We start from the raw sequence: 71,034 nt of genomic DNA, 5'->3' as shown, positions 1-71,034 counted from the left end.
CATGCAGTTGAGGTCATTAGCTCTTCCATTTACTGTTCTTGAATGGACTCTTCCAACAGTTCCAATGCCAGCCCAAAATAAACCTTCAAGGACCCCTTCATTTTTATCCCATGGTGGCAACCCCCCAGCGGAGACTTCTTCCGCTACTAAAGCATCAACTGATACTAGTGAGCACTTTTGTGCTCAAACTGTTTATTACTGATATAAAGCTGGAGTTTGCTTCTAATTTTAATCTCTAAGTCTCCTTATTATTTACTCTGTATTATTTATACACAATAGTTATTGAACTGCAGAAGAAGGAGCTGATGGAGCACAGGATGAATTTTCAGAAAGCTTCGCATTTGCTTTGGTGAATGGTGCACTTGGAGTATTTGAGGTGCAGGGACGAAGAATCAGAGACTTTAGGTATCTTTTTGACTTTTCATTTATTCCGATATTGGGTTTCCATCTTTCCTTGCAGAAATAACTTAAAACAAATAAAATGGACATATCTTACTGTTCATCTAGTAGTCTTCCTAGATTTTGGATAGGAGGGAGGCATATACTCAGTTTTTCCGATATGTAGTCTTCCTATAGAACTTCTGTTGCCATTTTTATCTTCTTTCTTCACGTTTCATGAACATTTTCTTATTATTTGAACAAAACATTAATATGCATTTATTATCGACACATTTTTACCACCATGTTCTATGAATATTAACAGCCTGTTGTCATCAATCACTCTGGGTCACATTTCAGCTTCTAGTATTTTATTTGTCTTTCAACAAGTTAACATTTTATTGTACATTGTTAAAAACTTTGTCATGCATCGATTAACTTCCATATTTAATTGACATCATGATATTGCTCTAACTTATTGTTTAATTTTGATTTGTAATTCTATCAGACCAAAGTGGCCTACATCTTCATTTGTTACCTCCGACGGATTGATTACATCTATGGCTTATCGCTTGCCTCATGTAGTACGTACCTTAGTTGATGAACTGATCTTATACATGATTAAGTTTCCTTGTTGACCTGCACGGGAAGATTTATAGGAAGCTCTGCATTCACATTTCAGGTGACGGGGGACAGGTCAGGCAACATACGTTGGTGGGATGTCACTACAGGGCAGTCTTCCTCCTTCAATACTCACAGGGATGGTATCAGGAGAATTAAGTTCTCACCAGTTGTTCCCGGGGATCGTAGCCGTGGGCGGATTGCTGTTCTATTTTATGACAACACATTTTCTGTGTTTGATCTTGTAAGATTTCATCACTAGTCGGATCGTTTATGAGTGTTTGGTCTTTGTCGCCTGCAATGTCTTCACATATCTTAAAGATACTGGTACAATATAGAGAAACTGATTTATTCCATCAGGTGTAAATAAGGAGGGGTTGTGATATCTGTTCATACCTGTTCTGTTCTATTCCGTCTTCAATCAACCTTTCAAAAAGCTGCAGTAGTAAACCTCATCTTACTGTGTAGGAAATTTTCTCCATAGTGATGTGATTGTGAAGGATCGCTATTTTTTTGGTTTGCAATAACTACCCTGATATCTAGCTAGTAACTGTTAAATCCTCTAAAATACCATCCTGATGCACTATAAACATCCCCTTAAAGTGTACTCCCTCTGTCCCATTAAAAATGAAACGTTTTCCTTTTTGGATTGTTCCATTAAAAATGAAACGTTTCCTAAAATGGAAACATCTCTATCTCTACTTTTTCATCACTCTTACTTTACTCTCTCTTCATTAACTCACAAAACAACACTACATAAAATCTCGTGCCGATTCCCAAATGTTGCATATTTAATGGGACGGAGGGAGTATATTTTTCGTAAGTGGTTGTTTTTCCCTCCCTCCCTCCCATTTTTTTGAGGTAACTGGCTAACCCTCAAGAGTATTATCCTTATTTCTAACCTTTGGATTGATATCAAACTTCCGAATGATTTTGCAATTCACTAGCATGTTTTATTTGCAGGATTCACCTGATCCATTGGCTAATTCCCTTTTACAACCACAATTTCCTGGAACACTAGTACTTGAACTTGATTGGCTGCCTCTGCGGACAGATAAGGACGATCCACTGGTACTCTGTATTGCTGGTGCTGAGAGTAGTTTCCGCCTTGTTGAACTTAATGTGTATGTTTGCTAATTCTACTCTCTATAAATCTTCCTTCTACATGAATATGTGGGCATGCATGTTGAGTATAAGTTGCTAGAAGAGAACATGATTATGATCCCCTCAGACGTTATTATGCCCACATCCGATAAGTACTTTTCTTTTTCAGACGTTCAAATGGTTCTACTACTGGCGTTTGTGGAAGTTACTTTCTTAATTTGACACTAATCTATCAATCTAAACTACTGCTCTTTAGGGGGGGATCTACTTTCGGAGGTAGATTAGATCGGTAATATACATAATTGAGTATTTGAAGGAGTAGACAACCAAACAAGCTAAACTGGTTCAATCCGTCAAAGTCTGTGGTGGCCTAGCCTATATTATTGTACCTGTCTAAGCTATCACCCAAAGTAATCACACCCTTAGAGAAATAAAAACTTAAATTTTATGCTCATCCCATCCTAAGCTTTGACCTTGATTGGAGTCTTTATTCTGGGAAGGATGCAGTAGTAATTTGAAATGATTTGAAAACTGTCACGTCTGCAAGTCAATATTCTAATTTATTAAGTGTGTTAATGTTTACATATTTTCATTGACGAGACATATAATCCTTTCTTGTTCATTGATTTTATGCGCTTGTTCTTCATTCTCATTCTCACGAAAAACCCAATTGCCACTAGATCCTTGCCCAATGTAAGCATCACCCTTAAGCTTTGCTCGCGTTTATTCTAGTCCATGTTAACATCATTTGTTTTGATTTATACATTTAGCTTGATTCTAATAACTCAAAAAATATTATTGACTGCACTAATTCTACACATTAATGAATAAAAGAAAAAAAAATCAAGCTTTGGTTTTTATATAATTCGAAAAAATAATGACAATAATATTTTTTAGGTATTAGAATGAAACTAAATATATAAAACCATACAAATAATGCTAAATGGACTAAATGATAGGCAGTGCTCAAAGATGATGCCCACATAAACTATGTAGCATAACACACACATGTATATTGTGTGTATATGTATATATTATGTACCACAAGTATTTAAAAGACAAACTTAGATACAGCCTGGTATAGATGATGATGCCAGATTCATGTGCATGCAGAAGTGACCAGAAAACCGGGGTGATGAGCCCCAGAGCTCAGGCAGTCAAAGAGAGATTTCGGCCAATGCCTTTGCCTTCTCCAGTATTGCTCCCCACACCACATGCCCTGGTATATTGTAAAACTTAATTTTCTGATGACTACATAAAATTAAAAATTGATGTATGTATATGTGTGTATTTTTTGTGTCCTATGTAGTTCATTACAAGAAACAATTGATCTCTAAGTATATTATAAGAATATTTATATGTAGGTATTTGCCCATTGAAAGTCAGAATTTAGCACATCTCATCCCCCCCCCCCCCCCCCCTTTTTTTTTATCTATTTCTATTTTTGTGAAATGAGCTTATTTTAGAGCTTTATACTCCATAGGCATTACGGATGATCTTACAACTGGGTGTGAAACCTTCATGGTTCGATACATTCAGCTCAGTCACGAGTGAGGAATATTCATATGCTACTAGGACTCCATCAGCTGGAGATCTTCGTGGTTATATGATTGATTCACCACGTGTTGGAGACTCTGCTGTTCCTGAGATGCTGCTTAAAGTATTAGAGCCTTACCATAGAGAAGGTTTGCTTTTGTCTCAATTTTCAACTATTATAAGATAGTACTTCTCTTTAAAATTTAATGACTATTTCTTCCTTCAATCATCCTTAAGCCTGCCTCCTTGATGATGAGAGAGTGAGACTATATTCCAAAATTGTTAAAAGAGGCTCCACGATGAGGTTGGCATTTGCAGCTGCCGTCTTCGGTGAATCCATGGAAGCACTTTTCTGGTTACAGTTACCGCATGCTCTTAAGCACCTGATGAATAAATTAGCTAACAAATCGCCTCAACAAGGCCCACATACAGCTCAAACTCGTGACATCGTGTTGAGCAGGATATCCTCAAAAAGGAAATCAGTGTCCGAATCTAAGAATATTTTGGTTAGTAAATTTAGGTCATAAATGCATTTCATATTTATTGACTCTATTTTATTGAAATTGACTGAGAAGTATTTTGGGTTGTAAGGTGTGAGAATGATGTTCCAATCTATGGATGGTCTTGTGTAGTTGAGAATTTTAATCATGACATTTTGTCTCACAGATTAATGGTCAACTCAAATTGATGGCTTTTGACCAACAAGAATTGTGGGAACGTGCTAATGAACGTCTCACTTGGCATGAAAGACTAGAGGGCGAAGAGGCCATTCAGAACCGTGTACATGAGTAAGTCTCTCCTTTATATAGAACAGTTGATGTACAAAATGTGCAAAATGAACCGTGTACATGAGTAAGTCTCTCCTTTATATAGAATAGTTGATGTACAAAATGTGCAAAATGAACAAGATATCAGTGGGATTGTGGCATTTCTGGGACGATGTTCGTGAATGCAGGTAGATAGTCGTATGTTGACTGGATATAAAGTTTCAGCTTCAACCCTTGAGCTTTTTATGTGAGTAGTGGATTATTAGTAGCTGTATCTAAGCTTATGCATTTGTAAATAGTCTGGTTCAATGAGTAGAAATAGGTCATTATTTTTAACTTAAAGTCTCATCCAGAATCTTGCATGGCTTTGCTGCGTACTCTAATTTTGGAGAGCTTCATGTCGGAGGAAAAGTGTAAACTTCTAGCAAGTGGCTAAAATCTTATGAAGCTGTTGTGACAGGCCATATATATATAAATTGGGGTTGGCTAAATAAACAACTTTTATTATATAAACTAGGAACCCTTAACAGCCCTTAGATCATGAAGATCTACGGTTGATTAATCACCTTGGTGCATGAAATCATGGCCATGGAGCATGTATGAACTCAAAAAATAAAAAATATTGCCACCTTTTGGATTTGAACCAAGGGCCATGAACCTACTCACAAGTAGATGAATCCACCATATATCTTCATAATCTAAGGGCCGAAAATAGTTCCTAGTTTTTAGTCTACAAGTGGTTTGTAGAATAATGCTCCCTATATATATGTATATGTATGTAAATAGCCTTGAACCTTTGTGGATATTGCTAACTTAAATTTCGTAAAACTTTGATGCGAACAAAATATGCTTTTGCCTTACTATTCTAAATCTTGATGGCCAGACTTGTGTCAGTTGGAAACTTGGAAGCTGCTGTTAGTGTGCTGCTCTCAACTTCTCCAGAGAGCTCTTACTTCTATGTGAATGCCCTGCGAGCTGTTGCTCTTTCCTCTGCTGTCTCCATGTCTCTACTTGAGCTGGCTGTCAAGGTAACTGTTTTTCCCAAATGATCACTTAAACCTAGCATAATATTATCTAATCAACTAAGTTGTCTGTAGGTAGTTGCAGCCAATATGGTCAGAAATGATAGGTCAATGTCTGGCACACATTTGCTTTGTGCAGTTGGAAGGTATCAGGAAGCTTGTTCTCAGGTAGACTTTTTCATGAACTCCTTTATTTGTGTTGTATCCCATGATGCAAATCTATATGTGAAACTATATCCATTTAAATACAAGAAAGGGAGATTATTTTAGCTATGATTGCTTATTTGTAGCTTCATCTCATTTTGCAGTTGCAGGATGCTGGATACTGGACTGACGCAGCAACACTAGCTGCAACTCATTTAAAAGGATCTGATTATGCAAGGTTTTGTTCTTTCCTAAATTTAAACAATTTCTAGCTGTTTTGTAATTTGAGTGATGATCCCTGTTTTCTGAGTGCTAAAAACTAGTACTATTTAGGATCCTAATCTTACTTGAATGACCCTCAGGGTATTGCAACGATGGGCTGACCAAGTTCTTCACGTGGAGCATAATATCTGGAGGTAGCTACTAGTCTTTGAAATGCTCTATGGGAGTAGTTATTTTGGTGTTCAATCCTAACCACACGTCTGTGCAGGGCGTTGATCCTGTACGTAGCAGCAGGCGCTCTGCAAGAGGCACTGGCAGCACTACGCATGGCACAGCTGCCAGACACTGCAGCCATGTTCATACTTGTTTGCCGTGAAATCCACGCTGAGTTCCTCTCCCAGTTGGATTCTGAGGAAGATGAAACTTCCAAGGAGAAGGTGTCAAATTTGCCTGGTCTAGACCCTTCAAACGAAGAAGTGATTGCCGTTGGTGAATATTTCGGACAATATCAAAGGAAACTAGTACATCTATGCATGGATTCCCAGCCTTACGCCGACTAGGTATTCCCCACAACTGATAAGGTTTCCAAACTAGTTTTCATACCGATATTTGCCAGCCTGCTTATTGCTATCGATATCACCATCATGGAACAAATATTTTTCATCTAAACCGATGAAAGTCTTTTATAGTTTTAGCAACGTTTAAGAAAGGCGTTACTTGTAGTTGTAATATGTTTTTACCCCCAAATATAAATGGGAATAGGAGTGTGTGTGTGTGTGTGTGTGTGTGTGTTGTATACAGTATGTACATGCATATGAGGTTGAGGAATCAAGTTTTGTAAGAGCAATAACATATAATTTGATATTGTATAATACACCATTTTTTTGTTTCTTGCTTCTCTACATATTCTGATATTAAATCTCTCACCCTCTCATTTACTTTATGCTGCTGCGAATCTCATAATGATGTATATCATCTTCTCTATTTTCTTGCAAATTAGGGCTGCCAAATTGTGCGAGTTGGGTCGTTATCGGGTCAACTTAATAACAATCTAGTCTAATAAGACCAGATCCGAATCCAATAAAAAACATGCTTTTAAAAATGTTGGATAAATTTATTCTTGAATGATATTCTTCAAAGTGGAGATCTTTGTATTATGCTTTTAACATCATATTAACAATTAAATCATATGCATAGATCTAAAAACAATGGAAGATTTACTGAGAACAGGTTTGAAGCGAAGCATATTTTCTATATTTTTCCCCTTTGACTACACATTTTTATGTAAGTTATGACTCATAAAATCGTGTTTTCATCGAAGATTAGGATGTGAAAAGCTAGCTGGTGCTCATTCAAACATTCCATCAAACACTTGGTGTGCTATGTAAAATATAAGGACAAAATTCTCTTTGAAGCATTTCACCAAACAGTTGGCGTGCACTGCGTAATAGTTCCAAATTCAGCATAGCAGCAGTCATCGCACTACCCGTCCGGGTCAACCCAGCACCGTTTAACACCCGCCCGGGTCAGTAACAGAATGCATCGAAAATCCAGAAGGGGTGGAATTTCTATCACCCGGTCGGGTGAATTTGTTGTTTAAAAATCCACCCGGCCGGGTGGATTATTTCTAACTGCAGTGTCGGTAGTTTCAAAGGTAAAAAGAGGCGGTTGCTTTGGAGAAAGGTGGGCACGGTTTGGAGGATGAAATTGGACAAGTGAGGAGCACACACGTGCCAGTTCAGAGGGAGTAGAGGGGAGTTTAATTGGAAATTTTTAAAGGCCCAAATGGGGACGTTTTTGCAGAGGAAAAGGGGAGAAGAAAGGAGAGAAAGAGAGGAGGAAGAAGAGAAGGAAGAAATTCCGACGATCCATCTCCATATCTCCATTCCACTCAACAAGAGCAAGCTTCCTACGGTTTTAATTGTTATTATTACCATGTGCTTAGGCTAAGCTCTTTATGTTGCTCCAAGTTGTGATTTAGACTTGTTTGAATGTATCTGCACCTTTGAATTCACGTTTTGACATCGTTGATGTGTTTAATGTTAGATTCTATCACTTTAGAGGCCTCTATCGTTATAGATTTTTAATCCTTGTTTATCGTCTCTTTAACATGAACTTGGATGGACTAATCAATTGATGTGTTGTTGAATTTGAATTGTTCAGAGGATAATTTGACAATGGATTAGGTAAGTTCTTATAGTAGATGATATTTTATTCCCACGCTTCCGCAGGAATTTAATATCGTTGAAAGTTAATTCATGGAACAAGTGTTCAGCTGACTGTGAATTATACGTCGCAAACATGTTCAGTGCACGCGATTAGGTTGATTAATTAATCCCAAATATGTGCTTTCGATATAGGTGTAGAATGATTCAAGTCTAATGAGCAACTTGGAGTGACATGTTTCTCCCATTTGATTAGTCTTTCCTTAGTTAACTTGCAGCTTAATTTTATCATTAGCTTTTAGATATCAAAACCTTCAAAACAAAGTCCTTTTTAATTTTGTCTTTTGTTTGTTTTGGAATTAAATAATCTACGCCTCCCTGTGGTTCGACACTCGAAGTACTACAGCTGACTCTGTACTCTTGCAGATAGGTTGTAATATTAGAGCTATTTAATTAAACTTGTGTGTTTTTAACCCATTAATATAAAAGCTCGAAAATTACATATCAAGTTTTGGCGCCGTTGCCGGGGAGGCAACTGGTTATTTAATTAGGATTCTTTTTGTTTTTATTTTTGTATAGTTTTCTAACATTTTAATTTTTTGTTTCAGAGTTGTAGCTAGAAGACTAAGTCGATGCAACGACTTTAAACAAGGCGCTAGTTGGGAGGCAACCCAATGAGTTTTTAGTTTTTTTATTTTCTCTTAATAAATCGAGGGTTTAGTTCGCTCAATTCTTTCCTTCGATGTATTTTTATGAATTGAGTATTTTGTTTTCTTTTTGTTGTTTTAATTTTTCATTTTGTAGGAACAACATGGAGATAGGATTCACATTCGATCTTATGAGGAAGCACACCTACAAAGGAAAATACACCCACCCACCCACCCGAATGCACTATGGATATCACGCCAAGTTTGGGGGAGTCTTCTTTCCCTTTACTTTATATGTTCTTCTTTGCTTACATTGAGGACAATGTAGCATTCAAGTGTGGGGGGATTGTGAATGATTTTTGTGCATTAGGCATGTTTTTTGGGTGTATTGCATGCTAAAGTGTTGTGAATCGTGTAATTAACGGGTGCATGCTAGATCTTCGGCTTTCTGGTTGGGAAATCTTGCTTGATCTTACTTGATATTTGAAGCTTAGGATGGATAGAATCTGTGCATGAATTTATTTGAAAGAGCATGTTGTGATTACATAAGATTTCTTGAGTTGAGGAGAGTATGAAAGTCATATGTCTTGTGGAAATTATCTTGAATTGATTTGCTTTATCGAGTTGCGTGCTTGTATTCATTTGTGTCAACGATATGGGAGGATAAGGCACTAAGATGAACTCTATGGCCAAATGATCACATGCCTAGTCCTACACATGATCCCCTAGAAGCCACTTTGAGCTTAATTTCCTATCATTTGTGTAAACACGTAGCCTATCACTTAGCTAATTAAATAAGCCTCATTTTAGCCTCATCGAAAGACCTTGCTACTATTTGGGTGCTAAATACAAGTTAGAGCTTTGTGGTTTGAGTTTGAGTGTGGGTGGTGAAATGTAAAGAGTAGACATATTTAGACTTGATGTAATGTGAAAAGAATGAAGTTCTTAGAAAAGAAAGAAAAAGAAAAAGAAAAAGACGACCTCCAAATTGCAAAAGTCGAGGTCTTTATAAAAAAAAAATAAAAAAATAAAATAAGTTTGATGGAATAAAGATAGAGCTTCTATATTTGTTTGAAGTAATCTTGTCTAAAATAGATCTCAAGTTTGGGGGAGTTCGAGTTTGGTTGTAAATTTTTTCGTTGATTAATCTTTGGAAGGAAGTTGTAGGAATGAAGAATTTGGCACTCAAATGTGTAGCCTTTGAGCTCACTATCCATATTTATCCTACCTCATCCCTAGCCTCATTACAACCTTGAATTAAGACCTTGGACCTTATTGTTGATGCTTGTGGATGTTTTGTAAATAGCTTGGTAAAGTTAAAGAAGTTTGATTTGAAATCCGCGAGTCTATGTGATTAGTAATGCTTGACGAGTCAATGACGACGGTTTGAGTTGTATGGTCTTATGCTTGGACTTACTTTGACATGCACTTTGACTTGAAGTTTTAGGTTGATGAGTGATTGTTCTTGAGAGTGGGAAATCTTGATTGGAAATGTTGGGGGTTTAGATTTTGTCATTCATGTCCCTTCTTGATTCTTTGTGATGAAAACTTGTGAAATAATTTTGTGAGTTAAACTTTGTTGAATAATTGTGCTTAAAAGTTCATCTTGCTCGAGGGCGAGCAAGAACTCAAGTTTGGGGGTATTTGATGCGAAGCATATTTTCTATATTTTTCCCCTTTGACTACACATTTTTATGTAAGTTATGACTCATAAAATCGTGTTTTCATCGAAGATTAGGATGTGAAAAGCTAGCTGGAGCTCATTCAAACATTCCATCAAACACTTGGTGTGCTATGTAAAATATAAGGACAAAATTCTCTTTGAAGCATTTCACCAAACAGTTGGCGTGCACTGCGTAATAGTTCCAAATTCAGCACAACAACAGTCATCGCACTACCCGTCCGGGTCAACCCAGCACCGTTTAACACCCGCCTGGGTCAGTTACAGAATGCATCGAAAATCCAGAAGGGGTGGAATTTCTATCACCCGGTCGGGTGGATTATTTCTAACTGCAGTGTCGGCAGTTTCAAAGGTAAAAAGAGGCGGTTGCTTTGGAGAAAGGTGGGCACGGTTTGGAGGATGAAATTGGACAAGTGAGGAGCACACACGTGCCAGTTCAGAGGGAGTAGAGGGGAGTTTAATTGGAAATTTTTAAAGGCCCAAATGGGGACGTTTTTGCAGAGGAAAAGGGGAGAAGAAATGAGAGAAAGAGAGGAGGAAGAAGAGAAGGAAGAAATTCCGACGATCCATCTCCATATCTCCATTCCACTCAACAAGAGCAAGCTTCCTACGGTTTTAATTGTTATTATTACCATGTGCTTAGGCTAAGCTCTTTATGTTGCTCCAAGTTGTGATTTAGACTTGTTTGAATGTATCTGCACATTTGAATTCACGTTTTGACATCGTTGATGTGTTTAATGTTAGATTCTATCACTTTAGAGGCCTCTATCGTTATAGATTTTTAATCCTTGTTTATCGTCTCTTTAACATGAACTTGGATGGACTAATCAATTGATGTGTTGTTGAATTTGAATTGTTCAGAGGATAATTTGACAATGGATTAGGTAAGTTCTTATAGTAGATGATATTTTATTCCCGCGCTTCCGCAGGAATTTAATATCGTTGAAAGTTAATTCATGGAACAAGTGTTCAGCTACTGTGAATTATACGTCGCAAACATGTTCAGTGCACGCGATTAGGTTGATTAATTAATCCCAAATATGTGCTTTCGATGTAGGCGTAGAATGATTCAAGTCTAATGAACAACTTGGAGTGACATGTTTCTCCCATCTGATTAGTCTTTCCTTAGTTAACTTGCAGCTTAATTTTATCATTAGCTTATAGATATCAAAACCTTCAAAACAAAGTCCTTTTTAATTTTGTCTTTTGTTTGTTTTGGAATTAAATAATATACGCCTCCCTGTGGTTCGACACTCGAAGTACTACAGCTGACTCTGTACTCTTGCAGATAGGTTGTAATATTAGAGCTATTTAATTAAACTTGTGTGTTTTTAACCCATTAATATAAAAGCTTGAAAATTACATATCAAGGTTTCATGGCAATTTTGCAAAAGGGGTGTAACTGAAATTGTTTATTAAAAGAGAGATGGTTATTACAGAAGGAGCGAGATTAAAAATGATAAATGATTGGAAGTGTAGTTTGTGAAAGAGGAGAGAAAATATACTTTTCTCCTAATATAAATCTAAAAAGTGAAAAAAATATCTTACTCTCTCTGTCCGCCAATAAATATCTAATTTTAATTTTGAGTGGCTCGAGTTTTAAAAATTGTTCGTTAAAAAGAAAACGATAAAAAAAAGTTAGTTGAATGTGAGTCATACTTTTACATGTTAATTTTATACATGAGTCCACTTGTTGAATGCCAGTATAATACTCTATCCGTCCCAAAAGAATATGCAATCTTTCAGTTTTAGGTCGTTTCACAAGAATATGCACTTTCTATTTTTGGAAACTCTTTTCTCTCTAATAAGGTGGACTCATTCTACACTAACAATACTTTAATTACTTTTTCTTTTTATCTCTCTTTCTTTAATAATTGTGCATTAAAACACAAGCTGAACCAAAGTGCATATTTTTTTGGGACGAAGGGAGTAAAATGAACTGAGAATTGAGACATTTATTAATAAATGAACAAAACATATTAGAATATTTAATAGTAGACGAAGAAGAAAGTAAATGATTATTAAGGAAAATCAATCATTCATCACTCCAAATGATTATTGAGGAAAGTCAATCGTTTATAAATCCAAAATAACTATTTCATTCCTATCTTTATTACTACATTCTTATCCCTTGTTCTATCATTTAATTATGAAAGTTGACTTATAGTATAAATGTGTGTTAGTAATAAATAGTATTACTCTGCTCCCTTATTCTATCATTTAATTATGAAAGTTGACTTATAGTATAAATGTGTGTTAGTAATAAAAATTACTCAGTTGTTATTAAATGTCTTATTTTTTTTTCATCCATCCGTCAATAAATATTCCATTTTATTTTTTTACTATATTTAGCAAATGGACCTTATATTTTACTAATTCATTCTTCTCATATTATAGTATAAAATTAATATATAAAAATAGGACTTACATTTTACTAAATTTTTTCTATCATTTTCTTTACAAAGTCAAATAATTTTTTAAAATCCAAATCAATAAAAAATGAGACATTTATTGACGGACCGAGAGAGTAGTATTTCAAGATGTTGGATTCTATCAGTAAACCTAAAAAAGATTCTTTGTCAATACATGGGACTAGATGGGATATCAGATACTGTATATTACATATCACCATTACCTAAATATTCACTTCATATTAACGTAATTATGAGATCTGACTTAGTGAAAATGTGTGTTGAGTAATAAATAGTAGAAAATGTGCGTTGAGTAATAAATAGTAGAAAATGTGCGTTGAGTAATAAATAGTAGAAAATGTGTGTGAGTAATAAATAGTACAATTAGTATTTGAGGATGTATGATTCTACAAGTAAATATGAGAAAACCTAAAAAGAAGAAAAAACTGTCGATATAAGAGAGAGATGGATTATCAGATGTAATATTCACTTCATTATTAATGTAATGATAAGAGTTGACTTATAGTGTAAAGGTGTGTGAGTAATAAATACAGAGTGTTATTTCATGATGTAGCATTACTTTGTAAATATATGAGACAAATGGAATTTCAGAAACTATTAGCATTACTTAAATATTCACTTCATTATTATTAAAATATGAACAATAAATAATTTTTTTTTATCATTTAATGCACTTGGAAGCACTTAGGAGTAATAAATTATCCATGTATGTGTTTCAAATAAAATGTCTATTTATCATTTAAAATTAAAAAAAACAAACAATATAGATTATTGTATTCTTCTTGACACTTTGATGTAACATAAATTTTAATAAAAGTTAGATATTGTATTTTGTGAATGATGAAGGAGCTTCATTTATTGTTTTTATGTTAGTTAATGTAGATAATGATTAATGATAGTTCATGTTTAACTTTTTAAGAAATCAATATGTAAAATAAAAGTAAAGTACAAAAGAAATATGTTTGAAAAGAGAAAAGTTATATAAGTAGTTGTGCATTATTTTGCGGGACATTTTAAAATAATAAAATACTATGTAGTACTACTATTTTGGGAGTGGAGAGTATATTTGACAATATAAACATAAATATTACTACTATAAACTCAAAGTTCAGAGTTTACTAATGCTAACTTGTGGTCATGTTATTACTCGACGTATTTAAATTTTTTTTGGGTTATTTATTTATAAATATACAAATTACTAATATTTTCTGAATTTTTTTAATTTATATTTTTGAATCTAAATGCCTGAACTTGGATTTATTGGTTTTTCTTTTTTTTAGTTATATTGGTTTGTTTCTAATATTTTGAACGATCACTACAAAAAAATTATCTTTTAGGGACATAAAAATTGAGACACAATTACTAGCGTTTGGAAATTTTTAAAAATAACCATAACCTAGGATGCAAAAAAAGCGTCCCTAAGTTGAAGGCAAATTATCTTAATCTTTTCCTTTTTTAGGATGTTTTTATTTGTGTCCCCTAATTTTAGTTAGGATACTAATAATGAGCACACTTTATGAAGCGTTGGTGGTATAATTAGACACACAAATTAGTGTCTTTAACAGTATTAAAAAGTGTTCTTATCCGATTTTTTTTGTAGTGAATTAACATACAAATTTATACCTTCTTCTAATCCAATAACGTCGTTTTAATACTCACTGCTTTTCGCCACTTAAGACGAACACTTTAGCTTCAATTTAGAATAAACTAATTTCATGGGAAAAAAATTTAAAAACTCAAAGTTCATGTATTTAAATTTAAAAAAAAGAGATTATAGAATTTAAAAACTCAAAGTTCATGTATTTATTTTTTTAAAATTCAGACCATTTTTTAGTTCAAACTATTTTTATCCATTAGAAATGAAAATACACGGTGTGCAATTAGAAATGAAGGCTTCATTAAGTCACGAGTTCTTGTATCATTTGTAATAAGTGAAGTATCATAGTAGGATCCTAGTTTTTATTATTAATCTGTAATTAATGCAACCGAATTTGACAATCACAACTCCTCTATTTAAATGAGTTCATGGGGCTGGTCATTAAGAGAAACACAAACATTATCTGAGGTGGAATCATGTCAAAGAATATACTATTTCTTTGCAACTCTTCAGGATTAGGTTTAATCCAAGCATGAAGTGTGCATGGTTGATGCTTCTTCTTACATATATACTATTATTGAGGGGAGCAGCTTCCAATCCTCTCCCAATCACCCGGCCGCTCACCCGAGCCCAAATGGAAGACTTGTTCCGAGCCTACGCTCCGTATGTTTATCTCCACCCGGACTAAGAACACCTCCCCTCTTCGGTGGATTGGTTTTTCAGCAAAAGGGGACGAGTCGCACCCGGTCCCCATCTAGCCAGGCGTCGCCAACCTCCCTAGGGTAGAAGATCCTGACGGCTCCTTCTGGCTGGACCTCCCGGCCGACAGTGCAGGCCGGGATCTAGCCAGCACGGAAGTGTACGTCCACTTCAAACCGTCCACGATGTTCACAGATATTCAGGTGCATGGGCGGAACCACTCTCTATTTAATTTAATTTAATTTTATTTTAAATTAGTAATGCTAATATTTTTATCGGCGTCTGCCACTGTTGATATTGATAGAGTCTCTATTTAATTTTTTTATTTAAATTAATAATACTAATATTTTTATCTGCGTCGTTGATATTGATAGGGTGTGGATGTTTTATCCATTCAACGGGCACGCGACTGCGAAAATAGAGTTTATTAAGAAAGTGTCGCTGGGAAAGTGGGGTAGCACGTGAGCGACTGGTAGCACGTGACGCTGAGAGTGAGAAACGGGGATGGGGTGCTTGACAAAGTGTATTTCTCCCAACACAGCGGGGGAAATGGGTTGATGCTTCTGAGCTGCAGTTTCAAAGCGGGAATAGGTTTACGGGCACGCTGGGAATAACAAGCCGGGGCTGTATCTGCAGGGGCCCGGGCATGGGGTCGGGATAAGGAATGACCGGGCCAAGAGTGACAAGGTGGTGGACACGGGGGCGAGGTTCGTGATTGTGGCGTCGCAGGGGGAGGCGGAGGGCGTGGTGCAGCCGCCGTGGTTGAGCTATCATATTTTTTCATCATTAAATAAGCGAGAATCTAAATTCATTATCTCCCAACATGATGAATTGATATCTCTAATTAATAATTATTTGACATGCAGTATTATAAAAAAAATTAAGAAGATAACTCACATTCCACCTATATATATAGAAAAACTAATAAGGGTGAATCAAAATTTATTATCTCCCAGATCCTTTGGATCTTGGGTTTTTCTATTTTTGTGCTAGAAGAGAGATAGGATTCCTCGTTTGTTCTAGAGTTTTTTTTTGTTCCTGGTTTGGGAGAGACGCATGACCCTCATGCGTCTCCTTTTAATGAGACGCATGACAATTATGCGTCTTTCATAGAGACGCATGAGGGTCATGCGTCTCTTTTTTTTCGTTTTTTTTAACGACGCATGAGGGTCATGCGTCTTAGGGAGAGACGCATCTCCCTCATGAGTCTTTTTTTTTAAATTTTAATAGACGACGCATAAGCGTCATGCGTCTTAGAAAGAGACGCATGAGGCTTATGCGTCTCTAATTCGAATTAAATCAGACGAGGCGAGGCAGTAGCCTCATTCAGGCGCGACAGAAAGACGAATTAGGCGATTTAGGCGATTTTTGATTGGAAATTCCGGCGAATCCGACCATTTCCCCTCGTATTCCGGTAAGTTTCGTTCAATCCTTCAACATTCCTTCCTTATTTGTTGTTAATTTGCATAGTTTGTTTAGATTTCCCCTAATGTTTGTAAATTAGGGTTTATAACAAATTGCTAAATTTTGGCCATTTTTTTTGTTGTGTAGTTAATTGTAATGGATTTTAGTGGGTAAATTCATTCTATTGTATAGTTATTGATATGTTTGAGATGCTTGGTGTTGTGATTTTGGTTGTTATTGGAGAATAGAGTATAGGTTGAAATGCATCTTTTAATTTAACCTTCTAATTTAGTAGTTATATGTAAATTAGGCCTTATAAATCCTGAATTGTATTGAATTGGAGTGAATCAATCATTTGGTTTATGATGTGTTGTTATTTTGACGATGAATTTGAATGTATATGTTATTTGTTTTGTGAATATGTACTTAGATTAGATGGAGACTTCAAGTTCTAGCGGGCAATTATTATATGGACCCGAAGACCCGTCCTTGCTAAATATGCAGAAACATCGCATTTCACATAAACTCATGAAAGAGGGCACAACCCAAGTATTTAAGGTCCGAAGGACAGAAAGCAAGACTTGGGACGTCAAAATTCACGAGAATGTTAGATATTGGCTTGACGTCTTTGGTTTCAAAGGCGTGATCGATTGTGGGAAGCCCATGAAGGTGGACAATGAGCTGATCACGGCGTTGATTGAGCGTTGGAGGCCGGAGACGCACACTTTCCATCTACCGATCGGTGAGGCGACGATCACCTTGGAAGATGTGCAAGCCATTTGGGGCTTGAGGGCGGAGGGTCGCGTCTTCATAGGGCGTGACTGTCATGACAACTTTCCTGATTGGACCAACAAGTGCCGCGATCTGTTGGGATGGATACCAGATACTTCCACAGAGACAAAGCAAGGCGGTTTGCTGATGACCGCGCTGATCAACCAGACAAGGATGCCTCTGGGTGATGACCTACCTACGTACGTATACATCCAAAGGGCACGTATCCACACCCTAATTTTATTAGGAGGTCTCATTCTACCGGACACCACGGGGTGTAAGGTGCCATTGATGTGGTTGAATGGGCTTGGGGATCCGGAAGAGGTGAAGACTATTAGTTGGGGAAGTGCGGCATTGGCCTACCTTTATCATTATCTGTGCGAGGCTTCCATGGATAAGAGAAAAGAGTTGGGCAGGCCTATGATCCTTTTGCAGCTATGGGCGTGGGAAAGAATGCCCACATTGAGGCCTGCGTTCATAGGACCAGTTGTGCACGAGCCATATACATGCATATTTAAATATTTATTTATTAATGCATATTGGGTTATTTTCTTACATAAATTTTATGTATAGGTGGAAAGGAACAACGCAGATAGGAAATGCTCCTAGACACTCGGTTGAGCATTACCGTGATCAAATATCTCTGATTAGACCTGGCCAGGTGAATATTATTTCGGTTTAGACTTCATTTATGAACTTATTATGAAATTAATTTGGCATTTGCATTGCTGTTTTGTAGTTTATCTGGACGCCATACGCACGAGCCCTACTGCCTGACTACTGCAATTATGTGACTGGATGCTCTCTGTGCGAGACCTACTTGGTATGTTGAGCCTATGTCGAGGCCCATGAGCCTGGACGAGTGCGCCGACAGTTCAATCGGTATCAGGATATACCGCAGAATGTAGACAGGATGCTAAGGAACGCCGATCATTTAGGCAAAAATGATCGGCGTGGTAAGAAGGGCAACAACTGGGCAAACACGCATCAGTTCTTCATTGGGGAGTGGGACATGAGGTACGAAAGGTTCCAAGCTGCCGAATACACCGCACCGATGTCCTTGAATAATCCCATGAGCTCGGGTTATATGGCGTGGTATAACAGGATTATCGTGACGTACATGACTCAGCCTGGGGCACGGGCCACTGCTGGGATGAACGAGTCGGCTGCTTCGATGAGACTATTTGTAAGTTTGTTATATTAAACTATATGCTTTCATGTGATATAGATTGTTTCTTATTGATATTTGTATCATTTTTTTATCTAGGTTGAGGGTTTTCAGCGGGTTTTCCATTTAACTACGGAAGACGAAATGGACCCACGAGTGCGCCAGATTGGAGAAATTGTTAGGACTGTCCTCGAATCTACGAACAACGGTGATGTCATGGAGTACCCCGCTTCTCAACATGAGGAAGTGGTCATGCCGTATCAAGAAGAAGTAGATCCACGGCGTCGTGGAGCGCCTGGTGTTCGGACTGGGGGACATGGCTACACAAAGCAGATTAGGATGTCCCAGCCGCATCCCGATTATGTAGCACCAGAGCCGCAGTATCAAGAGCATGACCCACCCCAGTGGTATTCACACCCGACGCATGAGTCTCAGTCACAGTGGGACCGTCCACTGTATTCTCCAAGCCAGCCTGAGCCCGATTGGAATCGTCGCCCATATTCACAAAGCCAAGACGTGCCGCAATGGAGTGGTGCCCGAGCCTCGGTCGATTCATTCTTCCAGAATTATCAGATCATGCCTCCTGTACAAGCTGAAGAAGAGGACGATGATGAAGGAGAAGAAGAAGATGACAACATTGTCGAGGCACATGAGGAAGAAGACGTTGTTCAGAGCATCCATGTCCAACCTCGACCAGCTGCAGAGGGTTCATCACGCGGCGGGGTTGGGAAGCTCGTGAGCAAAGTGTACAAGAGACTATCTACGAGGAAGAACAAGGGGATTGAACCGTCTAAATACACTCCGTCGTCGTATAAGTAGCAATTTTTCTGGTACTTTGTTTATTTAAGTTATCATAGCTCTGAATCTTCAATTGGTTAATAATTTCATTAGTTTCTCTATTCCAGGAAGTCAGGCAGTGAAGACTGAGGGTAGAATTGTCCTCCGGGAAGAATGAGGGTGGAATTGCTCGAATTTTGTAGGAAAGCACTATTTGATGGAACTGATTGTGTGATTGTTGCATATGATATGATATTTGGATATGTATGTTATGGTTTGGTGCTCAAATTCATGTTATTTATTTTAATGTTGGTGTATTATTATAATATACAGTAGGATATTTTCCCCAACATTTTTAAGGCTATTGAAAAATCTTAATTGAAGATTAGTAGATTACATACACAAATGAAAGCTTTAAAAAAAGAAAGAAAAGATATACTATTAATGAATAACTAAATAGAGTATTAATTATATTTTGTAAATATAATTAAAGTTCAAATTGAAAATTCAAAACAATTTTTCGATTGAAAATTCACCGAAAACGCCCGATCGGGAGAAATTAGAAGATGAAATCGCCTGACCGGGCGAACTCTCTGGACTCTGCCTGCCTGCAAGTTAGAGACACATGAGCATTATGCGTCTCTACCTACGACGCATGACCCTCATGCATCTTAGGTAGTGACGCATAATGCTCATGCGTCTCTAACTTGCAGGCAGACAGAGTCCAGAGAGTTCGCCCGGTCGGGCGATTCCATCTTCTAATTTCGCTCGATCGGGCATTTTCGGTGAATTTTCATATTTACATACTACTATTATTCAGTGGAGTTGAGAGAAATACTTTCCATTTTCCAATAGTCCGAAACACAACCTTTCATTGAACCTAAACAAAAGAAATTAACTAAAGTGCTAGTGACAGATAGAACAAACTACATTTCATCATAACACATTTCTTCTCCTGCTAATTCCTCTTCGTCTCCAGCTCCTAAACAAAATAAAAACATAGAAAGTTATCTTCTTACTCCATTCATACAAAGGTAAATTAAATATATAAAATCAAAAATTGAGAAGGAAAAATACCTGCACTGCAGATGTCAACAATTTCGTCGGGGAGGATCCTACATAACACGACTGACTGTGCAATTTCTACGGTCATGCCCCTCTACGCCGCAATTCCTGCACTTGCGGGGAGCTCTCGGTTCATCTTTCTCGCGGACATCCATTTGATTAGAAATCCTCCTTGTTCTGCCTCGTCCGCGCTTTCGAGGAAGCAACTGCTCAGGTGTGATACGCAATTTCCATCCAGGATTTGCCCAATAGTCTTCGTGTCTTGGTGCTTGAAATGAGACACCATAGTACTGTGCTTCCCATGTAGCTTTGTGGTTGTGTTTATCAATGAGTTCAAACATAGAGTTACCTCGATCTCTGGCAACGGTGCACGCATGGGAACAATGAACTCTCCACATCTGCCACTTCCCACAACTGCACTTTGAATCCATGAACTCGACGTCTTGTCTATTATTGCCCTTTGCCTGTCCCTTTTCAACACGTGGACGACTTTGAATTTGGTAATGACCTATTTCTCGGTCAAGTACTGAACAGTAATGCATTTGCCCCTTCGTATCATTCGCATCAAGTTTGTCCCTCGCCCACCAACCGACCTTCGGTATGTTGTATTTCTGTCTTTCTATCTGCCCACCATTCCACTGTTCTCCAAAATGTCAGATCAACCAAAGCTCTAATTGGCAGCTCTCTTATACCTCTCAACACGTTGTTGTAGCTCTCTGACATGTTTGTTGAGGGCACCCCCCATCTCAGTTCATCATCGTAACAAAGAGACCAATTCTCTTTTTTGGCTTTGTTGAGCCGTGTATCGCAACAAGACTTTCCTCCCGTAGTGCACGTCGCCTTCGCATGTACTTGCGTACTTGAGTTGTCACACCCAATGCCCATATCATGCCTTTCGCTTTACCACCCTTACCCTTAAGTTTTGTCAAGATATTTTTCCTCACATGGATCAAACAAAATTTGTGGTGACATATCAGCGGCTTTTTCCATTCATCAGAACGCATAGCCTTAAGGATTCCTTTATGCCTATCCGAAATGATGCACACCTCCCTTTCGTACTTCACCACATGAATTCTGACATGATCCAAAAACCACTCCCAGCTGTCGCCAGTTTCTTCATCAACAACGGCATATGTAATAGGCAGACATTTCTTGTTAGCATCAACACCACAAGCAACAAGCAGCTTACCTTTAAATCTTCCTCGAAGGTGAGTCCCATCTATTGTTAAAACAGGTTGGCACTCCTGGAAAGCATGTATAGCAGGCCCAAGTGCCCAGAACACGTAATAGAAGACTTTAGTACGGCCCTGGCTCAACAACTCGTTATGCCTCCACTCAACGATTGTGCCTGGATTCATATACTGCAGTTCAAGCATGTAGCTTGGCAAATCCCTAAATGACTCCTCCCATCCACCAAACACAATCTCTAAAGCCCTTCTCCGTGCATACCATGCCTTCTTATAACTGATTACCATATGAAATTTGTCATGAACAAAATTTCTTACGGCTGCGGCACTGAACTCGGCATTTTTTAGCAACTGATGGCGAATACACAAAGCAATCATTGGTGATGCAAAGTTAGCATGTCCTCTATCATTACAATGGCCTTCACAACTATGGCGTCCCCGCCACTTCCTAATCTCCCACATATCATCATGGGCCATGTGTGTAACAGAAACTTCCCATCGACATTCATTCGCTTTTTCAGCGTCGGTCTCGCTGATAATAGCTGTCCCATCTTCTGTCCTCCCTGCTGGATATTTGCACACGGCATGCCACCTTCTTAATTTGCTCTCAACCACCCTAAATTGGCGGTGTTGCCTCAGACTCCACATAGTAATAGCAGTCTTCACATGCAGCTTGCTATCAAATTTTGTTCCCCCATTAATCCGATATGGGTGTTTTTCATCCCAGTACATGGTACTGCGTTTATTACCAACTTCAGGTGCCTTAGAAGGACCACTCGGCAGTTTGCGAAAATAGTTCAACCCAGTGTGCACGTATTCTGGAAGTGGTTGTTCACCTTGCATGATGGGTTTATACACTACCTCCTCATCACTAGAGTCAGCACCAGAATCATCACTTAAAATATCATCAGACGATGATGACGACAATTCTGGATCATCAAGGTCTCCTCGTACAACATGAACATCAGCATGCTCTTCTACAGTCTCTTGAGTATTCAATCCAACATCAGCAGCATCTACAACATCTGTTTGCTTATTCATACCGCAATCCATGCTCAAAGGTTCAAACCTCGTAGATGATCCAACACCATGATCAACAATTGGTGGGATGAAGGCATTTCCAACAGACGAATACTCAACAAATAATTCAATATGCCGAGTAGAATTTAGAGCCGCATTGAACATAAAAAACACACTTTGATCACTGTCAACCGCAGTATATACATAACTCGTACCGGTACCCAAGAAACAATGCCTCCAAGATATTTCGATGAAATGTTGGTTTGAATCTATTCTTCTCTTAGCACATATCATTGCAACTAATTCAGATAATGAAACACATGAATCCAATACGATGGAAGCTCTCGCACGAGGATGATCATAACAAATGCCCACTTGAGGAAGTTGATATATTCTACCACCCCAATATAAACTCACGAATACTTGCATGATTTCTGCAAAAATATATATACAAACCAACAACAATTAAAGACAGTTTTTTTCAATAAACCCTAATATAGTAAGTATACAATAAATTTATCAAAAACCCTAATAATATGCAAATAAACAACAAATACGGGAGCAATGTTGAAAGATTGAAGGAAACTTACCGAAATATGAAGGGAATCGCCAAGAAATCGCCAAGGAAATCGCAAGTTTTGTCTTCCTCTCTTTCTCTCGCGTATTCTGCCTATTCTGCCTTGGACACTGATTTAAGCAAGTTAGAGACGCATGACGCTCATGCGTCGTTGGTGAAATTTTAAAAAAAAGAAGACGCATGAGGGAGATGCGTCTTTCTCTAAGACGCATGACCCTCATGCGTCGTTAAAAAATAACGGAAAAAAGAGAGACGCATGACCCTCATGCGTCTTTATGAAAGACGCATAATCGTCATGCGTCTCATTAAAAGGAGACGCATGAGGGTCATGCGTTTCTCCCAAATCCGGAACAAAAAAAAGTCCAGTACAAACGAGGAATGATAGTTGTGGTTTAGAACAAAAATAGAAAAAACCCTTTGGATCTTCCATAATACACAATTATACACACACACAGACATGTATTATAACACCTTCTTTGCACATAAATAACCATTTGCCTTTCATATCAAATCACAGTTGTTCCTATAGATTTTAGGGAATGTCTTCTTTTTCTTGATATCTAAATACACGAATGATAAAGTGTGATCACAACTTAAATTTTGTTAGCATATAAGTAAATTCTATTTTTGATATTTTCTATAACTTGTCAGAAACTCTGGAAAAATTCAATATAAAAAATAAATATAAAAGGTTGTAAAATATTCATACGTACGCTAGAAGAATAATTTATCATTTAATGAGACAGACTTAGCAAAGTTAATAGCAGGACTAATTTGATTGACGATAATGAGATGGTAGATAACATATGGGAATTCTTTTAAGTTATGACAGCACTTTATTATTGCGTAGATTCTTTATTTACATACAACAAGAAAAATAAACACATGCCAATTGCCATGAAATCCCAAACTAATGGCTTCAACATTAAAAACTTTTATATTTTGATGTTTAAGGATGATTGATGAGAGCGCATAAGCATGTTACAATACAATATCTATTTTGCGCCTAATATTTCAAAAAATTTCAAAAATTTATTTTTTCTCATAGACTTTAAACTTGATATATAATATTACGAACTTAAATAATTGTTTAATTTTTTTCCACCAACAATAAGATCCAGTTACATTTAATTTATTATTATATCACATAAGATATGGTTACCACTGAAAAATGATAACGATTTTTGGAAAAATGAATCTTAGAAATATGATTTCTAACAATTTTACTTTCCCATGTTTGAAAAATATCAAGGTTTCAAATTTTATATTTTTTAATCTAAACACTAAATTAAAAGAATAATAACTAATGTATTATATACAAGTATATTAATTGTTACAATTCTGATGACAATAATATTAAGCACTATTATGATAAGTTAAATATATTTCATTAATATAAAATTATAGTTTTATTTATATAACATAATCTTATATACTCCCTCTGTCCCTAATAATGTCAATAGACACTAGCAACAATATCAACTTGTCTCTATAAAAAAAATCAACTATGCACTAACAAATACAATGTCAACTCGCTATATATAAATTTCAACTTCTTAGTAAACATGTCAACAGACACTAGCAACAATGTCAACTTCTATCTATAAAAATATCAACAATGCACTAATAAATATGATGTCAACTTGGCTATATATAAATGTCAATTTTTTCTATAATAATATCAACCGACACTATCAACAATGTCACCAGTAACTAATGAAATAACAACTCCAATATATATTAAATGTCAACTTTTACATTAAGAATATGAACAAACACTCAACGTCAACTACTTCTTCATTCAGCATTCAAATTCTCCTCTCCATCGCCCGCCGCCACTCCACCCAAACCCCTAAAAACCATCTATGGGGCATGGGCTGCTACGTTAGCACAAATAAATCCACGCCACCTCAAAAAATGGGTCACATTTCATCCTCAACCACCAATATTAGGAGTACTACTATGACTTAAACATAATTAATTGTACTACTAACATATAGTTATCAATTGATCACATTCCTATTCCTATTCCTTGTAATATAAAGATAAATATTAGGAGTACTAGTATGACATAAACATAATTTCTAATTTAGCATGTGGTTGAATTTGAGAATTTAGTCTAAAATAGAATGAGTGCTTGTGTGCTTACTCAATAAAACACTACATTTATTGAAACACAACTAATTCCCATGTCCAAGAAGCAAATACATAAAGCATTTGCTACGATGAACATTGCCAAAATGGAATCAACCTTATTTCCACCCAACAAAAATTGTGATCTTAAAGAAAACAATTCTACCAACAGAGAGCTATATAGATAGATAGATAGATATACTTCAGTAGTAAGCCCACTGCTGCTGCTGCTTCAACCCAACATGCTGCGGCATAGCACCACCACCACCACCACCACCATAACACCCATACATCAACTGCCCTTGCAACCCGTTGCTTGCTTGCCGCTGCCACAGCTGCTGCTCCTGCGCGAGCACCTCCCGTTTCATCTTCAAGTCCGCCATCTGCACATATGCTGGCGGAGGCACAGAGAGGGACGCGGCAAATGGGTCCTTCTGGGCCACATCAGGTGCGGGGGGCAACGCCAGCACCTCTGTCGCCCCTTCGCTCATCTGCCCGGGCAATGCCACACTGCTTGCGCTCCCACCAATCATCCGGGAGGCATCAAAATGCTGCTTCACCTCCCTTTGATCATACATCCCATTAAGCAGCAAGGCATCCAGCCCTCCTCCCATCTCAACCTGCTGCATTGACAAATTGCTTACTGATTCCACCAGAACCACCTCCCAATCAGCCTTTCCTCTCTCACCTGCAGGGTTCTCCCATGCTGAACCCGAACTCACTTTACCCTCTACGTATTCTGGAAATTCAACCCACTCAGAGAACAGAGACAATGCCAACTTATTGCTTTCTTGATCAACCGATACATCATCATCAAGATTCACTAGGTCTTGCAGGGGAATCTCCGGTGGGGGGAGTGCTTTGATGTCACTCACACTCACCTCGTCTCCCTCATCTTTGACCTGTGAGAAGCTTTCCTCCTCCTTGGGGCTCTCCGCCCTATTCGCCTTCTCCCTCATCAGCCTCTCGAGTCCCAGAAGCTGATCACTGATCTTCTCCACTTGCGGAAAATCATAAGGCCTCACTATCCCCACATCCTTAACCCAATCATAGAAGCCATTGAGGTCAACAATCATCTTTGCAGCATTCACATAAGCATCAAAGGCCGTGACTGGGTAAGCATACTCCATATCCGAGAAACACTCAAGAAGATGCTTCAATACATCACATATGTCATCATAGAGCACAAAGCTATCCCTCACCAGCAAGCGCAGCGCCACAAGCACCATCCTCGCGCTCCTTGCAGCCCCTGTCGGCCTAGATGCCAAGAAGCGGCCAAGGACGCGAAGCAGCTGGTTCAGCCTATCCAACACCCTCTCCGGTGACAAATCCTTGAGCCACAACACCTCATCTCTCCCCATTCGCGAACCACCACCACTAAAGTCATCGCACGACTTAGCCCTCCTAAAACTATCTTCATCTCTCCCATATCCCGCACCACCACCATCACCAACACTCAGATTCTTCCTCCCACACGCCATTGTCTCGAGCTTCTGATCCAGATACCGCGCGTAAGCCCTGACAAACGAGGACTGGTCCCACGAGCTAGAGTGCGCATCGTCGCGAAAACCAGCCATGTTAAGCACCCTCGGCCCCCTCCTGCTGGAAAACAGCATCTCCTGCCTGAAAACAGGGCCCCCTTCATTCAACAGCTTGTGCACAAGCACCAAAACCTTCAACGCCACAATCCAATCACTGGTCCTGGTCAGCCTCTTCGAAACTGCAAACACACAAGCGTTCACGTTTATCCTCGAAGATGCCATCAAAATCAAAATCTCCTTTGCGTACTTGTCGTCTGCAGCCTCGTTTTCGTGAGTGGTCGCCTTCACCACCAAAACCTCGAGATCCGGTGCGACGTTGCCCGTCACTTTGGCGAGGCTTATGCTCGTATGATCCTTCACCACCCCTATCGCCTTCCTCAGCGTGCTCGACGCCATCACCGCCGAATCCGATCGCAAATCTCTCTCTCTCAATCTGTATCCGTCGATTTCAAAAATCGATTCACAGACGATCGGCTTTGCCTGTCCACAATCCAATGCAATCAGTACCGAAATTAATTACAGAAACACGATTAATTCAAAAGGTTTTCAGTTTCTTCAGATATCTACGTGAATTTCAACCTAAGATCGGAAAATTGAGAATTGTGTTTATCTAAAAAATCGATCTGTTGATAAAAAAGGGCAGCATTGTGCAAAGAAGTCTTACGGCGAGTGAGAATTATGTTGATGGAAACGCGGCGATCACATGAGAAATGAATGATCGGCCGACTGCCATGGCGCCGGTAAAAACATGTCCAACACGATATATACAGTATTTGAAATTTGAATGCAAAGAAATATAAATAGAAATGGACAGAAAAGGAGAGTGATAGGAATATAGGTAGTTCGGAGAAGAAAGCGTGATGATAAAAAGGCTATATAGAGAGAGAGAGAAACTGTAATGGCGGAAATATAATAAACCTCTTGACGAGGTTTATGGAATATATATCATTTTATGCAAATTTCTTTGACAATTTACAACATGGCATAATTAATTACTCTCTAAAATTTTGACATCTATGAATGCAATCCTTATCTGTCATTTTGTTTTGCAATCCATATCTAAAATTTTGTTTCTATTATAGTCACAAAGAATCAATTGCTTCGTTTACAATATACGTAAATGATTAAATACTAATATTGAAGAAAATTACTATGATAAATGAATTAAGTGTACATAAGATAAAATATAAGGGAATAAAATAAAGAGATAAATGTGTTGTTTTTGTATGATTTGACTATATAACTCGAGAATAAATACAACTCAACTACAATGAAACATAGATAGTACTAGTAGTAATATAAAACACAGACTTGACACAACACTCGCATGAGATGTCTCGTGCAGAACACGCCCTCCATGTGAGACCGGGCTTCATAATAGTTTTTTGTCCATTGTTTATTACTACTCCCTCCAACCACGATAAATAATCTCATTTTGCCATTAAATTAATTGTGATACTCATTTATTGTGGCTGTGAAGTACTTGCAGTATTAAGAATAAATGCTTTTGTACATAAAATTAATTGCGAGATTCTTTTATTATATTTTTTCCATTTTTTTATTTGTCTTAGATTTTTATCTTTGTACATCCTTTATTAATTGGCCATTTTATTTTTATTATTTTTGATAGTGTGCTCATATTCCATCAACTCTTTCTACTTATATTTTATTAATACTTTTATTAATATATAAAAGTGTCACGTTCCATTAACTTTTTCAATTCATTTTTTTATATATTTTAACATTTATATCTGAGTCCAAATGAGATTCATATAGGGAGAGAAAGGGAAAAATTGGGAAGTTGCTTATATTTCACTACTATAGCTAATGCCCTTAAGCATAGAATGTCCACAGTTCAAAATAATTGAAAAGATAGGATATGATGATTTTTGTGAAAAGTTTGTTTTCTCAAAAATAATACTCCTTCCATCCCAAGGTAAATATCACACTTTGGTGATGACATATGATTTTAAAAGATGTTGTTTTGTGTATTAAATAGAGAGAAAAATATATTTTCATATATCAATGTAAGAGAAAAATTTTTCCAAAAAAGAAAATATGACAATTTTACTAATTAACAAAATTTGCATTAATACTCACGTCGTCTACTAATTTTGCATTAAAACTCGTGTCGCCCAATGAGACTATTTTTGGCGTATGGTGAATATGGAGTAGTTTATACGGTGTAGTATTTTTCAAAATTTCTCCATACAATTGATTGTTTTCCAAAAATAATTCTAATAAGATAAATTTGCAATATTTCATATAACCCCTAAACCCAATTAACTAACCAGGTGGTTTTGGGCTGAGTTGGCTCCAGATTTAGTAAAAACACAGCCCAACACGCTTCAATCGTGGATCTAATGTGAGTTGACCCTCAAGCCCAATGCGGACCTTGGGCCGAGCTGGATTGACCCAACCCATTTGACTACGTCCAATAAAGAATGGAATCAGATTTTTATGCAGAATAGACTTCATATCAAATAAACAAAAGCCAACATTTCAAGATAAGAAATTCTTTGCTAAATTGAATAAATTTGCCACTTCCTTTAGATTTGTTAAGAAACAAATAAATTCCTCACTCCCTTTAGATTTGTTAAACTACTCAACTTATTTTCTTAACTATTTCTTGTCTGTTGTGGATTTCACCAATGCCTTCCTCCACGGAGAACTGAAGAAGGAAGAAAAAGTATGTATGGAGGTCCCACCTGGATATTCAGACGAGTTTGCACATGGACAAGTCTGTCGTCTAAAGAAAACTCTATATGGCTTAAAGCAGTCCCCAAGGGTGGTTTGGGAGATTCTGCCAAGCAATGGAGAAGTATGGCTACCGGCAAAGTAACTCCGATCACACTCTGTTCCTCAAGAAAAAAGGTAACAAAATGACATGTCTCCTTATATATGTGGATGACATGATTATTACAAGAAATGATGCGGAAGAAATCAAGGGGCTGAGAGCAAACTTGTTCAAAGAGTTTGAGATGAAGGATCTAGGTGCGTTGAAGTACTTTCTCGGAATTGAGGTCCTGAGATCTGAAAAGGGCATATTTCTACAACAAAAGAAGTATGTGCTTGATCTTTTGGCAGAAACCGACCTACTTAACTGCAAGCCAGCTGAGACACCCATGGTACAAAATCATGGTCTGAAGATAGAAGAGGGAGCACAAGTCACCGACAGAGAACATTATGAACGCTTAGTTGGGAAGCTAATCTACCTTGCTCATACCAGACCGAATGTATCCTACACTGTTGGAGTAATAAGCCAGTTTATGCACAACCCATAGGAGGAGCACATGAATGCAGCGATGAGGGTGGTAAGATACCTGAAGGGCACAGTAGGGTATGGAATTTTGCTGAAAAGTGAAGGGCATTTGGAAGTCTCGGGATACACTGATGCTGACTGTGTAAGTAATCCGATTGACCAAAAGTCTACTGCCGGATACTTCACGTTTATAGGCGATAACCTTGTCACTTGGAGGAGCAAAAAGCAGAAAGTTGTGGCACTTTCTAGCACTGAAGCAGAATTCCAAGGTGTAAAAAGTGGAATCACTGAAATATTGTGGATCCGAAGACTACTGACAGAGATTGGCTTTCCACCTACACAGAAAAACAAATTATTTTGTGACAATAAGACAGCAATCAGCATAGCCGAAAACCCTGTCCAACATGATCGCACAAAGCATGTGGAGATTGACCGCCATTTCATCAAGGAGAAGATTGAAAAAGGGATCATTGACTTACCATTCGTTCGATCAGAAGACCAACGGGCATATATTCTAACCAAAGCAGTCAACTCAAGGATGTTTAAAGAAGTACTGAACAAGCTAAGTATCGGAGATGCCTTCACATAGTTTGAGGGGGGAGTGTTAGAATATAGAGAGATTGTTAGGCTCAGGGATAGTAATATTTATGATGCTATTAAGTCCCAAGAAGTGTAGAGTTCCTATGCTCATTTATTATATAAGTTTAAGAGTCTCCAACACCCTTATAAATACATGTTGGATATCACAAAATATAACAGAAAAATTATCCCAATAATGTCTACTGCTTCTTCCTCTCGGTTATCCAATTGAATAGAATGTCCATAGTTCAAAATTATTGAAAAGATGGGATATGATAATTTTTGTGAAAAGGTTTTTTTCTCGAAAATAATACTCATTCCATCTCAAGGCAAATGTCACAATTGGGTGATGACACATGATTTTAACAAATGTTTTGTGTATTAAGTGGATAGAAAAATATATTTTTATATATCAATGTAAGAGAGAACTTTACCAATTTCTAAATTTTGCATTAGAACTCATGCCGTCCACTAATTTTGCATTAAAACTCGTGTCGCCCACTAATGAGACTATTTTTGGCGTGTGGCACGGAGTAATATTTTTCAAAAGTTTTCCATACATTTGATTTTTTCCCAAAAATAGTTATAATAAGATAAATATGTAATATTTAATATAATTTTAGAATCATTCAACTAACGTAGTATATCCGAACCGAATATCCAAACCGATCCAAAACCAAAAATTTAAAATTCGGTTCGGTTAGTTCAGTTTTTCGGTTCGGTACGATTTTAGAATTTTGAAAATTCGGTTTTTCGGTTCGGTTCGGTCGAAAAAACCGAATAACCAAATTATATTTTAATATATATATATATATATATATATATATATATATAGGGGAGCGTTATTCTCCTATTCATCCCTTAGATCCTTTATTCTTCTTAATATGGGCCGTTAGATCTCATTCATCAACAGTCCAGATGATCTGCATTATTACACTATAATGGTGCATTATTAGTTGGTGTGCATTATTCAATTGAATATCTACATTATTACACTATAATGGTGCATTATTAGTCGGTGTGCATTATTCAACTGAAAATCTGCATGATTAAATGACACGTGGCACCAATCTAACCGCCGGATGATAAAATCGTGGGGCTGAGATTAAAAAGAACAAAGAACAAAAGATACAAAAAGGAAATGAATACATCCCTATATATATATATATATATAGGGTTTTGATCCATGCAAAACCATTCTTAATACAAAAATGCAAAACCAAGCATACAAAAGTCATTTTTAGGTCATTGTAAGCTTATTTTTACGTCATTATAGTAAGGATGACATGAAATGATCTTAACATGACCTCAAACCCAAAGTTTATAATATGACCTAAAACTGCTTTACAATGACCCTCCGTGTTTTTGTTTAATTATTGACCATTGGATCGTCAAATCTCATGGTCAGGATTTGGTCTGGATTTTGTATTGAGATCAAGTTTTGTATTGATCATTTTCCTATATATATATATATATATAGAGTAGTGATCAATGTATAACTAATCTTAAGTGTATAACTAGAGAACAAATCTCAGCCACACATCTTAATGGAACAAATATTATTTATTTTAATTATAGAAAATATGCTGAGGGTAATTTTGGAAATTGCTTTCTTAATTTAAATCTGGATCAAAACATGCAAATCTGCGATCAAATTACTCCATAATCTGCGATCTTTTCTTTCCTTCCAAACCTGCGATCCGATTTTTTCCAAATTTCGTTCCAAATCTTATTACTTCATTCAAATCGCGATTGAATTCAATTCGACGCGATTCAATTCGTTATTCAATCCGTTCATCGCGATTCAAATCAATCATCGTGATTCAAATCAATGGATTCAATTATGAGGTCGGACGAAGATTATTTCGATTCCGATTGATCATCTTCGGGCGAGGAAGCTGAGACTTCTAAAGGTAATCATTATTCGTTCAATTCTATAACAATTACTTCACTCTTGTTCAATTCTATAACAATTCATACTATTTATTAATATACAATATTTTCGTGTATTGTGATTATGAAAACCGTAGTTTTTGTGATTAGATTTATAGTTGTTTCACTGATGTTAAGTGATTATGAAAATCGTATGGTCTTTGTATTATGTTTACATGGTTAGATTTACAGTTGTTTTGCAAATAAGAGTGAAGTGAAATCAGAATAAGAGTGATGTGTTTTGTGAACAAGAGTGATGTGTTTTGTGAACATGAGTGATGTGTTTTGTGAACAAGAGTGATGCCCTCAGAATAAGAGTGATGTGTTTACATCACTCTTATTCTGATTTTACTTCACTCTTGTTCACAAAACACTTCACTCTTGTTCACAAAACACATCACTCTTATTCTGATTTTATTTCACTCTTGTTCACAAAACACATCACTCTTATTCTGATTTTACTTCACTCTTGTTCAGAAAACACTTCACTCTTGTTCACAAAACACATCACTCTTATTCTGATTTTACTTCACTCTTGTTCACAAAACACTTCACTCTTGTTCAGAAAACACTTCACTCTTGTTCACAAAACACATCACTCTTATTCTGATTTTACTTCACTCTTATTTGCAAAACACATCACTCTTATTCTGATTTTACTTCACTCTTGTTTAGAAAACACTTCACTCTTGTTCACAAAACACATCACTCTTATTCTGATTTTACTTCACTCTTGTTCACAAAACACATCACTCTTATTCTGATTTTACTTCACTCTTGTTCACAAAACACTTCACTCTAAACAAGAGTGAAGTAAAATCATAATAAGAGTGATGTGTTTCGTAAACAAGAGTGAAGTAAAATCAGAATAAGAGTGATGTGTATTGTGAACAAAAGTGAAGTCTTTTTCTGAACAAGAGTGCAGTAATCTCATTATTAGAGTGATGTGTTTTTTACAGTGGTTTGCGTACCAAAATGCCCAGATGAATTGAAACCAAAAATTGGACAAAGTTTCATGACCCTTGATCGTGCATTGGACTTCTACAACAATTATGCTCGATATGTTGGATTTGACACCCGTAAAAAGGGATCGAAAAAGGAAAAAGATGTCACTACTTGGATTTACGTGGTGTGTAGCCGAGAAGGTACAAAGCAAAGAAACAGTGAACAATCTGAGGTGAAACGAAAGCGTTCTTCTATTAAGTGCTATTGTAATGCTAAAGTGTCTTGGAAGTATATTATGGGTGCTGGTTATGTTATACAAAGTTTCGTTGAAGAACATAATCACGAGATGGTTGAGGAACGCCATAAGCGTTTTATGAATTTGAACCGTAATTTGGATTTAGTCCATCAGAAATTCATCCTCGATTGTGCTAATGCAAATATTGGTCCAACTTTAAGTTTTAGCTTACTTAAAGAAGTGCTTGGTGGATTAGATTATGTAGGGTGTACTGTTTTAGAAGTGCGCAACTATAGACGTGACCTTAGAGCATATGTGGAAGGAGCTGATGCATAAATGTTATTGAATGAGTTGCGAAGGAAGAAGGAGTTGTGTAGTGCATTTACATATGAGTATGAGGTCAACTCAAAGGATAGGATGACACGATTGTTTTGGTGTGATCCTACTGCCAGAAGAAACTACCATTTGTATGGAGATATTGTTTCGTTTGATACGACATACTCAACAAACAGGTATGTGCACACTAATTACTCTTTTGTTAAATTGTTTTTTGAAATCATAACATGAGTGATGTGTTTCTGAAAAAGAGTGAAGTGTTTTGTGAACAAGAGTGAAGTGTTTTCTTAACAAGAGTAATGTGTTTTGTGAAAAAGAGTGATGTATTTTTCTGCATGCTTATATTGATGTGTTTTCTGAAATCATAACAAGAGTGAAGTGTTTTGTGAAAAAGAGTGAAGTATTGTCTGAACAAGAGTGATGTGTTTTGTGAAAAAGAGTGATGTATTTTTCTGCATGCTTATATTGATGTGTTTTCTGAAATCATAACAAGAGTGAAGTGTATTGTGAAAAAGAGTGAAGTATTGTCTGAACAAGAGTGACGTATTTTGTGAAAAAGAGTGATGTGTTTTCTGCATGCTTATAGTGAATTGTTTTTCATTTCAGATACTGTATGATATTTGCTCCTTTTACGGGCAAGGATAATCATGGTCGCCCTGTGACATTTGCTGCTGGCCTTTTGTCCAAGGAAAATGCCAACTCCTTTTCATGGTTATTTAACCAATTTGTAAAGTGTATGGGTGTGGCTCCCAAACTCATTGTAACCGACCAAGACTTAGGAATGAAAGTTGCTGTTGAGGAGGTCCTTGTCAATACAAGACACCGGTGGTGTATGTGGCACGTTATGAATAAAGTTGCTGACAAATTGCCAAAGAACATGCTTGGTAGTGAACAATTAAAGAAGGAACTGAATGCATGTGTATGGTCAGAGTTGATAGAACCTGATGCATTTGAGGAAACTTGGCATGCTATAATGGAAAGATATGGGTTGACCAATAATGTCTGGTTTTCATCAATGTTTGCATCCGGAAAATTTTGGGTTCCAGCCTTTTTCCGTGATTTTCCGATGAGTTCGTTGATAAAGACAACTTCTATATCTGAATCACAGAATAACTTCTTCAAAAGGTACTCAAAGTCTCGGGCTAACCTTATGCAATTTTATATGAACTATAATCATGCTCTGGAGACTCAAAGAAGTAATAGTGCAAAGCTTGAATACTATGATTCAACAAAAGTACCTATTTTGCGAACAGGATTGGAAATCGAGAAACATGCATCGACGATATATAGTGATAGTGCTTATACTGAAATTCAAGAAGAGATAGTATATGCATGTTTCTCTTTGTCTTGTGCAACTCTAGGAGTGTCTACCAATACAGATATTGAAGTATATGACATAACGGACAAGGATTCAAACTCATGGACAGTGACTTACTCCATTGGTGATGACACCTATTTGTGTGGATGCAAAAAATTTGAAAGACTTGGTCTATTGTGCAGCCATATATTTTGTGTGTTGAAACATAATTTTGTTAAGTTGATAGCCGAGAAGTTGCATGGAGGAAGATGGTTGAAGTCACAGTTTGTGAAGCCAATACATGGAGGTTTTTGTGATGATCAAGAAATACACCTTGTTGTGGACAAGAAGAAGATTGCATTTAAAAACTTGTATGGATTATTCATTGAATCAGCACAAAGCATTGAAGGGAACATTGATCAAATCAATGCATTCGCTGCAATTATTGAAGAAGGTAGGAAGCAGCTTCTTGGCGAAGATGTTGTTCTGTCTTCCACACAGAAGAGAGCAATGATTGAGAACTTCTATGGCTCACATGTCCCGAACAATATTGAAGTTCATCCTCCTGAGGTTGTTAGTACAAAGGGAAGTGAAAGTAGGAAGAAATCGAAGAGGGAGTCAGCAATAAAGTTAGCAATGAAACTAGGCCGAAAGTGTGGAAACTGTCATGAGATTGGACACCATGATTCTAGGAACTGCAAAAAGGTTAATGAGAAGTCAAATCAGAGGCAATGAGGATTTGTATAGAAATAGTTCACATTGTAGTATTTTTAGAGTACTAATGATTCATTTTATTACACTTTTGAGTGAATTTTATCTCAATGCGAATTTTTAGAGTACTAATGCTCAAGTGCCAGTAAGTTCATCACTCTTGTTCACAGAACGCATCACTCTTATTCTGATTTTACTTCACTTTTGTTCACAAAACACATCACTCTTACTTTGATTTTACTTCACTCTTGTTCACAAAACACATCACTCTTACTCTGATTTTACTTCACTCTTGTTCATTGAACACCTCACTCTTACTCTGATTTTACTTCACTCTTGTTCACAAACGCATCACTCTTACTGTCATTTTACTTTAGTCTTGTTCACAAACGCATCACTCTTACTGTCATTTTACTTCACTCTTGTTCACAAAACACATCACTCTTACTTTGATTTTACTTCACTCTTGTTCACAAAACACATCACTCTTACTCTGATTTTACTTCACTCTTGTTCACAAAACACATCACTCTTACTTTGATTTTACTTCACTCTTGTTCATTGAACACCTCACTCTTACTCTGATTTTACTTCACTCTTGTTCACAAACGCATCACTCTTACTGTCATTTTACTTTAGTCTTGTTCACAAACGCATCACTCTTACTGTCATTTTACTTCACTCTTGTTCACAAAACACATCACTCTTACTCTGATTTTACTTCACTCGTGTTCACAAAACACATCACTCTTATTCTGATTTTGTTTCACTCTTGTTCACAAAACACATCACTCTTATTCTGATTTTACTTCACTCTTCTTCACGAAACACTTCACCCTTATTCTGATTTTACTTCACTCTTCTTCACGAAACACATCATTTAGTGGTTTACAAAACACAACAGTGAATTAAATAGTAAACAAGATATTAATGTAAAATAAGTACTTGTTAATTCACTGATGAAGTTTTCTACAATAGTTCATGAACGTTTGAAGTTTACAATCATTTTTTCCACATCTATGTTATTGGTTTTTCCATATTCTTCATAATGCTTTGATGTTACTGACAACATATTCAGTGACTGATGGTTTTTTTCCGACAATAATAATGCGTTGCAATACTTTGCTCTCAGTCTTTGGAGTATTCCTTTGCTTCTTGTAGTTAATCCACACTTCCAATCTTGTTCGCGCTCACCATGATAACATTCCAAATGTCGCATCAAAAAAACTCCGCAATCTTCTACATTTGATGTTGTTCTCCAAGGCATTTTGAGCCTTATTATCCTCACATCCTTTATTGATTTACTTTGGTTGTGATACCCCATTTTTGTCAAATAATGACAAAAATATAATTTCTGCAATATATCATCATGAATATCAGATGTAGTTCACTATAAAGAGAACTATAATTCATTGTAATCACAAAAATACTGCACTGTATATCGTGTATACTTACCACATTTTCAGGTATGCCACCATATTTGACTGTTATGTCCACATCGTCAGCATTCTTTGAATTGTCAATCAGCACTATACTGTTAGTACTAAATCTGAAGCATATGGTATAGTAATGTTCCGCAGCACAAATTGGAAAGAACACCTACATAGATAATAATAATAATTTCAGAATAAAAACAACTAGAGAATATAATAAAGAATCAATTGTGTTTAGTATTTACCAAATCTACGTCGGCCCATTTGAAATACGGAATTTGTTCAACCTCAGCTTGTAAATTGTCACAGAATCTATCAATTATGGTCTTTAGGTCGACCCCATCAAGCCGGTGAACAACTGTATACAGCTGAAAAATGAGACAAGTTGGATTGAAATAATTCACTTTGTTTTACTTCACCCTTGTTCACAAAACACATTACTCTTACTCTGAATTTACTTCACTCTTGTTCACAAAACACATCACTTTTACTTTGATTTTACTTCACTCTTGTTCACAAAACACATCACTCTTACTCTGAATTTACTTCACTCTTGTTCACAAAACACATCACTCTTACTTTGATTTTACTTCACTCTTGTTCACAAAACACTTCACTCGTAAATCTAACCATGTAAACATAATACAAATGCCATACGGTTTTCATAATCACTTAAAATCAGTGAAACAACTATAAATCTTACCACAGAAACTGCGGTTTTCATAATCACAATACTGTTCAAAATTTATTCTATTCTTACCGTTGGGTATGTTGTGAAAAAGAGGCGCCTCGATGAAGATAGGGACCTGTATTCTTCCATGTTATTTAAATAAGAAGCCCATGCACTTATCACACCCACTTCTATTAGCGTATGTGGCAACAGTGAACAGAATTCTCTTTTTGTTACCATTATGACATCATCATCATACACTATGGTGTCCCTGTTCAAACATGTGTGTGTGTTAGCACATCTTTTGTATGTTTTTTTTTCTAAATCAGAACTATAATATAAATCTTACTCATTTAATTCATTTGTTGTCATAATCCACAAAAAGACTTGTGACTCTTTCAAGGTAAACTTGGTTTTAGCCTTAACCACTCTTTCATGGAATGGAGATTTCAATGCAGCTGATATTCTCTTCTCAGCTTTTGAACGTATCTCCATTTGTTCAATCCTAGCAGTTACCTGTCAGAGCAAGAATGATATGAAAACATCACTATATAAGACATATAGTTTACTTGATGTTTGTTAAAAGTGTTGGTGAATGGATGAGATATATCATTGTTTAACACTTACAATGTCTGGATTGTAAACTACTATTTCGGTTGAAGGATTTTTGCCAGATACATTTAACTCTGATTGAACACAATCATCATCAGCATATATCTCCATGCATGCTTCTATTGCAGATGCAATTTGGGCATCCACAATGTCGTCCTATTTTCATAATAAGAAATGAAAACACATCACTATCAACACGATTTTTACTTCACACTTGTTTACAAAACACATCACTCTTATTGAGATTTCACTTCACTCTTGTTCACAAAACACTTCACTCTTGTTCACAAAACACATCACTCTTGTTCAGAAATCACTTCACTCTTGTTCATAACACACATCATTCTTACTTCGATTTTACTTCACTCTTGTTCACAAAACAAATCAATATTATTCTTATTTCACTTCACTCTTGTTAACAAATCACATCACTCTTATTCAGAAAACACTTCACTCTTGTTCACAAAACACATTACTCTTTTCAGAAAACACTTCACTCTTGTTCACAAAACACATCACTCTTATTCTGAATTCACTTCACTCTTGTTAACAAACACATCACTATACACATGCAACACAGAAACCTCACTTAATAATGGAACACATCACTCGAAGCACTTTTTTATACCTTTATCTGTATGTTTTGTGATGTTGCTTTAGCTACATCTTCATAAAATTCATTTGTCTCCTGCAAATAGTGAAATGCGATATAACATAAGAATAAAAAGTCAAAAAAGTAAATAAATATTACGCATTAGTACAGAACATAATACAAATTGTTTTTAGTTCACTCTGAATCAAATGTCAAGTGTTAAAGTACAACAGACCACAATCAAATTGTTTAAAATATCCATGGTTTCTGTTCCAAATCTTGAACTTACTGGTTTCTTTCCCAAGTTAATATCAGGCAAAATTGTTGTGCCTTCATTCACTAATTTGCATTTTTCATCATGGATTTCCATCAGTTTTTCCATAAGCTGAATCCATTCTGGATCATCTTCTTGATCCTCTTCCATAGCTTGTGTCATGTTTTCAATTGGCTTAGAAACAGCTTGGTCCCCTTGATCAACCTCCACACCAACCATCTCTAGTGCATTTATAGCTGCAACTTTGAAGCAATTGATGTCATTGGTATTTGCTGGAGCAACCTTTATATACCTCATCATTTTACTAATTGCATCTGCAGCCTCCCTAATTGAACTTTTAATTTCATCAGTTGAAGGGGGGCTTCATCAGTTGAAGGGGGGCTTCAACAGGCAAAGTTGCTTCATCAGTTGAAGGGACAGAGGTCGTGACAGTTATTGAATCCTTGTTGGCATATAAAGATTAAATGGAGACAGGATCAATGATACTTTCTATGCTTCCTCTTCCAATGGTGCCTCCATTATCAAATTCCATTTGTCCTCTCTCCTTAAGAATGAATTCTGTCCAGTTACGGACAGTTGGGAATCTTCTAACCACCAGTCTTGTTCTGTAGACAACCCTATCTACATAGCATGCCTGCAAAAACAGATCAATAATAAAATGCATTACAAGGACTTCACTCTTATTCTGATTTTACTTCACTCTTGTTTACAAAACACTTCACTCTTATTCTTATTTTACTTCACTCTTGTTCACAAAACACTTCACTCTTATTCTCATTTTACTTCACTCTTATTCACAAAACACATCACTCTTGTTCTGATTTTACTTCACTCTTGTTCACAAAACACTTCACTCTTATTCACATTTTACTTCACTCGCAAAACACATCATTCTTATTCTGATTTTACTTCACTCTTGTTTACAAAACACTTCACTCTTATTCTCATTTTACTTCACTCTTGTTCACAAAACACTTCACTCTTATTCTCATTTTACTTCACTCTTGTTCACAAAACACATCACTCTTGTTCACAAAACACTTCACTCTTGTTCTGATTTTACTTCACTCTTGTTCACAAAACACTTCACTCTTATTCACATTTTACTTCACTCGCAAAACACATCACTCTTATTCTGATTTCACTCATGTATAAAAAACACATCACTCTAACCATGCATTTACTACTTAACCGTGAAAAACATCACTCTAAATATGATTTTACTTCACTCTAAGCATGTTTTTACTTCACTATAAAGGAGTGGTTAAAATAGAAAACTCACCAAGAGGAAAGTGATTGGTCCAGTGAATGGGGTGGATTTGTTCTTGAGTTTCCAGCTATCATGTGCTGTGATTAGCGTATCCAACACGTAGCTGCACCAATTGTACTGCCTCACATTTGAAATGTTGCCAATATCGTCCAAGATACGGCCAAGACATTTTCTGTTGGCAGTTGGTGAGATCAAAACATTGTCCAACAGAATAAGAAATATTTTCTTAAACCACTCACCACCTTCTAGATCACTATCAAGCTGCTCTTGCAAATCAGCTGGGGTTATTGCTTTGTTCTTCTTAGCATTGACAATGGTCTTCATCACATCATTCATTTCATGCTTCTTTTCTCTTTTAATCATCAACTCTCCTCTTGGCAGTCCCAACGTAGCATACACATCCTCCTCAGTGATGTGTAATGGTTGATCATCAACAAGTTTTATTCTGGTGCAGTTGTCATGATTAAAATTTTCAAGTAGTGAAAATGCCATGTCAGCAAGAATACATCGTATCTTCAAATGCACAAGCTGTCCGAAACCCATCTCTTCCAGAGCAGCTTTTTGTTTGGAGTTCATTTTCTCAATGGCATCAACCAGAACTTTCACCCCTATCTTAATGACCAATTTAGGTCTTCTGATTTTACAAGTAATAGATTTGTCACTCTTTGCTTTAGCCTGTTTCTTTCTGGCAGGCATTTCTGGTTTGTCGATGCATTGTGACCTCCCACGTTTTGGGGCTTAATACATACAAGATTTTTGATCAAATTCATGAATACACACTTAATATAGCTTAAAATTATACATTAATAACTATGCCCAATACATAAATAATTACATAACTCACTCTCTGGTTTCTGCATATCATTTTTCTTTTTTGACCTTATTTCGGCAGAAGTTGTTGTTCGAAGAACATCCTGTTGATTTATTGTGCTTATTTCAGTTGTACGTGCATCACTTTGTAGCAGTCTATCTTCACGCATCTTAGACCTTTTTTCGGCTCAGCAACTTCATGGATATGAGGAAAAAAATCAATATAGCAAAAAATCAGACACATCACACTTGTTCACAAAACACATCACTCTTATTCTGATTTCACTTCACTTTTGTTCATAAAACACTTCACTCTTATTCACAAAACACTTCACTCTTTTTCAGAAAACGCATCATTCTTGTTTACAAAAGGCATCACTCTTGTTCAGAAAAGACTACACTCTTGTTGAGGAAAAACTTCACTATTGTTCAGAAAACACATCACTCTTGTTCACAAAAACACATCATTCTTGTTCACAAAAACACATCACTCTTGTTCAGAAAACACTTCACTCTTGTTCAGAAAACACTTCACTCTTGTTCACAAAAACACATCACTATTATTCTGATTTCAGTTCACTCTTGTTCACAAAACACATCACTCTTGTTCAGAAAACACTTCACTCTTGTTCAGAAAACACTTCACTCTTTTTTGCAGAACAACTATAATCTAACCATGTAAACGTAATACAAAGGCCATATGGTTTTCATAATCACTAAACATCAGTGAAACAACTATAAATCTTACTACAGAAACTACGGTTTTCATAATCACTTAACATCAGTGAAACAACTATAAATCTAAACACAGAAACTACGGTTTTCATATTCACAACAAACGAAGATATTGTATATTAAAATTAATAAATAGTAGGAATGACTCACGGTTCGAGCCTGAGTGAAGTGAAACGGAACTTCCGGTTGTTTTTTTCTTTGTTCGTTCGAAAGCTACAAAGAATACAAATCTAAATCAGATCTAAAATAAAACCTAGAAATGATTGTTAATCAGTAGGAAACTTACTTTTCGAAAAATCCTTTTGATTTGTATCCATTTGTTTGACAAAGTAGATGATGCTGACGAGTTGAATGCGGTTTAATCGGCGACGGCGACGGCGACGGCTTGAATGCGGTTGAGTCGGCGATTTTCGACGGATTGAACAGAGGAGAACGAGAGAGACGAATTGAATCGGCGCGAATTTCTGAATGACTAACACAATTTTGGATTTAATTCGATGGTGTAATGACAATAATACCCCTGACTTGTTATTATGGAGTAAATTTGTGATTGAGGGAGCTAATATATCATCAAATTCGAAAATTACTATTAGCCATTGATTTTTTTGATCTTGTGGCTATTATTTGTTCTCTAGTTATTTGGTTAAGGGGTGTTTGTCATAGATCATGACCCTATATATATATATATATATACACTATTATTTAAATATACTTAAAAATAAAACCCCTAAAACATTAACAACAATCGTGTGTTTTCTCTCAGACCCAAAATCTCTCCACCTCTCACCAAGCCGTTGCCTCCAGCGGCCAGCTCCGGCCTTGTCCAATGTTTCCAACTTTTAGATTGTTCAATGTTTTTAAATCAATACAATATCTAAAACATGTGAATTTCTGTAATAATCGAAATCCATTCATGACTAATTCAATGCTTGGCATGCATGATTCACCATCCTAAACATGATTGTCCTCTCCATAAATATGTAAACGTTGATGAATATCACAAACAATGGCAGCAAATATATTGGCAAAACAAATTATAGCAAGGTAGGCTTTCAAGGCACAATCATCCGGGGGAGCGAGTACAGCCACCGGGCAGGAGATACCTAAACTTATCCGCGTTCTGAATCACGTAGGCAGGAACATGAACAGCAGAGGCGGAACGAGGTAGTGATCCCAACCTCTTGATCAAGTTCTTGAAAGTGTATTCCTCTGGCAGCATGTCAAACAGATCATCCCCATCGCAGATTTTCTTCTGAATCCTCGAATGATCCAAGAAGTCCTTGCGCCTCACCCTGTCCGCGTGACTGTATGCTTGCATTTTGAACACGAATTCGCTCATGTATCGGAAGCAGAAGCTGCAGTGCCAGCCAGAGTCAGCAAGGAGGACATCAGTTTGGCGCGAGTGTCTGTACTGCGTCCACTGGCTGAAAACATGAGCAGTTGGGTGCCAATTGGTGTAGTCGTCTTGGAACTCGAACGAATACACATAGTTCGTCATCTCTAGATGAAGCACGGGAGGTATCTCCTCGCACCACTGCAGTAGCTTAACGGTATGAGGAGTTGGTATCTCATCAGTATCCCCAACAATCAGAAGGTCACCAGGTGCTATACCGGCCAGGCGAAGCAAATGGTTCATAGCTAGGCGCTGCTGTGCCTCGACTTTGAATGGCTGGTGAGAGCGGTGTGTGGCAAGGCGGCCAGGGAACAGACCGTGGGCGATCTTTCCCTCAGCAAAGGCAAATCTGTTGCGATTCTCAGCGAAGAACAGAGGCTTGGGGATGCCTGTGAAGGTAGCGTTGGATTCCAAGATGACAAATTTAGTGACATAAGGGTAGAGCTCGTTCCACCTGATTTCTAGCAAGTCCAGTTCATTGCTGAATATGATTGCATCAAAGACACGGCGTGGCTCAGATCGCAGGGACCAGCCATGGAGACGGCATAGATGGTCCATGGAAACGTTTTCTGCGTAATAATGTGGTAAATAGTGGTCAAATGGGAGTGGAGGAGTATCCCAAAGAGGGCGGAACAAGTAGGAGATCTTCTCAGCATTTACTATGATTACAGCAACAGAAACGGATCCGATTATTATGAGTAACATGTGCCTGAAGTTTCTAGAAACGCGCCGAGAAGTCAGGCGTGACCGTGAGCTCGAGGCCATCCTGTGATCTGTATGGTTAAACATGTAAATATTATAAGCACTTAAAAATGAGGTTAGAGCATGAAACATAAATCTTAAACTTCCCCATTCAGAGACAACATGGTGAAAGATAAATACTGTTGGAGAGCATTGTGCAAAGGAGTCTTACAGAATTATGTGGATGGAAACGCCGCTAAAAACATTCTCCAAACCGATATATACAGTATTTGAAATTTGGATGCAAAGAAATATAAATATAAATATAAATGGACAGAAAAGGAGAGTGATTGGAATATAGGAATAAATTGATATATTTGCTATTGAGTTGTGTATTGGAGATCTGTTATGTTTTGCATTGACATTTTTGTTGAATTGCAGGAACTGCTGACAACAGAGGGCATGGCTTCGAGGACGTATGATGTTGATATTTGTGTTTGGGGCATATTTGATGGATCTTATTTGATAGTTACTATGTTTATGTATCAACATTTGTGAGATGTTGTCGAAAGTTATTATGATGTGTATTATGACAGTTATTATGATTTTTATTGACTTTTGTTGACGGTTGTTATGTCAGATGAATATTGTTTCACCTCAAATATGTGACAAAAACATGTGCCAATATAAACAAATACCAACATATGCCCGAAACCTGTTTCAACCCATTAACAATGTTCAAATATCAACATATGACCAAAACCTGTTTCAATATAAACAAATACCAACATATGACCAAAACCTATTTCCCCGAAGGCGTGAACTTCTGCTCTGTGCTGCGAAGCCTTCTGCCTGTTTTAAAACCCGACGGAAGACGCATAAGTGTTATGCGTTGCTAGGAAAAGACGCATAAGTGTTATGCGTCATTTAAGAAAGACGCACAACTGTGTTGCGTCTTTAAAGACGCATAATGCTTATGCGTCACTAAATAACGACGCATGATGGTTATGCGTCTCTCTATTAACGACGCATAACAGTTATGCGTCACTCCCTGAGTCGGAATACAACTAAAACCCTTCATTAAAATGGAATTCCATTAACATGCATTACCAAAAATAGAATTTTTCCATGAAGCATTTCTTGGTCGATGCAAGATTTTAGGGAGTTTTAGTTAAATGTGTTTAATTGGAGAGAGAAAAAAATGTAGGTACAAGTATTAAATGGAAAGAAAAAGAAAGATGAATATTTAAATTAAAAAAAAAAGAAAAATAGTTAGTGTATTAATTAGAGAGAAAGTTATTTATTATTTTTAAAAGTAGAAATATATTATCTTCTTAAACAGACCATAAAGAAAAATACTCCCTCCGTCCCGTGCTACTCGCACGTTTGCTTTTCGGCTCGTCACAAAGTCCTTACACTATTTATAATGTAAGTTAGAATTAATGCATTTAATTAATATGTTAGTTTAAGTTAAGAGCTCTTTTATTAAGTGATGTCTCATTACACCTAAAATTCTTTTTTAATTACACAAAAAAATCAATCCCAAATTTACGGCCTAAAATGAAAAGTGCGAGTAGCATGGGACGGAGGGAGTATTAATCAATAATTATTTACATTCCTTAAAAATAATTCTCTAATACTACTATTTACTATTTTTTTCTCTTTCTTTTTTTATTTTTCTCTTTTTTATTTACTACTTAATTCATTTCTTTCTTATTTTGTTAATCGTGCATTTAAAAAAAATTTAAAGATAGATATTGTACTATGTTAATGGTTTAATAACTAGAGATAATATGCGTTGAAAGTTTACTTCAGATGAGTATGCATTGAAGCTGCATTACCTGTAAAAAGTTAATTCTACCTAAATTATTGGCAAACTTTAAATTTACTCTTTTCCCGTAATTAGCATTGTGTAACAACTTAATAGTGTGATTACAGTTGTTAGTATTTTTAATTAGCTTTATAAAAAGGGAGAGTGAAGACTCGGCAGAAATGGGCGATCTCATCTCCGACCTTCTCTCTCTACAACAACACGCAACCACACATGCATTTTCAGCTTCCATGGTGTTTCTGAAATCACATGACAGGTGATTCACTGCTCTTCTCCAATAATTCCATCCATTTTTTTTTCTTTTTATTTGATTTGATTTTGTTTTGCTCCTGAACTGAGCTATCCAATTGACTATATTTGTTTCCATTTCCCCCTTTTTCGGCCTAAGGTTTTTTTTCGTTTCCTAAGCTTTGTTTGTGGAAAAAAAACATTTTTAAGGGGAGTGTGTAATTTTTGGTGGTTTCGAATTGGTGGAGTGAAGTAGAATTGTTTATAGAAAATGAATTAATTTCCTTAAAAATATAAATTAATTAAACTGTATTGGGGATTAGCAAATACCCTCTGTTCTGTTTACTTGTTCAGTTACAGAATTCAATTATGGAATTATATGATTTTTTTTAAAGGCGAATCTACTAAGAGTGTTCTGGATTTTATATTCTACTAAGAAAGATCCTATTTTTATAGAATTGATTTCGGCTTCTCGAGATTATCTCTGCTGTTCTAATTGAATGCAATGGCTCCACCAAATGCAGTTTTAAATATGTGGGATATATGGATTGCATCTGATATATTTATAGAAGTTGTCAGTTTCAACTAAACTACCTGAGTTGGATTTGTATGGTGTGAATTTGCTGCAAGCTCATAGCAGTCAGATGTTTGCTAGTGTAGTGAGACAAGAAACTCTTACAAACTTTGTTGTAATGTTTGGTATGACTAAAGTGTAAAGAGATTTGATGGGGAGTTCTGATTTTCCCATCATTTGTTTGGTTCATGAGGCTATATAGATGATATTGATAATCCTTAATTGATATGAATCCCTTAGTTTGTAAGGCACTGTTGGTTGATTCGGACTGAGCTCAGTGACTGCGATGCAAAGATTTTTGCTTGTTCTCAGTTTCAATTTCATGATGCTTCATATGGAGTCCATTATATTAGTGATTACTTCTGCTTTGGCTTTTTCTCACTTGATTTGTGATTTTTGGCATCGAATTATTGTTTGAGTTACTTGAACTTGGGCCTAAATCATGCATTCACAATATTATCCCCAATTCCATTTGAAATGATTTAAAAGGAGAAAAAGTGAGTTGTTCTGAATTGGATCCGCTTCTTGGCTTAACGAATACATTCATGTGTGCTTCAACTATAAAATGTCGTCAATTCATGTTATGTCAGAATGGTGAAGTTCTTTGAATTCTTTATTTATCTTATGTTCTGAGTCTTCTGGCCTCATTTTTTTATAGTGAAGAAACTACCTACAATTTGTTGATTGTTTTGTCTGACCGGCCTCTTAAATTGTGCAGATCACGCTTGGTAGAACCATGAACTGCATGTAAGTTGTTCGTACTAATAAAGGCCGTCCATATGCTGGCCCCAAGTTCACGGTCCCCCTCTAGGCGGACTTCTCGAAAGTTCCATTGTATGTTACAGTTCATACTCGGTTCCATTTGTGTTGTAGGATTCATTTCATATTTTCAGACGATCTCCTACTTTTTACGCCCCCTTTGGGATGTTCCTCCGCCCCAGTTTGAGCATTTGCCCCATTATTACGCTGAAAATGTTTCCATGGAAAATCTCTGCCGTGCCCATGGTTGGTCTGTACTCTCTGAACCACGTCGTGTCTTTGACGCGATTATATTCAGCAATGAATTAGACTTGCTAGAAATTAGGTGGAAAGAACTATACCCTTACGTTACTAAATTTGTCATCTTGGAAGCCAACACTACCTTCACAGGTATCCCAAAGCCTCTCTTCTTTGCTGAGAATCGTGGCAGATTCGCCTTTGCTGAGAGCAAGATAATCCACGGTGTCTTTCCTGGCCGCGTTGCTGCAGACGGGTCGCGTGAAGACCCATTCAAACTCGAAGAAGAACAACGTATATCTATGAATTATCTACTTCGTGGCCTTGCTGGTATATCTTATGGCGACCTCCTAATCATATCGGATGCAGACGAAATACCGAGCCCTCACACCATCAAATTGCTGCAGTGGTGTGCTGAAATACCCCATGTTCTTCATTTGGAAATGAGGAATTATCTATACTCGTTCGAGTTCCCAGTGGATTACAGCAGCTGGCGTGCGACTGCCCATGTTTTTGGCCCCTGGACCCAATACAAACACTCCCGTCAAACTGATGCTCTCCTCTCAGATTCAGGCTGGCACTGCAGCTTCTGCTTCCGGTATCTAAGTGAATTCGTGTTCAAAATGACAGCGTACAGCCACGCAGAGCGGGTGAGGAGTGAAGATTTCTTGAAGCATTCAAGGATTCAGAAGCTAATCTGCAAGGGCGATGATCTGTTTGACATGCTGCCAGAGGAGTATACTTTCAAGAACTTGATCAAGAAGATGGGATCAATACCCCGGTCGGCCTCTGCTGTCCATGTCCCGGCTTACTTGATAGAGAAAGTGGACAAGTTTAGGTTTCTTTTGCCTGGAGGTTGTTCTCGTTCACCTGGATGACCCCGTGTCCCTAGATTTCTTCTGCCTGGAGACCCAATGATACCGTCACCCTAGGTTTCTTCTACCTGGAGGTTGTTCTTGATTATCCGGATGAGCAAAATGAGTCCATTAGCATGTTTAAGCATCCCTGCACAATCAGGTGGGTGAAGCATATTGCATATGCTGGAACTCAAAGAGTCAGCAGCAGATGCTTTGTTAAAAGGTTAGCTACCTCACAGGTATTTCCTTAGTATGTTGTACTCCTTGCTAGAATACTTGTAATTTTATCACTATTCATTCATGCTTATTGCGGTATTTTACTTATTTATAAAGAATGAGTTTGAGCATAACATGTCATCTATTTAATTTCTCATATTTATGAAGAAGGGAGGGAGGCAGTCATAAATTTAGACATCAAAGTCTCTTTGTATGCAATTCATTAGAATTCTTAATAATAATATTAGGTTGTTCAGTTAACAAGATTGTACACCACTATTCGATATGTAGTGTGTTTAGTTCATAACATTGAATTCCACAACTTAATTTTAGATGGATGATAATGTGATTATCTCGCCTTTAGTTCTTGGACTTTTAAAATATCCCCAGACAACCATTGACTAAGCGTTTATCATGAAAATGTTCATTTTTCGCTGTTTTGGGTCGAAAATATCCTTTTGAGCATTTGGGCAATTTGGACTTTTTATACTTTTAACATATTAAATCTGATATTATTTCAGTGATGTATTAAATCTGATATTATTTCAAAATTATCATTCTTTTTCCCTTTTACTATCCTTCACTTTGTTTCTTTATTTCAATATTAGATTTAATTTTATAAAATTAAATTTTAAATTTCAATTTTTAAATATCAAATTTTTTTATTAATTATTAAAATTACTATTAAATAACAAATTAATAGTTTTATTCATTATTTGATAGTGTCTAATATTTAATCAATAAGGTATGACGACGCCTTAGTTTTAATCAATATTTAATAGTTTTAATAATAAATAGATCATATAACACGATTTATTCTGAAATAAATATGCATCTAATGTAAGACTAATATAATTTTCGTTTATTAATTTGAAAACAATCAAAATTAACTAGAAAATTTCAACAAAAATTCTCCTATATCAAATTTTTAGTAGTATCAAATTTTTAGTCAACTTCATAATATTTAATCACAAGCAATTATAACAACCGAACGAAGGCTAAATAGAATAGCTCTTATTTTTCCATCATGATTAATATGTACTTCTTCAATTCAGCTGAACATTATATTAAATAACAAAAATTAATACTTTTAATCAATATTTATAGTGTCCATGAATTAATAGTTTTAATTAAAAAAAATTATTGAAATTTAAAAATCAAAATTTAAAATTTAATTTTATAAAATTAAGTCTAATATTGAAATAAAGAAACAAAGTGAAGGATGACAAAAGAGAAGAAGAATGATAATTTTGAAATAATATCAGATTTAGTACATCACTGCAATAATATCAGATTTAAAATGTTAAAATGTAAAAAGACCAAATTGCCCAAATGCTCAAAATGGTATTTTAGACCCAAAACGGTGAAAATGACCATTTTCGAGATAAACGATTAGTCCGCGATTGTCTGGAGATATTTTAAAAGTCCAAGGACTAGGGGCGAATGAAGTTACAATCAAATATTTCCAACTTTTAGACTGTTCAATGTTTTTAAATCAATACAATATCTAAAACATGTGAATTTCTGTAATAATCGAAATCCATTCATGACTAATTCAATGCTTGGCATGCATGATTCACCATCCTAAACATGATTGTCCTCTCCATAAATATGTAAACGTTGATGAATATCACAAACAATGGCAGCAAATATATTGGCAAAACAAATTATAGCAAGGTAGGCTTTCAAGGCACAATCATCCGGGGGAGCGAGTACAGCCACCGGGCAGGAGATACCTAAACTTATCCGCGTTCTGAATCACGTAGGCAGGAACATGAACAGCAGAGGCGGAACGAGGTAGTGATCCCAACCTCTTGATCAAGTTCTTGAAAGTGTATTCCTCTGGCAGCATGTCAAACAGATCATCCCCATCGCAGATTTTCTTCTGAATCCTCGAATGATCCAAGAAGTCCTTGCGCCTCACCCTGTCCGCGTGACTGTATGCTTGCATTTTGAACACGAATTCGCTCATGTATCGGAAGCAGAAGCTGCAGTGCCAGCCAGAGTCAGCAAGGAGGACATCAGTTTGGCGCGAGTGTCTGTACTGCGTCCACTGGCTGAAAACATGAGCAGTTGGGTGCCAATTGGTGTAGTCGTCTTGGAACTCGAACGAATACACATAGTTCGTCATCTCTAGATGAAGCACGGGAGGTATCTCCTCGCACCACTGCAGTAGCTTAACGGTATGAGGAGTTGGTATCTCATCAGTATCCCCAACAATCAGAAGGTCACCAGGTGCTATACCGGCCAGGCGAAGCAAATGGTTCATAGCTAGGCGCTGCTGTGCCTCGACTTTGAATGGCTGGTGAGAGCGGTGTGTGGCAAGGCGGCCAGGGAACAGACCGTGGGCGATCTTTCCCTCAGCAAAGGCAAATCTGTTGCGATTCTCAGCGAAGAACAGAGGCTTGGGGATGCCTGTGAAGGTAGCGTTGGATTCCAAGATGACAAATTTAGTGACATAAGGGTAGAGCTCGTTCCACCTGATTTCTAGCAAGTCCAGTTCATTGCTGAATATGATTGCATCAAAGACACGGCGTGGCTCAGATCGCAGGGACCAGCCATGGAGACGGCATAGATGGTCCATGGAAACGTTTTCTGCGTAATAATGTGGTAAATAGTGGTCAAATGGGAGTGGAGGAGTATCCCAAAGAGGGCGGAACAAGTAGGAGATCTTCTCAGCATTTACTATGATTACAGCAACAGAAACGGATCCGATTATTATGAGTAACATGTGCCTGAAGTTTCTAGAAACGCGCCGAGAAGTCAGGCGTGACCGTGAGCTCGAGGCCATCCTGTGATCTGTATGGTTAAACATGTAAATATTATAAGCACTTAAAAATGAGGTTAGAGCATGAAACATAAATCTTAAACTTCCCCATTCAGAGACAACATGGTGAAAGATAAATACTGTTGGAGAGCATTGTGCAAAGGAGTCTTACAGAATTATGTGGATGGAAACGCCGCTAAAAACATTCTCCAAACCGATATATACAGTATTTGAAATTTGGATGCAAAGAAATATAAATATAAATATAAATGGACAGAAAAGGAGAGTGATTGGAATATAGGAATAAATTGATAAAACGTCTATATCAATTTATGCAAATTGGCAATTTATAATTAATTACTCTCTAAAAATTTGAATTAATAACCACCTATGAATTATCTGTCATTTTGTTTTGCAATCCTTATCTAAAATTTTGTTTCTATTTTAGTCACAATGAATCAATTGCTTCGTTTACAATATAGGAGTAGTATTTACGGGATATTTTTTGTGGCATAATATTAAAGAAAATTATATTAAATGAATTAAGTGGAGATAAAATAAACAGATAAATGTATTATTTTTGCCATAAAAAATGGCTCAACTATATGACTCAAGAAGAAATATAACTCAACTACAATGAAACATAAATAGTAATTGTATAAAACACAGACTTGAACTTGATACCACACTCGCATGAGACGTCTCGTGCATAACATGTCCTCCATGTGGGACCGGGCTTTATAATAGTTTTTGTCCATTATTTATTACCACTCTTTCCAACCACAAAAATAGTTTCATTTTGACATTTTGGAATGTTCACAAATAATAGTCTTATTTCTAAAAATAGAAAGTTTTTCGCCCATACTTTACTCACTTTTTCCCATTTTCTCTCCTACTTTACCTACCTTTTCTCCTTCGCCCTTACTTTATCAATTTCTCATTATAATCGTGCCACAAATGAGACTATTTTTTATGGACGGATGAAGTATTATATTATATTATATTTTTTTTCATTTTCTTTTTAGATTTTGGCTCTAATAGTTCTAACATAAAATAATGCTTTATGTAATATTTGTAATTATATACAAAAAACTTTAATTTTTAAAAATTTTAGCAATATTATTTTACTTTTTGATTATGTAATTTTATTATGTTATAATAATGTAATTTTCAGTTTTAGTGAATATTACTTATATGTTTAATCAAATCGTATATCAATATCAATATAATTATAATATAAAAGTAATGCATCCAATTTCCTTTTCTCTATCTTTATTATTAATGTAGTTATATTTTTCCTTCTATATTAATATATTCAAATATATTTTTTTCTCTCTTAATTTAACACACTAAATAAAATTTTCTATAATTTCATATTATCCTACAAGTACAACATATTTAGTAAAACGAGGAAAGTTTTAAGAAATGAGAAATTTGAATTGTAGCCATGAAGTACTCCTAAATACAGTACTTTGTGATGGTAAATGTATTTACAATAAATGCTTTTGTACATTAAATTAATTGTGATACTCATTTATTGTTTTTTTTTTTTTGAAATAGGTAAAAAGAGTAGATTTATTTTTACTGCAAGTAAAAGAAGAAGCATCCTAGGGTAGGGTCAGTGTTAACAACCAACCCGTGACAAATTACACTAAATTTCAGAATACAAAAACTAACCCAAAGTCCAAACCCGTGAACGCCGAAATTTCACTGTCGGCACCGACGCCGCATAAAAAACAAATCTAGCTACACGCGCCACCCCGAGCCTCGACTTGGCCCCGTCGATCAGGATCCGGTGGTTCTGCTGCTGGAAGCTCGCTATCACGTTCAGCGCCGAGTTCACCGCCATCGCCAGGCACGCCGTGCTCCCCGCGCTGCTCCGGATCACGAAGTTCTCCTGCGGCAGCGTCACGTTCATCCCCGAGAACATGAACGTCATCGTCGGCAGGCTGATCGCCCCGCTGTAGCACGTGTCGAACCCTCCCAGCGACGTAACCGTCGCGCCTCGCATCCTCCGCCGCACCTCGTCCCTCACCGCCACGTACGCCGGCTTCACCAGGATCGTGAACACCGTCCCTGAATCGAAAACGGTGCCGGCGCCGGTGTTGGGGTCGAAGGCGAAGGCGGATGGGGGAATGTCGAGGACCTTTCTCCCGACTCTGATGGCGAGGAGATTGACATAGTAGAGAGATGATCGCCTAGGGTTCCTCAGAAGTGGAGTGGTTTTGATTCTGATGGGCTGGCTGTGGGGCCCCAACCGGCGAAGTTGACGGACTTGTAGCCCGTGATACTCATTTATTGTGGCTGTGAAGTACTTGTAGAATGCAGTAATTATTGTGCTTTTGTAGAATGTATTAGGAATAAATGCTTTTGTACATAAAATTGCTTGTGAGATTCTTTTATTATATTTTTCCATTTTTTATTATTTGTCTTAGATTTTTATTTTTGTACATCCTTTATTAATTGGCCATTAATTATTTTTACTCATATTTTATTAATACTTATATTAATATATCAAAGTGAAATTCACATTCCATTACCTTTTCCAATATATTTTTCTTTATACGGAGTATATTTTAAAATTTATACCAGAGTTAAAATGAGACTCATATTATATTGGAGGACGAGGGGAATAATTGGAAGTTACTTATAGTAGTTCACTACTTTAGCTAATGCCCTTAAGTATAGAATGTCCACTTTTCAAAATTACTGAAAAGATAGGATATGATAATTTTTGTGAAAAGCTTTTTCTCTCGAAAATAATACTCCTTCCATCTCAAAGTAAATGTCACAATTGGGTGATGACACATGGTTTTAACAAATGTTTTGTGTATTAAGTGGAGAGAAAAATATATTTTTATATATCAATGTATAAGAGAACTTTTTCCCTCAGCAAAGGCGGCCAGGGAACAGACCGTGGGCGATCTTTCCCTCAGCAAAGGCAAATCTGTTGCGATTCTCAGCAAAGAACAGAGGCTTGGGGATGCCTGTGAAGGTAGCGTTGGATTCCAAGATGACAAATTTAGTGACATAAGGATAGAGCTCCTTCCACCTGACTTCTAGCAAGTCCAGTTCATATTCAGCAATGAACTGGACTTGCAATCATATGCATCATATTTATACTTCCCACGATAATTTTTAGGTGCTAACATTTACATGTTTTTGGTATCATATTTGCTTCCATTGTTTGTGATATTCATCAACGGTTACATATTTATGGAGAGGACAATCATGTTTAGGATGGTGAATCATGCATGCCAAGCATTGAATTAGTCATGAATGGATTTGGATTATTACAGAAATTCACATGTTTTAGATATTGTATTGATTTAAAAACATTGAACAGTCTAAAAGTTGGAAACATTGGACAGGGCCGGAGCTGGCCGCTGGAAGCAACGGCTTGGTGAGAGGTGGAGAGATTTTGGGTCTGAGAGAAAACACACGATTGTTGTTAATGTTTTAGGGTTTTATTTTTAAATATATTTAAATAATAGTGTATGTATATATATATATATATATATATAATTTGGTTATTCGGTTTTTTTCGCCCTAACCGAACCGAAAAACTGAATTTTCAAAATTCTAAAATCGTACCGAACCGAAAAACTGAACTAACCGAACCGAATTTTAAATTTTTGGTTTTGGATCGGTTTGGATATTCGGTTCGGATATACTACGTTAGTTGAATGATTCTAAAATTATATTAAATATTACATATTTATCTTATTATAACTATTTTTGGGAAAAAATCAATTGTATGGAAAACTTTTGAAAAATATTAGTCCGTGCCACACGCCAAAAATAGTCTCATTAGTGGGCGACAACTGTTTTAATGCAAAATTAGTGGACGGCATGAGTTCTAATGCAAAATTTAGAAATTGGTAAAAATATCATATTTTCTTTTTGAAAAAAGTTCTCTCTTACATTGATATATAAAAATATATTTTTCTATCCACGTAATACACAAAACATTTGTTAAAATCATGTGTCATCACCCAATTGTGACATTTGCCTTGAGATGGAATGAGTATTATTTTCGAGAAAAAAACTTTTCACAAAAATTATCATATCCCATCTTTTCAATAATTTTGAACTATGGACATTCTATTCAATTGGATAACCGAGAGGAAGAAGCAGTAGACATTATTGGGATAATTTTCTGTTATATTTTGTGATATCCAACATGTATTTATAAGGGTGTTGGAGAGCATATGAACTCTACACTTCTTGGGACTTAATAACATCATAAATATTACTCTCCCTGAGCCTAACAATCTCTCTATATTCTAACACTCCCCCCTCAAACTATGTGACGGCATCTCCGATACTTAGCTTGTTCAGTACTTCTTTAAACATCCTTGAGTTGACTGCTTTGGTTAGAATATATGCCCGTTGGTCTTCTGATCGAACGAATGGTAAGTCAATGATCCCTTTTTCAATCTTCTCCTTGATGAAATGGCGGTCAATCTCCACATGCTTTGTGCGATCATGTTGGACAGGGTTTCCGGCTATGCTGATTGCTGTCTTATTGTCACAAAATAATTTGTTTTTCTGTGTAGGTGGAAAGCCAATCTCTGTCAGTAGTCTTCGGATCCACAGTATTTCGGTGATTCCACTTTTTACACCTTGGAATTCTGCTTCAGTGCTAGAAAGTGCCACAACTTTCTGCTTTTTGCTCCTCCAAGTGACAAGGTTATCGCCTATAAATGTGAAGTATCCGGCAGTAGACTTTTGGTAAATCAGATTACTTACACCGTCAGCATCAGTGTATCCCGAGACTTCCTAATGCCCTTCACTTTTCAGCAAAATTCCATACCCTACTGTGCCCTTCGGGTATCTTACCACCCTCATCGCTGCATTCATGTGCTCCTCCTATGGGTTGTGCATAAACTGGCTTATTACTCCAACAGTGTAGGATACATTCGGTCTGGTATGAGCAAGGTAGATTAGCTTCCCAACTAAGCGTTCATAACGTTCTCTGTCGGTGACTTGTGCTCCCTCTTCTATCTTCAGACCATGATTTTGTACCATGGCTGTCTCAGCTGGCTTGCAGTTAAGTAGGTCGGTTTCTGCCAAAAGATCAAGCACATACTTCTTTTGTTGTAGAAATATGCCCTTTTCAGATCTTAGGACCTCAATTCCGAGAAAGTACTTCAACGCACCTAGATCCTTCATCTCAAACTCTTTGAACAAGTTTGCTCTCAGCCCCTTGATTTCTTTCGTATCATTTCTTGTAATAATCATGTCATCCACATATATAAGGAGACATGTCATTTTGTTACCTTTTTTCTTGAGGAACAGAGTGTGATCGGAGTCACTTTGTCGGTAGCCATACTTCTCCATTGCTTGGCAGAATCTCCCAACCCACCCTTGGGGACTGCTTTAAGCCATATAGAGGTTTCTTTAGACGACAGACTTGTCCATGTGCAAACTCGTCTGAATATCCAGGTGGGACCTCCATACATACTTTTTCTTCCTTCTTCAGTTCTCCGTGGAGGAAGGCATTGGTGAAATCAAATTGGTGAAGTGGCCAATTCTGATTTGCGGCAATATATAGTAGGATTCTTACAGTGCTCATTTTTGCCACTGGTGAGAAGGTCTCAGCATTGTCTACCCCGTAGGTCTAGGTGTATCCATTTGCGACCAGTCTGGCTTTGTACCTCTCGATTGATCCATCAGCTCGTCTTTTGATAGTAAAGGTCCACCTACACCTTACAGGTCTTTTTCCTTTGGGCAATTCACACTTTTCCCAAGTGTTGTTTTTTAGCAATGCATCCATTTCTCGTTTCATGGCATCCCTCCAATGCTTATGCTTCATTGCTTCCTCCACAAAGTGAGGAATCTCTTCCTCGTATAACGCTGCTTCAAAAACTTTCGCCATTCCAGTCATCTGAGCTTTCACCGAATTCACAATGGAGTATTGTGTCTTTCGTCCCTTCCAGTCGGGGGAGTATTTTTTTTTTTGTACTCCTCTAGTACTCCTTGGTGGTAGATTTCGCTTTTGCCTACTTGTGCTCGCCCCAGGTTCTTTGCTGTGATCATGGTTAGTTTCAACCCAATGAATTTTACTAGGGTCAGGAGCTTCTCTTACCTCAGGAATATCGATTGGGGATTGTATTGCAACGATGTCACTGATCTTGATGGACTCAACTGGAGTATCAGAGACGGGCTCGGCGGTAATGCTAACCTTCTCTGTTGGATTCTCTTCTCGAACAGGACTCGGCAATTGGCCAGGGTTCGGGCTAGTGGTAGGGTTTGTGATATGAGAGCATCCACAATGGTTTTCGCCCAGCCATAGCTCAGCCACAAACTCCTCCTGCCAAATCATCAGCACTAAAAATCCTCCTGTCACATCATCAGGACAAGCAAATAGCACAGCAATAGCCTAGCCACATCACTCCAAATTATATAAAACAAATAATAATTGACAATCACACAAAATACGGAATTAAATTTACGACACAGATACAGAAAAATTCAATAATATTATTTAAATTAAAAAAATACATTAAAAAATACATTAATTTTTAAAAAAAGTACATTAAAATTAATACATTAATTTTTAAAAAATTACATTATATAAAAAAAACCGACATCCGCCTCACTCCTCGTCTCCGTCGCCCCCGTCGCCACCGTCGCCGCCGCCTCCGTTGCCGCCGATACCCCCCCCACGTGCCGCGGTGGCCTTCAAATCGTCACGCATGCTCACGAGCAATGCGTGAAGAAAGCTCTTCTCCTCGGGGTCCTCTGCCGCCTTCCAATCGGCTAAGATTTTGACCATCTGAGCACGCGTTTGTTGACGCGCGAAGAATTTAAGATCCTCTGTCGACTGGCCAAGGGGGGATGCCGACTGGACCTCCTGGGACCCCCCGGAGCCCCCTCTCGCCTCTCGTTGCGTCTGCCTTTGACCAATCGGGCGAGTTCGGTGAGCGAACGATGGATGGGACGAGAGCTCCTGAGCACCCTTGGGGAGGTCGTGGGAATCATCGCTGCTGCCGCTGTAATCACCTGTATAGTCCAGTCGTTGCTTCTTCGGCCAGCCAGCGTCGACACCTGCCCGGAACTTCTCGGAGTCGTTCAGCACCTCATAGCAGTTTCAGTAGGTGAACTCCTTATACAACCCGGGCTGGGGGAAGGCTTTCTCCGCTATCCTCCTGCAGTCATCCTCCGTTTGGCCACTGCTCTGCATGCGGAGGGCGTTGGCGTACAAGCCCGAAAATCAGGAGACCCCAGGCGCCCTGATTCGGTCCCACGCCTTTCGGCACTCCTTCCCGGTGAGCGGCCTCCCCTCCGGGCAAAATGCCTTGTAGGCTGCTGCTATTTTGGCCCACATGTTGACGATCCTCTGATTGTTCGAAGTGAGGGGATCATCACAAACACTCACCCACGCCTTGGACAGCGCGACGTTCTCCGCATCCGTCCACTTCCTCCATACCGAGCAGTCATCCTCACCCGGCTGTGACGACTCGCCGACCCTCTTGCCCTTCCCCTTGCCCTTCTTCTTTGGGGAGCCCCGACCCCGCCCTACTCCCCCCGTCAGAACGGGAGTTTCCGGAACACCGAGAAGATCAAACCCCAACTCCTCTACGGAGAAAGTCTCATATTGCGTGAACTGCGCCTCCGTTGGGGTCGACGTGTGCGAAGAAGCAGTCGAAAAATCAAAACTGAGGCGATAGACGTTGTCCCCCCCCCTCCCGGCGTTCCCAGCATCGCCGGTACCCCCCGGCATCGTCTGCATCCCGGGTGCCCACTCCGGCATCGCCGGTAACCCCCCGACATACTCCTCCCGGCTGTCATCCCGGGCATCATCTGCTGCCACGGGTACATGTTGTAGTACCCTGGCATCGGACCCTATACACCTCCCATGGGTCTCGGGGGAGTTTGAGACCCGCTCGTCATTAGAGTACCTTCGTTGTTGTTCTTCATTTCACGTTGTTGATCTTGTACAGAAATTAAGATAGAGAAAGTACTCGTTAAAACAAGTGGTGCGAATGAAAATGACGTGCAAAGCGCGTATATATAGTGTTTCAAAAATAAAAAAAATAAGAAAATTTTGCTAGCGGATCGGCGTGCGCTCGCTGATTTTTTCACCGAAATGGAGCTCACCGGTTACAATCGTTCGGCGAGCGAACCGGCGAGTGCCGGAGATCGGCTAGCCGGTCGCTCGCCGCCATTGTGGATGCTCTGAGTAGGAAGCAAACTTAGTGGGTCAACAATTTCGGTTTCATGATCTTTCTCCCCCCCGACCGTAAGTTGGTGGTAAAAATATTCATTTTCTATGAAGTCACAGTTCATCGTAACGAACATTCGTTTGGATTTTTGATCATAGCAACAGTACCCTTTTTGGTGCATTTCATATCCAACAAACACTCCTTTTATCGCACATGATGAAACCTTGGTTCGTTCAATTTTTGGGATGTGAATGAAGACAGAGCATCCGAAAATTCTGAGTTCAAGTGTGAGTGGTAATGCAAGTTCTGTATGGGTTGATAGAACTTGGATGCGTGTTTTTTTGTCCAGACCCTGTGTTGGAAGGCGGTTCAAGGTGTAGACCGAGGTAGCTAGGGCTTCGAGCCAAAACGATTTTGGGACCTTGGAATCAATTAGGAGAGCTCTAGTCATTTCAAGTAGTTTCCTATATTAAAAATATCATATTTTCTTTTTGAAAAAAGTTCTCTTATACATTGATATATAAAAATATATTTTTCTCTCCACTTAATACACAAAACATTTGTTAAAACCATGTGTCATCACCCAATTGTGACATTTACTTTGAGATGGAAGGAGTATTATTTTCGAGAGAAAAAGCTTTTCACAAAAATTATCATATCCTATCTTTTCAGTAATTTTGAAAAGTGGACATTCTATACTTAAGGGCATTAGCTAAAGTAGTGAACTACTATAAGTAACTTCCAATTATTCCCCTCGTCCTCCAATATAATATGAGTCTCATTTTAACTCTGGTATAAATTTTAAAATATACTCCGTATAAAGAAAAATATATTGGAAAAGGTAATGGAATGTGAATTTCACTTTGATATATTAATATAAGTATTAATAAAATATGAGTAAAAATAATTAATGGCCAATTAATAAAGGATGTACAAAAATAAAAATCTAAGACAAATAATAAAAAATGGAAAAATATAATAAAAGAATCTCACAAGCAATTTTATGTACAAAAGCATTTATTCCTAATACATTCTACAAAAGCACAATAATTACTGCATTCTACAAGTACTTCACAGCCACAATAAATGAGTATCACGGGCTACAAGTCCGTCAACTTCGCCGGTTGGGGCCCCACAGCCAGCCCATCAGAATCAAAACCACTCCACTTCTGAGGAACCCTAGGCGATCATCTCTCTACTATGTCAATCTCCTCGCCATCAGAGTCGGGAGAAAGGTCCTCGACATTCCCCCATCCGCCTTCGCCTTCGACCCCAACACCGGCGCCGGCACCGTTTTCGATTCAGGGACGGTGTTCACGATCCTGGTGAAGCCGGCGTACGTGGCGGTGAGGGACGAGGTGCGGCGGAGGATGCGAGGCGCGACGGTTACGTCGCTGGGAGGGTTCGACACGTGCTACAGCGGGGCGATCAGCCTGCCGACGATGACGTTCATGTTCTCGGGGATGAACGTGACGCTGCCGCAGGAGAACTTCGTGATCCGGAGCAGCGCGGGGAGCACGGCGTGCCTGGCGATGGCGGTGAACTCGGCGCTGAACGTGATAGCGAGCTTCCAGCAGCAGAACCACCGGATCCTGATCGACGGGGCCAAGTCGAGGCTCGGGGTGGCGCGTGTAGCTAGATTTGTTTTTTATGCGGCGTCGGTGCCGACAGTGAAATTTCGGCGTTCACGGGTTTGGACTTTGGGTTAGTTTTTGTATTCTGAAATTTAGTGTAATTTGTCACGGGTTGGTTGTTAACACTGACCCTACCCTAGGATGCTTCTTCTTTTACTTGCAGTAAAAATAAATCTACTCTTTTTACCTATTTCAAAAAAAAAAAAACAATAAATGAGTATCACAATTAATTTAATGTACAAAAGCATTTATTGTAAATACATTTACCATCACAAAGTACTGTATTTAGGAGTACTTCATGGCTACAATTCAAATTTCTCATTTCTTAAAACTTTCCTCGTTTTACTAAATATGTTGTACTTGTAGGATAATATGAAATTATAGAAAATTTTATTTAGTGTGTTAAATTAAGAGAGAAAAAAATATATTTGAATATATTAATATAGAAGGAAAAATATAACTACATTAATAATAAAGATAGAGAAAAGGAAATTGGATGCATTACTTTTATATTATAATTATATTGATATTGATATACGATTTGATTAAACATATAAGTAATATTCACTAAAACTGAAAATTACATTATTATAACATAATAAAATTACATAATCAAAAAGTAAAATAATATTGCTAAAATTTTTAAAAATTAAAGTTTTTTGTATATAATTACAAATATTACATAAAGCATTATTTTATGTTAGAACTATTAGAGCCAAAATCTAAAAAGAAAATGAAAAAAAATATAATATAATATAATACTTCATCCGTCCATAAAAAATAGTCTCATTTGTGGCACGATTATAATGAGAAATTGATAAAGTAAGGGCGAAGGAGAAAAGGTAGGTAAAGTAGGAGAGAAAATGGGAAAAAGTGAGTAAAGTATGGGCGAAAAACTTTCTATTTTTAGAAATAAGACTATTATTTGTGAACATTCCAAAATGTCAAAATGAAACTATTTTTGTGGTTGGAAAGAGTGGTAATAAATAATGGACAAAAACTATTATAAAGCCCGGTCCCACATGGAGGACATGTTATGCACGAGACGTCTCATGCGAGTGTGGTATCAAGTTCAAGTCTGTGTTTTATACAATTACTATTTATGTTTCATTGTAGTTGAGTTATATTTCTTCTTGAGTCATATAGTTGAGCCATTTTTTATGGCAAAAATAATACATTTATCTGTTTATTTTATCTCCACTTAATTCATTTAATATAATTTTCTTTAATATTATGCCACAAAAAATATCCCGTAAATACTACTCCTATATTGTAAACGAAGCAATTGATTCATTGTGACTAAAATAGAAACAAAATTTTAGATAAGGATTGCAAAACAAAATGACAGATAATTCATAGGTGGTTATTAATTCAAATTTTTAGAGAGTAATTAATTATAAATTGCCAATTTGCATAAATTGATATAGACGTTTTATCAATTTATTCCTATATTCCAATCACTCTCCTTTTCTGTCCATTTATATTTATATTTATATTTCTTTGCATCCAAATTTCAAATACTGTATATATCGGTTTGGAGAATGTTTTTAGCGGCGTTTCCATCCACATAATTCTGTAAGACTCCTTTGCACAATGCTCTCCAACAGTATTTATCTTTCACCATGTTGTCTCTGAATGGGGAAGTTTAAGATTTATGTTTCATGCTCTAACCTCATTTTTAAGTGCTTATAATATTTACATGTTTAACCATACAGATCACAGGATGGCCTCGAGCTCACGGTCACGCCTGACTTCTCGGCGCGTTTCTAGAAACTTCAGGCACATGTTACTCATAATAATCGGATCCGTTTCTGTTGCTGTAATCATAGTAAATGCTGAGAAGATCTCCTACTTGTTCCGCCCTCTTTGGGATACTCCTCCACTCCCATTTGACCACTATTTACCACATTATTACGCAGAAAACGTTTCCATGGACCATCTATGCCGTCTCCATGGCTGGTCCCTGCGATCTGAGCCACGCCGTGTCTTTGATGCAATCATATTCAGCAATGAACTGGACTTGCTAGAAATCAGGTGGAACGAGCTCTACCCTTATGTCACTAAATTTGTCATCTTGGAATCCAACGCTACCTTCACAGGCATCCCCAAGCCTCTGTTCTTCGCTGAGAATCGCAACAGATTTGCCTTTGCTGAGGGAAAGATCGCCCACGGTCTGTTCCCTGGCCGCCTTGCCACACACCGCTCTCACCAGCCATTCAAAGTCGAGGCACAGCAGCGCCTAGCTATGAACCATTTGCTTCGCCTGGCCGGTATAGCACCTGGTGACCTTCTGATTGTTGGGGATACTGATGAGATACCAACTCCTCATACCGTTAAGCTACTGCAGTGGTGCGAGGAGATACCTCCCGTGCTTCATCTAGAGATGACGAACTATGTGTATTCGTTCGAGTTCCAAGACGACTACACCAATTGGCACCCAACTGCTCATGTTTTCAGCCAGTGGACGCAGTACAGACACTCGCGCCAAACTGATGTCCTCCTTGCTGACTCTGGCTGGCACTGCAGCTTCTGCTTCCGATACATGAGCGAATTCGTGTTCAAAATGCAAGCATACAGTCACGCGGACAGGGTGAGGCGCAAGGACTTCTTGGATCATTCGAGGATTCAGAAGAAAATCTGCGATGGGGATGATCTGTTTGACATGCTGCCAGAGGAATACACTTTCAAGAACTTGATCAAGAGGTTGGGATCACTACCTCGTTCCGCCTCTGCTGTTCATGTTCCTGCCTACGTGATTCAGAACGCGGATAAGTTTAGGTATCTCCTGCCCGGTGGCTGTACTCGCTCCCCCGGATGATTGTGCCTTGAAAGCCTACCTTGCTATAATTTGTTTTGCCAATATATTTGCTGCCATTGTTTGTGATATTCATCAACGTTTACATATTTATGGAGAGGACAATCATGTTTAGGATGGTGAATCATGCATGCCAAGCATTGAATTAGTCATGAATGGATTTCGATTATTACAGAAATTCACATGTTTTAGATATTGTATTGATTTAAAAACATTGAACAGTCTAAAAGTTGGAAATATTTGATTGTAACTTCATTCGCCCCTAGTCCTTGGACTTTTAAAATATCTCCAGACAATCGCGGACTAATCGTTTATCTCGAAAATGGTCATTTTCACCGTTTTGGGTCTAAAATACCATTTTGAGCATTTGGGCAATTTGGTCTTTTTACATTTTAACATTTTAAATCTGATATTATTGCAGTGATGTACTAAATCTGATATTATTTCAAAATTATCATTCTTCTTCTCTTTTGTCATCCTTCACTTTGTTTCTTTATTTCAATATTAGACTTAATTTTATAAAATTAAATTTTAAATTTTGATTTTTAAATTTCAATAATTTTTTTAATTAAAACTATTAATTCATGGACACTATAAATATTGATTAAAAGTATTAATTTTTGTTATTTAATATAATGTTCAGCTGAATTGAAGAAGTACATATTAATCATGATGGAAAAATAAGAGCTATTCTATTTAGCCTTCGTTCGGTTGTTATAATTGCTTGTGATTAAATATTATGAAGTTGACTAAAAATTTGATACTACTAAAAATTTGATATAGGAGAATTTTTGTTGAAATTTTCTAGTTAATTTTGATTGTTTTCAAATTAATAAACGAAAATTATATTAGTCTTACATTAGATGCATATTTATTTCAGAATAAATCGTGTTATATGATCTATTTATTATTAAAACTATTAAATATTGATTAAAACTAAGGCGTCGTCATACCTTATTGATTAAATATTAGACACTATCAAATAATGAATAAAACTATTAATTTGTTATTTAATAGTAATTTTAATAATTAATAAAAAAATTTGATATTTAAAATTGAAATTTAAAATTTAATTTTATAAAATTAAATCTAATATTGAAATAAAGAAACAAAGTGAAGGATAGTAAAAGGGAAAAAGAATGATAATTTTGAAATAATATCAGATTTAATACATCACTGAAATAATATCAGATTTAATATGTTAAAAGTATAAAAAGACCAAATTGCCCAAATGCTCAAAAGGGTATTTTCGACCCAAAACAGTGAAAAATGACCATTTTCGAGATAAACGCTTAGTCAATGGTTGTCTGGGGATATTTTAAAAGTCCAAGAACTAAAGGCGAGATAATCACATTATCATCCATCTAAAATTAAGTTGTGGAATTCAATGTTATGAACTAAACACACTACATATCGAATAGTGGTGTACAATCTTGTTAACTGAACAACCTAATATTATTATTAAGAATTCTAATGAATTGCATACAAAGAGACTTTTGATGTCTAAATTTATGACTGCCTCCCTCCCTTCTTCATAAATATGAGAAATTAAATAGATGACATGTTATGCTCAAACTCATTCTTTATAAATAAGTAAAATACCGCAATAAGCATGAATGAATAGTGATAAAATTACAAGTATTCTAGCAAGGAGTACAACATACTAAGGAAAATACCTGTGAGGTAGCTAACCTTTTAACAAAGCATCTGCTGCTGACTCTTTGAGTTCCAGCATATGCAATATGCTTCACCCACCTGATTGTGCAGGGATGCTTAAACATGCTAATGGACTCATTTTGCTCATCCGGATAATCAAGAACAACCTCCAGGTAGAAGAAACCTAGGGTGACGGTATCATTGGGTCTCCAGGCAGAAGAAATCTAGGGACACGGGGTCATCCAGGTGAACGAGAACAACCTCCAGGCAAAAGAAACCTAAACTTGTCCACTTTCTCTATCAAGTAAGCCGGGACATGGACAGCAGAGGCCGACCGGGGTATTGATCCCATCTTCTTGATCAAGTTCTTGAAAGTATACTCCTCTGGCAGCATGTCAAACAGATCATCGCCCTTGCAGATTAGCTTCTGAATCCTTGAATGCTTCAAGAAATCTTCACTCCTCACCCGCTCTGCGTGGCTGTACGCTGTCATTTTGAACACGAATTCACTTAGATACCGGAAGCAGAAGCTGCAGTGCCAGCCTGAATCTGAGAGGAGAGCATCAGTTTGACGGGAGTGTTTGTATTGGGTCCAGGGGCCAAAAACATGGGCAGTCGCACGCCAGCTGCTGTAATCCACTGGGAACTCGAACGAGTATAGATAATTCCTCATTTCCAAATGAAGAACATGGGGTATTTCAGCACACCACTGCAGCAATTTGATGGTGTGAGGGCTCGGTATTTCGTCTGCATCCGATATGATTAGGAGGTCGCCATAAGATATACCAGCAAGGCCACGAAGTAGATAATTCATAGATATACGTTGTTCTTCTTCGAGTTTGAATGGGTCTTCACGCGACCCGTCTGCAGCAACGCGGCCAGGAAAGACACCGTGGATTATCTTGCTCTCAGCAAAGGCGAATCTGCCACGATTCTCAGCAAAGAAGAGAGGCTTTGGGATACCTGTGAAGGTAGTGTTGGCTTCCAAGATGACAAATTTAGTAACGTAAGGGTATAGTTCTTTCCACCTAATTTCTAGCAAGTCTAATTCATTGCTGAATATAATCGCGTCAAAGACACGACGTGGTTCAGAGAGTACAGACCAACCATGGGCACGGCAGAGATTTTCCATGGAAACATTTTCAGCGTAATAATGGGGCAAATGCTCAAACTGGGGCGGAGGAACATCCCAAAGGGGGCGTAAAAAGTAGGAGATCGTCTGAAAATATGAAATGAATCCTACAACACAAATGGAACCGAGTATGAACTGTAACATACAATGGAACTTTCGAGAAGTCCGCCTAGAGGGGGACCGTGAACTTGGGGCCAGCATATGGACGGCCTTTATTAGTACGAACAACTTACATGCAGTTCATGGTTCTACCAAGCGTGATCTGCACAATTTAAGAGGCCGGTCAGACAAAACAATCAACAAATTGTAGGTAGTTTCTTCACTATAAAAAAATGAGGCCAGAAGACTCAGAACATAAGATAAATAAAGAATTCAAAGAACTTCACCATTCTGACATAACATGAATTGACGACATTTTATAGTTGAAGCACACATGAATGTATTCGTTAAGCCAAGAAGCGGATCCAATTCAGAACAACTCACTTTTTCTCCTTTTAAATCATTTCAAATGGAATTGGGGATAATATTGTGAATGCATGATTTAGGCCCAAGTTCAAGTAACTCAAACAATAATTCGATGCCAAAAATCACAAATCAAGTGAGAAAAAGCCAAAGCAGAAGTAATCACTAATATAATGGACTCCATATGAAGCATCATGAAATTGAAACTGAGAACAAGCAAAAATCTTTGCATCGCAGTCACTGAGCTCAGTCCGAATCAACCAACAGTGCCTTACAAACTAAGGGATTCATATCAATTAAGGATTATCAATATCATCTATATAGCCTCATGAACCAAACAAATGATGGGAAAATCAGAACTCCCCATCAAATCTCTTTACACTTTAGTCATACCAAACATTACAACAAAGTTTGTAAGAGTTTCTTGTCTCACTACACTAGCAAACATCTGACTGCTATGAGCTTGCAGCAAATTCACACCATACAAATCCAACTCAGGTAGTTTAGTTGAAACTGACAACTTCTATAAATATATCAGATGCAATCCATATATCCCACATATTTAAAACTGCATTTGGTGGAGCCATTGCATTCAATTAGAACAGCAGAGATAATCTCGAGAAGCCGAAATCAATTCTATAAAAATAGGATCTTTCTTAGTAGAATATAAAATCCAGAACACTCTTAGTAGATTCGCCTTTAAAAAAAATCATATAATTCCATAATTGAATTCTGTAACTGAACAAGTAAACAGAACAGAGGGTATTTGCTAATCCCCAATACAGTTTAATTAATTTATATTTTTAAGGAAATTAATTCATTTTCTATAAACAATTCTACTTCACTCCACCAATTCGAAACCACCAAAAATTACACACTCCCCTTAAAAATGTTTTTTTTCCACAAACAAAGCTTAGGAAACGAAAAAAAACCTTAGGCCGAAAAAGGGGGGAAATGGAAACAAATATAGTCAATTGGATAGCTCAGTTCAGGAGCAAAACAAAATCAAATCAAATAAAAAGAAAAAAAAATGGATGGAATTATTGGAGAAGAGCAGTGAATCACCTGTCATGTGATTTCAGAAACACCATGGAAGCTGAAAATGCATGTGTGGTTGCGTGTTGTTGTAGAGAGAGAAGGTCGGAGATGAGATCGCCCATTTCTGCCGAGTCTTCACTCTCCCTTTTTATAAAGCTAATTAAAAATACTAACAACTGTAATCACACTATTAAGTTGTTACACAATGCTAATTACGGGAAAAGAGTAAATTTAAAGTTTGCCAATAATTTAGGTAGAATTAACTTTTTACAGGTAATGCAGCTTCAATGCATACTCATCTGAAGTAAACTTTCAACGCATATTATCTCTAGTTATTAAACCATTAACATAGTACAATATCTATCTTTAAATTTTTTTTAAATGCACGATTAACAAAATAAGAAAGAAATGAATTAAGTAGTAAATAAAAAAGAGAAAAATAAAAAAAGAAAGAGAAAAAAAATAGTAAATAGTAGTATTAGAGAATTATTTTTAAGGAATGTAAATAATTATTGATTAATACTCCCTCCGTCCCATGCTACTCGCACTTTTCATTTTAGGCCGTAAATTTGGGATTGATTTTTTTGTGTAATTAAAAAAGAATTTTAGGTGTAATGAGACATCACTTAATAAAAGAGCTCTTAACTTAAACTAACATATTAATTAAATGCATTAATTCTAACTTACATTATAAATAGTGTAAGGACTTTGTGACGAGCCGAAAAGCAAACGTGCGAGTAGCACGGGACGGAGGGAGTATTTTTCTTTATGGTCTGTTTAAGAAGATAATATATTTCTACTTTTAAAAATAATAAATAACTTTCTCTCTAATTAATACACTAACTATTTTTCTTTTTTTTTAATTTAAATATTCATCTTTCTTTTTCTTTCCATTTAATACTTGTACCTACATTTTTTTCTCTCTCCAATTAAACACATTTAACTAAAACTCCCTAAAATCTTGCATCGACCAAGAAATGCTTCATGGAAAAATTCTATTTTTGGTAATGCATGTTAATGGAATTCCATTTTAATGAAGGGTTTTAGTTGTATTCCGACTCAGGGAGTGACGCATAACTGTTATGCGTCGTTAATAGAGAGACGCATAACCATCATGCGTCGTTATTTAGTGACGCATAAGCATTATGCGTCTTTAAAGACGCAACACAGTTGTGCGTCTTTCTTAAATGACGCATAACACTTATGCGTCTTTTCCTAGCAACGCATAACACTTATGCGTCTTCCGTCGGGTTTTAAAACAGGCAGAAGGCTTCGCAGCACAGAGCAGAAGTTCACGCCTTCGGGGAAATAGGTTTTGGTCATATGTTGGTATTTGTTTATATTGAAACAGGTTTTGGTCATATGTTGATATTTGAACATTGTTAATGGGTTGAAACAGGTTTCGGGCATATGTTGGTATTTGTTTATATTGGCACATGTTTTTGTCACATATTTGAGGTGAAACAATATTCATCTGACATAACAACCGTCAACAAAAGTCAATAAAAATCATAATAACTGTCATAATACACATCATAATAACTTTCGACAACATCTCACAAATGTTGATACATAAACATAGTAACTATCAAATAAGATCCATCAAATATGCCCCAAACACAAATATCAACATCATACGTCCTCGAAGCCATGCCCTCTGTTGTCAGCAGTTCCTGCAATTCAACAAAAATGTCAATGCAAAACATAACAGATCTCCAATACACAACTCAATAGCAAATATATACCACGAAGTTACTGAACAGCATCGGCTGAGCAATTTCTTCGGTCATGCCCCTCTATCCCGCAATTTCTACAACGGCGGGGAGCTCTCGGTTCATCTTTCTCGCGGACATCCATTTGATTAAGTATCCTCCTTCTTCTAACTCGGCCATGCGTTCTAGGAATCAACTGCTGAGGGGTGATGCGCAATTTCCATGAAGGTTCAACCCAATAATCTTCGTGTCTTGGTGCAATAAATGAAATTTGACCTTAGTACTGTGATCTCCATGTACCTAGGTAGTAGCACTCATCTATGAGGTCAATCATAACGTGACCTCTGTCTCTAGCAACCGCACAAGCATGCGAACAAGGAATTCTCCACATCTGTCACTTACCACAACTGCAACTCGAATCCAAATACTTGACTATTTGAACATTGTTGCCCTTTGACACTCCTTTTTCTATTCTTCCTCGAGTTCGGACATGGTACTTCCCTGTATCTCGGTCAATGAC

The 71,034-nt window shown here is 37.2% G+C and overlaps 9 protein-coding genes and 1 long non-coding RNA gene across 11 annotated transcripts in view; 6 read left to right on the top strand and 4 right to left on the bottom strand.

Annotated features, from left to right (window-relative positions):
* The window catches only part of LOC121748654 (WD repeat-containing protein 11-like), a 10,386-nt gene extending 3,702 nt beyond the window's left edge, over nt 1–6,684 (top strand). For both annotated transcript variants that reach the window (XM_042143133.1, XM_042143132.1), the window contains exons 7-20: nt 8–167; nt 294–405; nt 887–962; nt 1,061–1,243; nt 1,963–2,123; nt 3,217–3,325; nt 3,587–3,788; nt 3,877–4,145; nt 4,306–4,427; nt 5,290–5,434; nt 5,504–5,596; nt 5,737–5,810; nt 5,935–5,988; nt 6,063–6,684. In XM_042143133.1, coding sequence (XP_041999067.1) covers nt 8–167; nt 294–405; nt 887–962; nt 1,061–1,243; nt 1,963–2,123; nt 3,217–3,325; nt 3,587–3,788; nt 3,877–4,145; nt 4,306–4,427; nt 5,290–5,434; nt 5,504–5,596; nt 5,737–5,810; nt 5,935–5,988; nt 6,063–6,354 — 2,052 coding nt within the window. In that variant the 3' untranslated portion in view covers nt 6,355–6,684. The remainder of the gene's footprint in view (nt 1–7; nt 168–293; nt 406–886; nt 963–1,060; nt 1,244–1,962; nt 2,124–3,216; nt 3,326–3,586; nt 3,789–3,876; nt 4,146–4,305; nt 4,428–5,289; nt 5,435–5,503; nt 5,597–5,736; nt 5,811–5,934; nt 5,989–6,062) is intronic.
* A 310-nt stretch (nt 6,685–6,994) lies between these two features.
* LOC121748714 lies at nt 6,995–11,007 on the top strand. Its single transcript, XR_006039517.1, has 2 exons — nt 6,995–7,448; nt 10,640–11,007. It is a non-coding gene; the product is annotated as an uncharacterized LOC121748714 (long non-coding RNA).
* Nucleotides 11,008–25,300: 14,293 nt separating this feature from the next.
* On the bottom strand, nt 25,301–27,481 carry LOC121748670 (probable clathrin assembly protein At4g32285). The gene is made up of 2 exons (XM_042143153.1): nt 27,323–27,481; nt 25,301–27,138 (listed from the first exon to the last, which is right to left on the bottom strand). The coding sequence occupies exon 2, from the start codon at nt 27,052–27,054 to the stop codon at nt 25,321–25,323; it is 1,734 nt and encodes a 577-aa protein (XP_041999087.1). The 5' UTR covers nt 27,055–27,138; nt 27,323–27,481; the 3' UTR covers nt 25,301–25,320.
* A 6,466-nt stretch (nt 27,482–33,947) lies between these two features.
* Nucleotides 33,948–35,979, top strand: LOC121749271 (protein FAR1-RELATED SEQUENCE 5-like). Its single transcript, XM_042143857.1, has 2 exons — nt 33,948–34,123; nt 34,554–35,979. The coding sequence occupies exons 1-2, from the start codon at nt 33,948–33,950 to the stop codon at nt 35,977–35,979; spliced, it is 1,602 nt and encodes a 533-aa protein (XP_041999791.1).
* A 7,260-nt stretch (nt 35,980–43,239) lies between these two features.
* On the bottom strand, nt 43,240–44,737 carry LOC121748681 (beta-1,4-mannosyl-glycoprotein 4-beta-N-acetylglucosaminyltransferase-like). The gene is made up of 2 exons (XM_042143169.1): nt 44,658–44,737; nt 43,240–44,517 (listed from the first exon to the last, which is right to left on the bottom strand). The coding sequence occupies exon 2, from the start codon at nt 44,507–44,509 to the stop codon at nt 43,415–43,417; it is 1,095 nt and encodes a 364-aa protein (XP_041999103.1). The 5' UTR covers nt 44,510–44,517; nt 44,658–44,737; the 3' UTR covers nt 43,240–43,414.
* A 1,636-nt stretch (nt 44,738–46,373) lies between these two features.
* Nucleotides 46,374–49,282, top strand: LOC121748686 (beta-1,4-mannosyl-glycoprotein 4-beta-N-acetylglucosaminyltransferase-like). Its single transcript, XM_042143174.1, has 2 exons — nt 46,374–46,512; nt 47,777–49,282. Exon 2 carries the CDS (start codon nt 47,838–47,840, stop codon nt 48,930–48,932), a length of 1,095 nt encoding a protein of 364 aa, XP_041999108.1. The 5' UTR covers nt 46,374–46,512; nt 47,777–47,837; the 3' UTR covers nt 48,933–49,282.
* Nucleotides 49,283–50,648: 1,366 nt separating this feature from the next.
* LOC121748680 (beta-1,4-mannosyl-glycoprotein 4-beta-N-acetylglucosaminyltransferase-like) lies at nt 50,649–52,146 on the bottom strand. The gene is made up of 2 exons (XM_042143168.1): nt 52,067–52,146; nt 50,649–51,926 (listed from the first exon to the last, which is right to left on the bottom strand). The coding sequence occupies exon 2, from the start codon at nt 51,916–51,918 to the stop codon at nt 50,824–50,826; it is 1,095 nt and encodes a 364-aa protein (XP_041999102.1). The 5' UTR covers nt 51,919–51,926; nt 52,067–52,146; the 3' UTR covers nt 50,649–50,823.
* An 8,884-nt stretch (nt 52,147–61,030) lies between these two features.
* LOC121749270 (aspartyl protease AED3-like) lies at nt 61,031–61,774 on the top strand. The gene has a single exon (XM_042143856.1). It carries the CDS (start codon nt 61,031–61,033, stop codon nt 61,772–61,774), a length of 744 nt encoding a protein of 247 aa, XP_041999790.1.
* A 1,420-nt stretch (nt 61,775–63,194) lies between these two features.
* LOC121748679 (beta-1,4-mannosyl-glycoprotein 4-beta-N-acetylglucosaminyltransferase-like) lies at nt 63,195–64,692 on the top strand. Its single transcript, XM_042143167.1, has 2 exons — nt 63,195–63,274; nt 63,415–64,692. Exon 2 carries the CDS (start codon nt 63,423–63,425, stop codon nt 64,515–64,517), a length of 1,095 nt encoding a protein of 364 aa, XP_041999101.1. The 5' UTR covers nt 63,195–63,274; nt 63,415–63,422; the 3' UTR covers nt 64,518–64,692.
* Nucleotides 64,693–66,078: 1,386 nt separating this feature from the next.
* On the bottom strand, nt 66,079–68,968 carry LOC121748685 (beta-1,4-mannosyl-glycoprotein 4-beta-N-acetylglucosaminyltransferase-like). Its single transcript, XM_042143173.1, has 2 exons — nt 68,830–68,968; nt 66,079–67,564 (listed from the first exon to the last, which is right to left on the bottom strand). The coding sequence occupies exon 2, from the start codon at nt 67,501–67,503 to the stop codon at nt 66,409–66,411; it is 1,095 nt and encodes a 364-aa protein (XP_041999107.1). The 5' UTR covers nt 67,504–67,564; nt 68,830–68,968; the 3' UTR covers nt 66,079–66,408.
* Nucleotides 68,969–71,034: the final 2,066 nt, after the last annotated feature.

The sequence above is a fragment of the Salvia splendens genome, chromosome 9 (genome assembly GCF_004379255.2).
Source record: "Salvia splendens isolate huo1 chromosome 9, SspV2, whole genome shotgun sequence".
In the NCBI taxonomy this organism is placed as follows: Eukaryota; Viridiplantae; Streptophyta; class Magnoliopsida; order Lamiales; family Lamiaceae; genus Salvia; species Salvia splendens.
This window is presented reverse-complemented; position numbering and strand designations above follow the sequence as displayed.

Excerpts from the sequence above, each read along its gene's own strand:
- LOC121748670 (XM_042143153.1), bottom strand. The coding sequence starts at position 27,054 with ATGGCGTCGAGCACGCTGAGGAAGGCGATAGGGGTGGTGAAGGATCAT.
- LOC121749271 (XM_042143857.1), top strand. The coding sequence starts at position 33,948 with ATGTTATTGAATGAGTTGCGAAGGAAGAAGGAGTTGTGTAGTGCATTT. Across the intron at positions 34,124-34,553 it reads ACGACATACTCAACAAACAG|ATACTGTATGATATTTGCTC; the intron begins GTATGTGCACAC and ends TTTTCATTTCAG.
- LOC121748681 (XM_042143169.1), bottom strand. The coding sequence starts at position 44,509 with ATGGCCTCGAGCTCACGGTCACGCCTGACTTCTCGGCGCGTTTCTAGA.
- LOC121748686 (XM_042143174.1), top strand. The coding sequence starts at position 47,838 with ATGCTGGCCCCAAGTTCACGGTCCCCCTCTAGGCGGACTTCTCGAAAG.
- LOC121748680 (XM_042143168.1), bottom strand. The coding sequence starts at position 51,918 with ATGGCCTCGAGCTCACGGTCACGCCTGACTTCTCGGCGCGTTTCTAGA.
- LOC121749270 (XM_042143856.1), top strand. The coding sequence starts at position 61,031 with ATGGAAAAATATAATAAAAGAATCTCACAAGCAATTTTATGTACAAAA.
- LOC121748679 (XM_042143167.1), top strand. The coding sequence starts at position 63,423 with ATGGCCTCGAGCTCACGGTCACGCCTGACTTCTCGGCGCGTTTCTAGA.
- LOC121748685 (XM_042143173.1), bottom strand. The coding sequence starts at position 67,503 with ATGCTGGCCCCAAGTTCACGGTCCCCCTCTAGGCGGACTTCTCGAAAG.